The 72089-nt window shown below is 38.8% G+C and overlaps 1 pseudogene across 1 annotated transcript; it reads right to left on the bottom strand.

Moving 5' to 3' along the window:
* Positions 1–41387: 41387 nt before the first annotated feature.
* On the bottom strand, positions 41388–42433 carry LOC311595242 (ADP/ATP translocase 2-like; annotated as a pseudogene). Its single transcript has one exon. The product of its transcript is annotated as an ADP/ATP translocase 2-like (transcript).
* Positions 42434–72089: the final 29656 nt, after the last annotated feature.

The raw sequence follows: 72089 nt of genomic DNA, 5'->3' as shown, positions 1-72089 counted from the left end.
GATGAAATGCAGCAGGTGAAAGGGCACATGAGTAATGAGGGAAGATGTAAGGCTAATGTTCCTCTAGCTTCCACTTTGTGATAGTCTTGTGCAAATGTTGGATATATGAATAAACATGTAATTGATAGTGACCATGTAGCTCTGAAGAAAGCCTATGGTGTTGGAACAGCCACCCTCGCCATGGACAAGCCCACTGAGCTATAAAGTTTGGGACTGGGCGAGTGTTTGGATGACTTCTTTCGTCTAGTTGTGTGGGTTTATGTGGGAGCTAATTTTAATACATTGATTTTATTTAAACAAAACAAACACCTAAAGGAATTGACAGGATATGCTGTCTCTAGCTACATATACAGGTAGTTTTATTTCCTCTGGGTTCTCTTCTTGTATCCCCTGTGCTCTTGCAGTTTGCAGTATCACCTCTTGGCTGTCTCAGTCCCGAGCATTCACCTCCACCAGGGTCTGCCCTTTTAAAGCCTATGAGCCTTTTAGAAAGCTACTTCTCATTAAAATTTGTTTCTTTGCTCTCTTCCACAATCCTAAAAACCAGCCGATGTGTTAGTTAGCAAGAGAAACAAATTCAGTTAAATATTAATTTGGGATGATAGTTTTATTATTCCAGATAATGCACTTGCATTTTAGCAAAGTCTTTTATTAACAAAGAATTTCATTTAATGTAGAAATTCAAGCCAGAGTGAGAAATATTTTGGTGTAGCACACACACACACACACACACACACACACACGTTTATATGGCCTTGTTGTTAGTTTGTTAGTAACTTAATTTAGTTATGTGTTACCTCAGTCTTGAAGGTGACCAAATGGAAGAGCGTCTGTTTTCAATCTGACGGAACAATAGACACAGTGGAAGGCCAGTCTTGTGTCTTCATTTTGCAGGAGTGCAACTAGATTTAGAAGACAACATGAGTTGCCCAGTAGCTCTTCAACTGGTCAGCTAGTCCAGTCCCAGTGTATAACACAGAGGGTGCCTGATACTTCTCACTCATCAGAGGCCTTAAAATTAAACCTCCATGGGTAGGTAAAATTTTTGTCTTGCTCTAAAAGACATTCTGAGTCTTCTAAAGAGCCCATCTAATGTCTAGTCATTGTTAGTGCTAGGAAATAACCCACTGCAACTCAGTACTGGGCTGTGGAAAGGAAGCTGGATTTGGTATGCTTTTGGCCATGGGAGGCAACTTGTCAGATGGACCCCAGGGACATTGTTTCTTCACATTCATGCCTATGAGTAGCCTCCCACTCCTTATGAACTGTAGAATGAGCTAGGCACTTGCTTGTACTAAGAATACAGAAAGGGCAGAGGCATATTGATTATGTTATTAGGTTATAGAAAGGCAGCGACTCCATCTAGGGACTGCCCCCCCCCCTCTTTTCTTAGATTGGTTCCTCTGTGGAACCTTGACTACTTTGTGTTGGAGTGTCTGGGTAGCTCTATATGGTGAAAAGTCAAAGTTTGGCAGCGGATGAGCTCCGAGAGAATTGCTCCTCTTGCTTTCTACCCCTCACTTGCCCTGTGGAGCCTTCAAACGATGTTGAAGCCCAGGCTGAAATCTCAGGTTCATTACAAACTCCTGAAGGACCTCGAGCTAGGGTCACCCAGCTGAGAGAGGAGATACAGGTGTTTGTTGTTTTGTGAGTCACGTTTTGTGTGTGCCCTTTCACTTCTTTCTCTTTCTTTTTACTTGTATGCATTCTGTAATTGTATTAGACTGTCTCTGAGGCCACTAACAAATATATATCCATCAAAAATCCTCATGTGTTAGCATAAGCAATTTTTAAAAACCAATTCTGACTTTACTAATGATGAATAGCCACAAGTATTCCAAAAAAACCAAACTTTTAAACATTAAAAGACAACAAAGAAGTGTACTGGTTCCCCCCAACACAGTTTATGATTGTATGAAGCTTTTGGTAACTAAGAATTTCCTTTTATTTTATTTGCTAATGCTAAATTTGATTACCTTTTAAACAATAACATAACGGTGGTTAAATTCTGCTAGGCCTAAATATTATTTATAAAATGCTACAAGAAAAAAACAGATGCATTTTTATTCATGTAATTTGATAGTCTTAATAAAGTTTTAATTTTAAGGAAATGCTTAGTTTTTCCTTAATGGATCAGCTGTAATACCTGAGCCTATCTCAGGTACCAAGATCCTGAAGGTGACTGCAAGACTTCATCCACTCTATCTACACTTCCTTTGTTTACCTGAGAAAGCATTTCTGACCTGCGTTTGGGCATGTTCTCAGAGAAGGTTCCCTCTGAACTCTCATCAGAGGGCTTTCTGAGAAGCCCCATTCGATGGCCAATGTGTTCTGATTGATTCATTGATCTTGGTTCCAGCATATGTTTTCTGAACAGAACTGAAACTACTCGGTGGGCATGCTGCAGGAGGAAAGCCAATTAGCCCTGGGAGAATCCTGGCTCCGTTCTGTTGTCTATCCTGTTCTATACAGCAACTCATTAAAAATAATACGAGTGCCATGTAAAACCTTCTCAGGGTATTGATTTTTGCTTCTCAATATGTTATATTTGAATCAGAGCCCTTATTTTCTCCACATCGAGGATTGCTATTTCATCTGTGAAGCCAAAGAAATGTGTTTAGTTTGGTGTATGTGTAGAGTGTGTGTGTGTGTGTGTGTGTGTGTGTGTGTGTGTGTGTGTGTACTCCATCTGTGTGGCACTGTGACTAATTTCCAAAGGGAAGAGTGTGGCGTTTCATATTAACTTGGCTATTTCTTAAAACAGCTGAAGTTAGCCAGGAATCACATTATAAACAAATGTTTATAATCATTAACACCAAACCAGGTCTAAACAGATATTTCAAAGCCAAAAATTACAAATATAGTCAGCTATGAAGCAGCACGTATCCCAGTCTTTATTTTTCGACCTCATTTTCCATTTCTCGGAAACCTTTTAAAGCTGCTGGGCCTTAGCTGCTCAGGTCCCACACTTCGATTATTCCATCCTGTGATTCTCTCAGTGAGCTGCAGAGCCAGATGTGCCCGGCAGGCCTGCTTCCCACTCTATGCTGCGTGCACCAGCTTCTGTGGGAGCTCTGGCCAGCTGGCTCGTCCTTGACAGAGGCCACGGACCCAGAAGGCTAACTGTTCGCTGTGATGGCTCTGCCAGTGCCAAGGTCACCTATGGCTCAAGGCTCAGGCAAGACCCCCAACTGCTCTCAGCGAGGTCAGCGACCAGCTGTCAGCTGGGAAGAGAGTCTTGTCAGTGCTGTCTTGTGGGAGCTTCAGATGCTGACCCTAGGGGAAAGGGCAGGGCTGCTCCAGGCTCGCCTTCTTTGTATCCTAAAGACAGAAAGCAGGCTGTTTCGGGAAACCAACCTTGCCCCTAGGCCAACCGCTAAAGAAGCAGATGTACACAAGGGGGTACTGACCCTGTGTGGCAGAATTCCCCCTTGTTGACTCACGGTCTGATGCTAATGCCTCACTAAGCACAGCAGCTTTCCTTTATTAGGAAGTGTGGCCCGGGCTTAATGCTGCGTTTCTTTGATTTCTTATTCAGACTTGGTCTCATGAATCCTTCAGCCTGATAGGTAATTTGAAAATAAGAAAATAAATAACTTGGCCTTCTTTGCAGAGATAAAGAGTAGCTTTTAATCTCATAATGTTTTCCTCGGCCATCATCGAGCTTAGCGAAGAGAACAGCCTTAAAAACAGAAAGCTCCACTGTGATGCTGCAGTGGGAGTCGGAGGAAGAGGCTGGGCGCATCGTAAACAGCAGGGAGAGGCACGCCGTAAATATGCGGGTAGTTATTTATTACAAAATAAATTATGTATTGACATGAGGAATTACACCATAATTCTCTGTTTGAGATGGTACCAAAGTAAATTGCTTTCTATCTGAAAGGTCACATGGAATGCTGGCTTTGTGTTCCCGTCATGACATTGGCCTTATTGGCATTCAGGTGCACTCCCTCGGCTCCCTGCAATCACTGTCTCCACTCACTGTGTTTACAGATAATCCAGCAACTTTGCAGGCCAAATGGCTCTCTGAATATGAGCCCACAAAGCACCGAATCAGACAGGCTCCTGCTTAGAGAGTGCTCAGCCCGGCTCAGCCACAAGGCAAACATCAATAATTGCTTTAGAAGGGAAAGTGACAGGAAATTGTTCATAATTTGCCATCGCAGCAATTAAGAGTGGCTAGGACTTTTTGCAACCACCGTTTAATTTTCCCGTCTTTAAAATTAATTCTGTTATTGTCACCAACTGTTCAGTGGTGAGACCCATTAACACTGTTTGTCTGACGGCCTCTATTCCCAGGGACAAATCGTTCACTCACCTCCACATGGAATCAACGAAGCAGTTTGAGCTAAGCTATTTTACATTTACAGTAGGGATGTGTGCAAGCTCTAAGAGAAGAGCGCAAATGCTAAGCTGTTTCTGAGCTCTGCTCTGCAGGCCTCTTCTGAAACATACTGTATTGCATATGGCTTAGAACAAATAACTATGAACGTTAAAGCCAGGGGGGAAACGAGAAAGAGAAAGCGTTTTAACCATTGTTCAGTGGTTTTCATGCCTGATTTGGTAGGTAAAGGTTATCAGAGAAGTCAGTTCAAGTGTGCTTAGAAAGCTTAATGACACTGCTCAGCTCTTTGCAGGCATCTCGTGATGGGAGGCAGATGATCAGAGGACAAAATCAGAAATGCCATCTTTGGTAAATGAACTGCTTAGTGTCATCCTGTGTCTTCTTCACTGCGCTTAGCCAGCACGGCTGGGCATTCTGTCCTAGATGTGATGCCTGAAGCGCTGTCTGGAGACTGCAAGACTGCATTGCTCCCTGCACGCTTCTCATGGGACAGCATAACACCACCCTTTCTTGGGCTAATTTCTGTGCTGATCTCTTCTCTTTTATTAGAACTTGAGCAATCAACGTGGGAATTTTGAATGTTCATGGTCTCTTCCAGGTAGTATTAAAAAAAATAGATGCTAAATCAACATCTTTTGACTGGCTGACTGAGTGGCTGGATGATTGGCAGGACTCACCTAGCAGTCTTTCCTGTAGGTCAGGGAGCTATGATTAACTGCGTCCAGATTATGAGCACACTGGCTGTAGACCAGACAATCAGATTCCTTTCAGAAAAGCAAGAAAACCTATCCCTGTTACATGCACTATTTTCTAAATTCCTCATTATTAATTAAGCATCATTTGTTGAGCCTCTAGCATCTTCAAGGTAGTGTGTTTCAGACATTGAGATTTATCGGTGGACAGAATAGTCCATGGAACCAGAGACCTAAATGCTAGTGCAGGCAGCCAGACAATGAATTAAGAGGCACAAGTGAACCTCGCAATATCGTGGCACAGATGCATGCCTTGAGAACAACAGGACAGAGGAGGTGGGAATGGAGGGCTGAGCAAGGCAAGAAGGTTGAGTGCCGTTAGTGCTCAATTTTAAATAATTTGAGCAAGATGGACCCTGCTGAGATGACAGCAGTTGGAGGAAAGTCTTGCAGGCAGTATAACAGAGTGTTGCTGTGTAGTTTCTATGATGAGAAAATTTAAGAACTAGAAATTGCTTGAGCAAAGGGCCTATGTTGGGAGCATGCCTGGAATGTTCCAGCAACAGCTGGGGCACCAGGCTCAGGATAAATGACAGGGTGCAGTAGGAGACGAGGTCATAGAGGTAATGGAGCACCTGATCAAGGGCTTGGCAGACCACTGTAATGCCTTTGACTTTTACTCTGAGTGACAGAATTAATTTAATTCACTCTCTGCTTTGTACTCGGAACTCCCATAGCACAGTTGTGTTTATATCTATTTCAGCCAAGTAACACATCATGTTAAACTGTTTGTGTCTTTTCCTCCTGCTATATGCTCCGGTCCTAAATGTTATTTTTCCAATCTCATTCTTCTCTGTACCTGGCCCAGAGAATGAGTACACATTATAAACACTCCACTATTGTTTGCTGAATTGAATTATAACAATAGTCGAGCTGCAGTTGCCGGAATCATGCAATACTGTAAAATGAGCATAACGGAGACTCTAGATGAATTGTGGGGCAAATGCCTTGGTGTCAGAGAGTTCTGCAAATTCATCTATGGGCTGGTGCTTTCCTCCTGAAGACACCATTCTTTCCTTAGGCCCTGCTTTGCTGTAAGTTAGTTTCAATGTCATGTTGACAGTACATTTCTCTTTGGGGGAGCGTTTGAAAGTGAAGCTCCTGGACTCATTAGCTAGTGTTGTGGACTTCAATGAGAGATGCCCAGTGGAACCACTGGGTAACTTTAAAAATTGAAATGACCTGGCCATATATCAGTTGAGCCAGAAGTTGTAAGTATGGGACACTGGGTATGGCATGTCCAATAAGCTCATCACAAATCAAAACTGTAATAATGTGAAAATGGACCTACTCTAGCCCACATCATAATTTAGCAATATAGTATACTGCAGAGACTTGGCAATTGCTCTCATGTCTGTGTGGCTGACTGAGAACTGGGCTTTGCTACATCTGTTCTGCTTTGAGAGAGAAAGAGTAGGCAACAAATTGGTAGTCTGGATAAAAACCCAAATTCAAAATTGCATGTTCAGTTTCTGTTAAGTACAAATTCCTTTCATACAGCTATAAGGTCAGAAAATCATGTTGAACCATGAGGGGCTGGTGCTACTGTATTAAAAAACTTTCTGGGGGTGCTGAGATGGCTCAGTCGATAAAGGTGCTTGCCACTAAGCCTGATGGCCTAGGTTCAGTACATGGAATCCACATGGTGCAGGGAGGGGCACACACTGAAAATGTAATAAAAAATGATTTTCCATGGGGTCCTCATGTTCACCTAAGTGTCCCAAGTTCTCCATGAACATCTGACAACAAAACAAGAACTGAAATTTTCCACTAAACCCTTGCTTCCTGGGAGGGCCATGGCTTTTGCATCATGGTGTCAGTTCAGTGTCTTCCCATCTCTCTCACTCTCCTCTCTCTCTCTCTCTCTCTCTCTCTCTCTCTCTCTCTCTCTCTCTCTCTCTCTCTCTCTCTCTCTCTCTCTCTCTGTGTGTGTGTGTGTGTGTACATATGTATGTATGTTATGAGAGGGTGAGTATGAGGAAGGCTGCCAGTTTTCTAGGAGACCTACATGTTCGTAAATGTTGGATTTACCCAGGATATGCACAAAAGCTGAATCAAAGCCGGCTCCCAGGTCTTCTATGAAAGGAACAGGCTGTAGGGTGGTTCTGTGAAAGGCGGGGTCCATTGTGGGTAGTAATGGACTAGTTTCATGTACTTATGGATGAATGAAGAAGCCTTGTATTTTCCTGGTGCCTCCTATGAGGTGGGGCCTCCCAGATGTTTAAAATATTCTAGACAGAGATTTGGGAAATATGTGCCCATGACTCCTCAACTTAGGCAAACTATATATTCAATTGTATTTGTCCCGATTTTCTTCCATTGGTGATCTTGAATGAGAAGTGTGGTTATGTCTACACTTTCTCCTCACAAAATGTTAACACAGGCATTTCCATATATGTTCCAAAACATTTGCTTTCTTCTTTCCGTTTCCTTCCTTTTCCTTTCTTTTTCTTTTAAGATGGTGTCTCAGTCTGTAAATCAGGCTGATCTGGAAGTCACTAGGTAGTCTGAGGTGATAGCCTTGAACTACTAGAAATTCTTTTGCCTTTCTTACCTTGGTTCTCTCCCTCCACATGTGGATGACATGGATTGATCTCAGGTCATCGGGCTTAGTGAGAGGTTGCTCCCAAACCACTTACTACATGTGAAAGTTTTTCTTTACTAACATTTTATTTTTATTTTTTTGATGTTTTTACTATTTTATTTTTTTGTTTGTTTTGTTTTTTATTTTTCTCCTTTATTAATTTATTCTTGTTACATCTCAATGGTTATCCCATCCCTTGTATCCTCCCATTCTTCCCTCCCTCCCATTTTCCCCTTATTCCCCTCCCCTATGACTGTTCCTGAGGGGGATTACCTCCCCCTGTATAGGACCACATATTGTAAGGCTACATGAATAGATGATGAATTTAATTCCTTCATATACTGATTTTTAAATTTATTTGTTCATTGAACACGTTTAGAGTTTTGACCACGTACCTTTTCACAGCCTAGGAATATAAAGAAAAACAAGACATCTTCTTTCAGCTTACCTTCTACATAAGGAGATGGATGTGCAAACATAATAAAAATATAATACATGAATTCACCATGTAGGGAGGGGCCTTGGAAGTAAATTGAGGGACTTTACTCAGGATATAAGTGCCACGCATGGAAGGAGATAAAGGAAAAAAGGAGAGGAAAGTGCTTTGGAGTGTGAAATACACGAATTGGGTGGTAACCGAGATGGGGCTCCAGGTACAGTTGGAATTCGACTGTAGGGGTTCATGGCATGTTAGGGATTGTGAGCTTGGTCTAGAGATGTAGGTGGTGTAAATGGGAAAGTGATGATAATAAAGATAAAATTTGGGTTGAAAGTGGCTTTCCGATTTATTCGTTATTATTATGCTGAGAATGGGACAGAGCATTGTCTTTGCTCCTCATATGTTAAAAAAAAAAAAAACAAACCTCACCTACAGCTATCGAACGACAGCTCAATGAGAATGTGGTAGGTTCTAGACTTATGCCATCCAGCACCGGAGCTGTGTTATGTCACTGTTAGTTACTGACAATTCAAATCAATAGTACAGACACATTTCTGAGGTGTGCTAGCTACAATTCCACGATGTAATAGCTAGATGTGGCTGATGTGTAATACGTAGGAAAGGACTCTAAGGAACACATATCTTTACAGGGAATTACAGTGGCCAGTAATGCTTTAAAAATATTTTCTTTTGCTTCCCTGAAATCAAAGGCATTCTGAACTACATAGTTCATCTGTTGATAACATGCATTTACAAAGCCTGTAAAAGAAAGCCTGGGAACACATGTAGATAAAAATGGGATTTCCCTTTGGGATGTCAGTCAAGCTCACAACAGCTTTCTGCTTTCTACGTGGGCCATGCTGACTTGCTAGGGCAGCCATGCTGCCTGTCCTGACTCTTGGTGTGGAATTATATTTGGTTCTCTTGAAAATGACCAGTGTGATAAGAAAACTGCTTCTAAGCTGAGATGAATAGTTCTCTGGGGATCTTACCTTGGGATCTGAACTACATCCTCGGAGGGATTGCCCAGAGCTCTGACTCATGCCATTTCAAATAACAGCTTAATACATCCTACTCCCTTTACTAAGATTTTGTAACCCAGAGCATCAGGGATGATGGCCATTTCTGGTGACAGGCAAACACCTGCACTGAATTCTCAATTCACTTCAACTTAGATCACTTGCCCGGGAGGAGTGCATTGACTTCCAGCTTCTACTTAACTTTATTTTTCTCAGGCAGTTAGATAAAGTTTACATATAGTCCTTGCCCCCATGTAACTGTGTTTTTAGGCTTAAAATTTTTAGAAAGCTTGTTCAGAGGATTGAAGACATAAATCTTGGTTGCTAAATTAAAATAAATAAGCAAATTGAAACTGTCTTGATCACTATGGAGAGAAAGAAGGGTTCTTTTTGGCAAATGCCTCCTGCTACTACTCTTTTACCACATTTTATACATGTTTATTTTGTACATATAATTGACTTTTACTTGGGGAACAGGAAAAACATGTGGAAGTGTTAAAAAGAAGTCAAGTGAGAGATCATCTGGAACAAATCAAATCCATCATTGTGCAAACATAATAAGCGGAAGGACCTGGCTTGTATTCCAGGGCACATGCAAATGCAGCAAGATATCGGAAGCAGGCATTTCTGCACCTGCCATGGCAGAGGGAATGGTGAAGAATTAGTGCGTCACCTGTATACCTGCGGTGGCTGGAATCAAGGCAAGTAGTTACGGAGAGTTTTGAGCAATGTAAGGGAGTACAAGGTTGTAGAGAAGGGAATACACATGTCCTCATGTGTACGTCTATCATGGGACGTACATCCTTACCAGACAGGACTATAGGACGTGGGTTAGAAACACATGGAAGTAAGCATAGAGGCTGAGCGCAGGCTAGGCAAACGGACCAGGCCTTCAGTGATGGCATAGTAACTAAACTCCAGTAGGTTGATTGTATACTTTGTGCTAGGCAAGGGCTAAGACATTTTAAACACATTATTTAGTTTTTCCAATAACCCAATGAGGTAGGCATTGCTAAGCATATTTTACAGGAGCGGCAAGTTAGAGGTGTTAACTCACCGTCGTCCATACCAAACTCAGGTTTGTGAGTGTCTGAGTGGTGAGCATCTCTGAAGTGGGATAATATAAAATCTGGGTTTCACTTTGAGATGTCAGTCAAGACTTTGCAATAGCCCTGTGCTGCCCTGTACTGTTCGTTCCTACTTCTCTTACCTTCCTGCTGCCTTACCCTAATTGAAGGACTAGTATTTATTTGATTCCTTGGAAGTGGTGAGTGTGACAAGTAAACTGTTCCTAGGACGAGGTACAGATGTATTTGATGAACTTACTCTTGGACCCGTTGCATTCTTCTGAGGCAACAGACAGACGTATTTTTGTTTGGCATCATCAGATGAGGTGTCTTTCTGACTTGCTACTCATTGCATGTATAGGAGTTAACCTGACTTACTACCCAGTTGGAATTGGGGCTGCAGAGACAGGATGACTTATGACACATTGGCTCCTTACTGCCCAGGGGTCTTTTGTCTATTTTCAGGGACTTTATAAAACTGGACTAACTTGCAAGGAAGATAATTTCTCACAGTGCTGTTGGATAATTACTATTGTGGTGACACAACCTTAAAAGGCCTTAGAAGCCAGTCAATAAGTTATGATGGCTCGTGCTGGAGTGGCTTGAAAGGACACGACGGATGCTGTAACAGAGAGGGAATGGGAAGAAACAAGATTAAAAAACTATTTTTGGAAAAATATAGAGCAAGAGGCAATGAGATATTATAAAATGGTGAAAAGTGATATTAAGGTTCTGACACTGAGCAAATGAAAGTAGAGATTAATGAAGTGAGTATCTGGAACAAGCTCTTGGAAGGGAAGGTAGAAGTTTGGTTTATGCAGTTTGGGATTTCATTTCTTAGAATTTAGAAAGCTGAAGTCCAAGAAAAAGCATGTATAAAGTAGATGAAAAGGAATTCCCCTCTTCCTACCTCTCACTTCTTGATAGGCTGAGTGGGTAACAAGACTCTAGAGGTGTCTAATGACTCTAAGCACTTGTGAGCTTGCAGACCAGAGAAGGAAGAAATGCTAGAAGAATGGTCCAGTGCTCAGAGGCTGTGCCTTGCTCCCAACTATCGCACATGCTGTTTGGCCAAAATGCCATTTAATCTCCTGGATGTGTGGCTTCCATTTTTACTATTGTTATAGATGGAGTTTTTCCCTAGAAAAGCACAGAATGTCCTCTAGTAATGACTATTCCACAGAACCACTTATAATCACAACAATTTGAATACTTTTCTTTTGCTTATATATCTAGACAATAAGGACAAAAATATTTATTTCCCAAGAAGCAATGAAAAATAAATTAAAAGAGAGGCAAATAACTTCCATTTGAATATCATCATCTCTAAGGCCCTTATGTTCTAATCATTTGTCAGCACAGACTATCACATCAGGTTATATTAAAAAAAAAATCCCCCAAGAGAATTCAAGTCAATAGAAACCGAGAGACATTGCTTCAAGCTCAGCATACTGAGACCCTTAAGGGAAAAGAAAATTGCTCCGGGTTTTGTGTTAGAATCATTTGCTGCGGACCTCATCTACTGTAACACTTTCCTTTAGTAAGTGGCAAATTATACAACAGCAAGATTTTGTTCCTGTTTTGTCCAGGAAGTCAGGAGAGGCCACATTTGATGCATCTCTGGCTGGAACATAATAGTACCAGTTAGTGTTGGAGTGATTTTAATACTTAAAACTGTGGCCTGGTCTTTGTAGATTACCAAGTCCTAAATGTGCAGTGTGGGAGGCGTGAGCCAGGTCTTTTCTTTGTATGTATCATTTTTAACATCTCTTGTATCTATGGATAACAGGTTCTCAGGTGAAGCGTGGAGTATGTCAGTGAAAGCCCAGTGGAGTTAAGTGTGAAAAGTCAGTCTGAGCATATGCTGTAATGGATTTGACCTCAAAGAGCACTACACAGGGAAAGTGCAGATAACCATCTGAACTGACTTCTGAGGCTTGTCATTCGGACTCCTGAGACACAGAGGGAAAGGGGAGACCAAATAGATTGGAGACAGCAGTTCAGAGATCGCAAACTGAAGGTGGGTCCGGTTTCAAAGTAAATAAAGTCAAACAAGGAGAGATATGTCCCCTAGCTCTTTTCCATATATGTTCCTTGGGATGCTAAATGCCCTTGACATGTGAAAAAACATTTTTCAGGACTTGTCACTCTGCAGTGATTTTATTGTTTGTTAAGCTTGGGGGTAATTATGTAAACATGTAAAAGCCATGCTGGTCTCTGAGACCTTTCACTCTGAACAGGTGACACACTACAGAGGTGAGGTGGTCTTAGCCATTACCCAGGATGAGAATAGTCTGGATAACAGTGGTCTATGCATAAGACTCAAGTAGTTTCTATGGCGGGCACCTCAGCTACTTATGGTTGCCTCTCAGTGCTAATGGTGGAGTGCTTAGGTTTCTCAACAGCATTTTAAGTTGCAAGTATTTGAAAACATTTGCATTAGTTGCTTTTCTTAGTGCTGTGATAAAACGCTTGGCTAAAACAACTTAAGCATGGAAGGGTTAATTTTGGTTCAGTTTAAGAGGAAGGCATGATGGCAAGAAGCTGGTCACATTTACACCTGTGTGAGGAAACAGAGAGGGGTGGATGCTGGCACTCCTCCTGATTTTTTCTTTTTATTCAGCTAGAAACCTAAGTTTTGACAGTGCCACCGACATCTAAGGTGGGAGCTCCTGGTAAGCTAAACCTATTTGATACACCCAGGTGTGTGTCAGAATCACCTAGGTGATTTTAAATCCAGTCAAGTAGATAGTGGGTGTTAGCCATCTCATGTTTTAAAGAATTATCTAAAATAGCAGCTCCTATAGACTATCTGAGGATTATTTACATAACTGTACCACAGTCATACCACTGAGAGTACACACCTCTATTACTGATACTGAATTGATTATTATTTCAGGCTTTGTTTTATATAGTCATTAAAAAAACCAAAAATTTGTATTCATTATACAGTCAGTGGGGCTTAAGGCTGAAGCATGATGTTGTGAAATAGCCCCAGGATAAGTGGATTACAAGGGGTTCAGGTCTGTGAACCTGATTTTCTGTTACTCAGAGGTACCGTGTGTTCTTATCACCTAGGTCATTATAAGTTCTTTCATTCAGTTAAACACAGGACACAAAGATTCCTCTATTTAGACAGCCATTTCAAATGGTGTTGAAAATGGACTAGAGAAATCTATATAACTCTGAATTTTACTATAGTATATGTAAAATCACAAGAGCATACTACATCCTAAGGGAGATTCACCACGAGAGGCACAAGTCCACATACCATAGAAAGAGGGGTTTTCTAGAGAAGATGGCGATATGCTAATTCCACTGAATTTAAGGTAGCAGTGAACTTTGTCATTTCCCTTTGATTTAGATTTATTTCATTTAAGTAATGGAATGCCTGTATTTCAACAAGAAAAAATGTTTTGAAAGTACTTGCTACGTAGTTGCACCAATACCCTCCCTGTTTTTTTGTTTTTGTTTTTGTTTTTTTTTTAGTCAGCTCAGATGATATGCTAGTGGTTATAGATGCCATGTAAAACAGTTATTTCCAAACAATGCTTACAAAATACTCCAATGGATAATTTGTTGGTGTGGTTACAAGCCTACTGTGATGACTGTCCTTGGTTGTCACTTTGACTACGTCTGGGATTAACTAAAACTGGAGAAGCCTGGTACACTGTGATCAATGTTTTATTAATTAAACCATTTGAAGTGGGTTAACCTATTTTAACCCAGATCTTTTGAGGTGGAAAGATCCACCTTTAATCTGGAGCAGACCATCTAGTGTCAGCCTGTACAGAAGACAGAAAAAGGAAGCTTGCTTGCTCTCCTTGCCGGATAGCTCTTGCACTCACTGGGAGGTTCATTCCTACAATGGTATTATAGCCCATTTCTTCCAGATTCACGTATATTCTGAAGACAAGCTGAGACATCCAGCCTCATGAACTGAACAACTACTGGATTCTTGGACATTCCATTCGGCCACAGTTTGTAAAACATTCTAAATCACAGACAGACAGACAGACAGACAGACACACACACACACACACACACACACACACACACACACAGAGAGAGAGAGAGAGAGAGAGAGAGAGAGAGAGAGAGAGAGAGAGAGAGAGAGAGAGAGAGAGAATAAACATATTCATTTTATAAGTTCTGTTATTTTAGAGAGAACTGTGACTAAACCTATTTATGACATCCTTTAGAAAAAAATTTTCTTCACTATTAACTCCCTTGGTGAAGGTGGAGAAAAGGGATTTTTCAAGTTATCTTGAATAACCCAATCTGCTTCTTGGGTGTCTCCTCCTGTTGTGTGGAGTCAGAGAAGAGCACAGACAAATGGCTATGCCAGAACTGGGATGAGTGTCATGAGGCTCAGATTGCCCCTGCAAGGGATGTCAAACCTCCAAGACACCAGCTCTCTGTTTTGTTTTATAAATGAGTACAGACAAAATGCGGAATGCACTATTGTGAACCAGAATTTGCTCTTGCTAAAATAAACAGATAAAATGTGTTAACCTGGAAAAAAAGGGATGCTTTGTACAATAACCAACAGAAACATTCACTGTTATACAAAACAGCACCACAAAGGCCAATGGCTTTATGTGTAATAATATGTAGAAATTGGGACTGTGAGTGTGTGTGTGTGTGTGTGTGTGTGTGTGTGTGTGTGTGTGTGTGTGTGTCTGTCTGTCTGTCTGTCTGTCTGTCTCTGTCTCTGTCTCTGTCTCTGTCTCTGTCTCTCTCTCTCTCTCTCTCTCTCTCTCTCTGTGTGTGTGTGTCTGTCTGTCTGTCTGTCTGTCTGTCTCTCTCTCTCTCTCTCTCTCTCTCTCTCTCTCTCTGTGTGTGTGTGTGTGTGTGTGTGTGTCTGTCTGTCTCTCTCTCTCTCTCTCTCTCTCTCTCTCTCTCTCTCTCTCTGTGTGTGTGTGTGTGTGTGTGTGTGTGTGTGTGTGTGTGTGTGTGCACGCACACATACATTTTTAGTTCTAGAGACTCTGGGCAAACTACTGAAAGTATACATAGATGCCTACTGAAAAACTGGTTGTTAAAGTTTTTTATTTGTTCGGTTTTTGTATGTCTGAAATGGAACTGTTTTGATCATTATAATTTTGCAAGTTTTGAAATTGCTTTCCCTTGTTTTATGGAATACACCAAACTGAGTGCAACAGTGTGAAATACACTGTCTATGGGGCAGGAAGTTGAAACCATTGAACACTTTGAATTTGCCCAGTGTGTCTCAGTGGCAGAAGCTCTCATGCTAAGTGTGTGTGTGCTCTTCCGCTGAGAAAATGCAGCATTCGATAGCTCTATGCAATTCTCATTTTACTCCCACGGAGAAGAGGCTCCACGGCTGCCTTTTGCTCTCTGCTGTGAGACATATACAGATGGTCTAGTTCAAGGTTCTTTAAAAGGCACAGAGGGAAGATGTGATGTTCTGTTTCTGAGTATTTTTCTTATTTTATATACACCTCATTCTTTAAAAATGTGTATTTTGCACAATGAGCTTGATAAGATATTATTCTAATTTTAAGGTAGGAAGAACATGAAAATTTTATTAATTCTTTGAAAAGATTGGATAGAAGGGGTCTGCATAGATGTCTCAGGCTCAGTCTGAGGTTGAACCAACACCTAAGACATATGTAGAATATGTTTGTTTTTTAAAAGTCTCTTTTGGGTAATGCTGAGTTTTGTTCACACAAGACCATAGTAATACTATTAAGCAACTGAGCTAGACTCTAATTTGAACTTTGTGAACATTGTGACTTTGGAAATAAGCAAGTATCTTGAGGCTGTGAATATGACTCATTGGAAAATAGTGTCAGCAAAGCCTGTTGTTAGTGAAATCTAAAGTAAATGCACCAGCAGGAAGATCGCTGCAGACAATACTTTTAAATCATTTAAAACATTCTGAAGAGTCTTTGACCCCTCCTTTCAAGGATCTTTGGGTACTTTTTTTTTATTCATAGCTCATTTTTTAAATGACCAATCACTAAATGAAAAAAAAATCGACTTGATATTTCTTAAATAGCTTTTGGAAAATGATTTATTTTCCCATCTTCATGCCAGCATCTGAACTTTTTATTGATGGGGTACATAGCTCTTAGCCAATAAAGTGAACCTTGCTTATTGTTCAGTGACAATTTCTTCTATTGAAAAAAGAAAAATTATATTAAGATAGCTTCAGTTTTCTAGGCCAATGAATTGTGATGGTATGTGATAGTTACATCATAGGATATGAGTGTGGACTTTGGAGTTCCACATGTGCCTATCAACTGTGAATACAACTTGAACTAGAAAAGAGAATGATGACAAATAGAATAAAACAAGGAAAAGTAAATATTGTATCTATTGAGAAAATCTTGTGATTTTTGTCTTTAAGTTCATTTGTGTGGTATATAAATTTTATTGGCTTAACGTATGTTGAACTATCTCTACAGCTCTGGAATAGACCCACTAGACCATGCCATGATGAGTAGATGATAAAAATCATGGAAAGTCTCGGAACATATAGAGCTGACCTCAATATAGGAAAGCCAAACTTAGAACCACTGTCATCCTTTTTTTTTTAACCACTGTCATCCTTATCCAGTCTTTTAACCTCTAATCAATACAGTTCTTGAAGTTTTTGCTACAACAATAAGATAAGAGAGTAAAAAAAATACAAGTAGAAAAAGAAGCCACATATCCCTAATTGCAGATGAAATGATTCTAGACATGAGAAACTCTACAGATGCCACTCAAATCTCTTAGAGCTGATACATTTAGTAAAATGGCAGGATACAAAATTAACACACAAAAGTCAGCATCCTTGTTATAATGAAAAAAAAAAAGAGTGAAAAAGAAATCAAGGAAACAATCACATGCACAGTAGTCACAAATTTTAAATACTTAGGAGTAAATGTAAGAAAGGATGTGAAAGAACTCTACCCAGAAATGTTTAAGTCATTAAAGAAAGAATTTGAGGAAGACATTAAAAGATGGAGTGAACTTCCACGTTCATGGGTTGGAAAAATTAGTATTGTGAAAATGGCCAATTTATTAAAAGTTATCTACAGATTCAATCCAATCTTAATAAAAATTTAAGACATTCTTCACAGTTATAGAAAAATAATCTTAAAATTAACCCAGAAGCACAAAAATCCTTGAGGATCCCATCCAATTCTTAAAGAAAAGAGTAGTTCAGGAGACATTACCACACCTGGTTTAAAGTTATAGTTCAGAATCATAGTAATAAAAACAGCATGCTGCTTTTACAGAAATATATATATATGTAGATTAATGAAATAGAATAGGGGAGTCAGAAAGCATTTCTAGATATTGGACTTTGTACAAAGATGAAGCAAAACAAAACAAAACAAAAACCCCCCAAAACCCAAAACCAAAAATAAAAAAAATCCACCACCACCACTACCACCACCACCAAAAACTCACTGGGGAAAGAGTAGAAACAGTGCTAAGAAATATGGACTGCAACATTCATAAAAATGAAAAAACTATATTAATATTTTTCCCTTGCACAAAATTCAACTTCAAATAGATCAAGGACCTCAACACAAGATCTAGTATTCTTTCTAAAATTTGATATTACAATAAAAGGTTTAGTATTAGAAAGTCAGAATCAATATTCACTTGCTAGTGCTTTCTTTTAAGTTCTCACTGACCTATAGCTATCAACAAACAAATATTTGTTTGATATCTCTAAGTAAAAGTATAACCACGAAATGTAGTGTTGTAGAGATGCTTCTTCCACAGAGGATGACATGAAGCCATCCATCTCCCCTAGTTCCTCATCTGCCCAGCATGGCATCACAACCACCAGCCCCATTCTTCATAGCTGTACATGAGATATGCAGAGCTGGTATTTTTCACATTATAGGACAATATATTTTACTTGAATATGAAATATAGAAAAGTTGTTTAGCAAAGTACATGACAGTATTTTGAAGATATATCATAAAAAATAAGACATTCTCCCTACTTTTGGAGAAAAGTACTCCAAAATAAATCTATCTGGTGCTATCTCAGAAAAATGGGAATAAGGCTTCCTCAAGACCCAGCTATTCCACTCCTTGGAATATTCCCAGAAGATGCTCCAGCACACAGCAAGAAAATTTGCTCAACCATGTTCATAGCAGCCTTATTCATAATAGCCAGAACATGGAAACAGCCTAAGTGTCCCTCAATAGAAGAATAGATAAAGAAACTGTGGTACATATACACTATGGAATACTATTCAGCTATTAAAAACAAGGAATTCCCGAAATTTGTGGATAAATGGATTGAGCTAGAAATGATCATAATGAGTGAGTTAACCCAGAAGCAGAAAGACTCAAATGGTATATACTCACTTATATCTGCATATTAGCCCAACGGGCATGTCCCACGAAAGCCTTCACTTGCCAGGAAACTGCGACAGAGGAGAGGACATTCTAGTGGGACTCTAGATGAGAGAATCATGGGAGAAAGGCAAAGTAGAAGGACCCAGAGGGTCCTAGAAGCCTACAAGTAGAACATTATGATAGGCAGATTTGGGCACAGGGGTCCCGCTCAAACTAAGGCACCAGCCAAGGACAATACAGGCGGTAAACCTTAAGCTCCTACCCAGATCTAGCCAATGGACAGAACACTCTCCACAGTTGAGTGGAGAGTGGGATATTACTTTCTCACATACTCTGGTGCCTCACCTTTGACCATGTCCCCTGGACGGGGAGACCTGGTGGCAATCAGAGGAAGGACAGCAGGTTACCAAGAAGAGACTTGATAACCTATCATCATATAGAGGGGGAGGTAATCCCCCTCAGGAACAGTCACAGGGGAGGGGAATAAGGGGAAATTGGGAGGGAGGGAAGAATGGGAGGATACAAGGGATGGGATAACCATTGAGATGTAACAAGAATAAATTAATAAAGAAGAAAAAAAAGGTCAAAAAAAAAGTAATTAGAATGAGATTCTTCTGTAGAAAAATGTAGACTTGAATCTTTCCATTAACATGCACTTGAGATTTTGGTATATTCATATAGAGATTGTCAGTTGCAAAGTTGTAAACCATTTCAGTAATCATTTATGAGGTAGGTACATAGGAATACTCTCGAACAATGTTTATTAAGGAAAATTGTTAAGAAAGAAAGGGCTAACACTTTTGTGATTAATGATAGATATGGAAATGTGACTCCACAGACAAATGATGATATTTTCTTAAGAAAAATTAGCAAGGATACAGGCTGGAGTGGCAGCTCTGTGGTTAAGAACTCTTCCTGCTTCTAGAAGACCTGAGTTTAGTTTCCAGCACCCACACTGGGCAGCTGACAACTGCCTATAACTCCAGCTCCAGGGAACTGACTACCCTCTTCTGGCCTCCATGGCTACCTTACATGTAAATGTGCATACACACATAGATGCCCACATATACTTAATTAAAAATAAAGCAAGTCTTAAGAGAAATGAGCAAACATAAAAAGTACAAATAAAGCACAGGATATTCTTTTGGGAATGAGTAGTACAGAAAAATTATTGGGAACCATAGATGAGTAAAAATAAATGACACTTAGATATAGTATATCACACACACACACACACACACACATACACACACACACACACACACACCACAGTACACTCATGTGTGTGCACACACACACAATTACTAGAGTTTCTTGATTTTTAAGTCAAATAAATAGATTTGTCCTTGTAGTTGTATATTATCATCCAGATTTTTTATTCTTTTGTGACAAAAACACTAAAACATACTGCCAGTGTATTTCTAGGTTTGTAAAGAACAGATGTGAATAGGGTGGGCAAGAAAGGTAAATCTTCATATAACTCATAAAATTATTAGACTATCCTACTCCATCTCTTTTTTATTCTTTTAAAGCTATGCAGGTGAAGAACATAAATCTGTAAAAAATCATATATGCTTCAGTTTGGGGTAAGGTAGAAGTGTATTGGAATTGTAAAGTGCTGTGTCTTTTATGTGGAAAGTATATGGTAATGGTTTCTGATATACACGACTAAACAACTCAGTAGGTAATAGGGCACTGGCAGAAGCCAAGCACATTAGCACTTTGTCAGACATTGTGTGGGATTCAGAAAAATTGTAAGCAACACTGTTGTAGGAAGAGCTTGCATTCTTATCACAGATGACCAATACAACACACATTAAATACTTCAAAGTAAAATAATATTGTGGTACTCATTAAGAGAAGCGCTTAGTGTAACTGACTAGAGGCAACTTCTTGCAAGTTATGATTTACTTGGGATTTCAAATGAACAAGATCCAATAAAAGTAGAGGTAAGAGATTCTTTTGAGAGGAGAGGCAAGGTAGGTAGAAAATGTTTGTGGTGGAGAGGGACTGGGTTTGTGTGGGTCTCAGCTGGATCTAAATATGGTTCTTACTTCATAAGTTTTTCTATTTGTGTTTTTGAGAGATAAGACAGTATAAGCAACAAATAAAAATGTTTCACATTATTAAAGTTTAAATGACAAAGCAAATCCTGAATGCAGTATTTTAGAATTGGAAATGACCTTAAATGTATGTTACCTTCCCAATTTACACATGAAATTTAGAGAGATTAGGCTTAAGAAAGTGATTCAACTTGCTGTTCTTAGCACAAAAACCAAGCATCAGAGTTATTCATGCCAAGCTGGGATTCACTTGCTAACACCTGCTGAAATTCCATGCATGAAACAAAAAGGCAACCTTGATCCTGGGTTTTCAGGATCCTTGGGTAATTCATGCAGAGTGAGATTTGCTGGTTAACTACTTTATAGAAACATTCTGCTGAAATTTGTAGACAATTACTGATTGTGAGTATTTATTCCCTTAATCTGCTGAGATCATTCAGGGCAAACAGCTCCCTCTGTTGTTAGTTAGATTCTTAATCAAGCAGCCGTGGGTTGTCACCAGAGCAAAGAAAAATGAGTTTTAGATTTCTTTTTATTGACGCACATTGACCTTTTAACTCTCTTGATTGACAAAGTCACCAAAGACACAGTCTTTCTTGTGTGGCTTCAGCCCTGGCTGTGTTCCAGAATCATGTCAAAGGTGCCTTGCTTTCTACTGCTGCAGCTGCCATTTTTTCACCAGCTGGCAATGTGCTTGCTTGTCTGTTAATGTTTTAGAAGATGATTAATACGGTCTCCAACCCCATACTGAAAAAGGGGGGCTTCAAATCATTCGAAAATGCACAGGGATGAGTTTATGAGCAGGAGGCAGAGTGACCTCCTGTGCTACTGTGGTCCCCAGAGTAGCTACTTTTACTGAAAATAAACGATGATGATAATGCAGAAAACACGCAAGTATAAAACAAAATACAATTTAATGTCATCTACTTAAGTTCACTTACATTTTGTGGCTGAGTGCATAGTAAATAAAAACATGTCTTGAGAACATATCCTCATCCTTGTATCAGAGACACTGCCATAGAGGAAACATTTTATGCTTAAAAGTTAAGTTTTGAATTTTGAACACTAAGTTTTCTTGTTTATTTATTCATTTTAATTTGAACCTTCCATTAATTAATTAATTAACTACCTTTACATCCCCATCACAACTTCCCATCTTCCTCTTCTCCCAGTACCTCCCTCACACTGCCCCTCCTCCCATGTCAACCTCCCTTTCTCCTCAGAGAAGGTGGTATCAACCTGCTTTGACATACTAAGTTGCAGTAGCATTCTGCACATTTTCTCCTACTGGGGCTAGACAAGGCAGCCCAGTCAGGGGAAAGGGACCTAAAGGCAGACAACAGAGTCAGAGATAGCCTTTGCTTCAGTTGTTATGGGACCCACATGAAAACCAAACTGCACATCTGTTACAGAAGTGTAGGGAGCTTGGTTCCGTCTCTGTGATCACCTGTGGACCCAGGTTACTTGATTCTGTAGGGTTTCTTGCGATGTCCTTGATCTCTGTGGCTCCTTCAATTCTTCCCTCCTCTCTTCCACAAGGTACCCCAAGCTCCACCTAATGCTTGGCTGTGGATCTCTGCATCTGTTTCCATCAGCTGCTGGGCAAGGGTTTCAGAGAACAGTTATGCTAGGCTCCTGTCTGCAAGTATAGCAGAATATCATTAACAGTGTCAGGGTAGGCTCTCTCTCATGGGATGGGTCTCAAGTTGGGCCAGTCATTCGGTGATCATTCTCTCAATTTCTGTTCCATCTTTATCCCTGCTCCTCTTGTAGGAAGGACAAATTTTGGGTCAAAGGTTTTGTGGGTCAGTTGGTGTCCACATCTCTCCATTGGAGGTCCTGCCTCATTACTGAAGACATCCATTTCAGGTTCTACATCCCCTGTTGCTAGGAATCTTAGCTTGGGTCACCCTCACAGATTCCCAAGAGTTTTCTTTATCCTAGTTTTCTAGCTCTTTCCAGAGAAGCCTCCCCTGCTTATTGATTTCTGGGCTTTCTCCAAGTTCTCTCTCCTTTTAGCCACCCCACACTTGATCCTCCCTGTTCCTACTCCACATCCCATTCCCTCCTTTCATCCACCTATGATTTTTATTTTATTGCCCCTTCTGAATGAGTCCAACATTCTCCCTTGGGCTTTCACTGTTACATAGTACTTTGGGCCTATGGATTGTAGCATGGGTATACTGTACTTTATGCATAATATCCACTTGTGAGTACATGCCATGCATGTCTTTCTGGGTCTGAGTTATCTCATTCAGCATATTTTTTAGTACCACGCATTTCCATGCAATTGTCATGCTGTCCTTGTTTTAATAGCTAAGTAATATTCGATTGTGTCAATGTACCACATTTTCTTTATCCATTCTTTGGGTGAGGGACATATAGGTTGTTTCCAGTTTCTGGCTATTGGGAATAAAACTGCTAAACTCATACTGAACAGGTCTCCTTGTGGAATGGTAGAGCATCTTTTCGGTATATACCCAGGAGTATGGGTCCTGAGGTAGAACTATTCCCAGATCATCAGATTGATTTCCAAAGTAGTTGTACAAGTTTGTACTTCCACCATCAATGTAGGAGTGTTCCCCTTGCTCCTCATCCTTGCCAGCATGTGCTATCACTTGAGTTTTTGATTATAGCCATTCTGATAGCTATAAGGTGAAAAATCTCAGAATTGGTTTGATTTGCATTTCTCTGATGACTAAGAATATCATACATTTCTTTAAGTATTTCTCAGGTACTAGAGATTTCTCTGTTGAGAATTATCTGTTTAGCTCTGCACCCTATTTTTTAATTGAGTTATTTAGTTTGTTGATGTTTAGTTTCTTGAGTTCTTTATGTATTTTGAATATTAACCCTCTGTCAAATGTAGACTTGGTGAAGATCTTTCCCCATTCTGTAGGATGCTGTTTTGTCATATTGATGGTGTTCGTTGCCTCACAGAGCTTTTCAGTATCATTCATAAGGTCTCATTTATTAAGTGTTGATCTTAGAGATTGATCTATTGGTTTTTTTTCAGGAAGTTGTCTCTTGTACCAACACTTCAAGCCTATTCCCCACTTTCTGTTCTATTAGATTTAGTATGTCTGGTTTTATGTTGAGGTCTTTCATCCACTTGGACTTGAGTTTTGTGCAGAGTGATAAATATAGATCTATATGCATTTTTCTACATGTAGACATCCAGTTAGAACATAACATTTGTTGAAATATGCTCTCATTTTTTTAATTCGTTGTTAAAAAAAATCAAGTATCTATATGTGTGGGTTTATTTCTGGATCTTTGATTCAATTCCACTGATCAACATTTCTGTTTTTATGGCAATACCATTGAGTTTTTATTACTATTGCTCTGTAGTACATCTCTAGGTTAGAGATTGTGATACCTCCAGAGTTCTTTTACAGGATCCTTCTAGCTATGCTGGATTTATTGTTAAGTTGAATTGTTTTCCACAGGAATTGGTTTTTCAAGATCTGTAAAGAATTGTCTTAGAATTCTGATGAGAACTGCATTTAATCTTCATATTATTTTTTGTAAAATAGTCATTTTTAATATGTTGATCTTACTGACCCATGAGCATGGGAGATCTTTCCACCTTCTGATACCTTTTTCAATTTATTTCTTCAGAGACTTTATGTTCTTGTCATATATGTATTTCATTTGCTTGGCTAGAGTTACAGGAAAATATATTATTTATGTCTATTGTGAAGGGTGTTGTTTCCCAAATTTTTTTCTCAGCATGTTTGTCATTTGTATAAATGAGGGATACTGATTTTTTAAAAGTTAATTTCACATCTAGACATTTTGCTGAAGGTGTTTATCAGCTGTAGATGTTCTCTGGTAGAACTTTGGGGGTTACTTATGTATACTATCATATCATCTGCAATTAAGATACTTTGAATTTTTCCTTTCCAATTTGTGTTCCATTGATGTGCTTTAGTTGTCTTATTGTTTTAGAGAGAACTTAAAGAAAGTGGTGTCTTATAGATTGCAAGACATCTGTCTAGGTCATTCTGGTTTTTAAAGTCTTTATTGAGAAGTCTGGTGTAATTCTAATAGGTCTGCCTTTATATGCTATTTGGCTGTTTTCTCTTGTGGCTTTTAGCATTCTTTATTTGCTCTGTACATATAGTCTTTTGTTTATTATGTGGTGCAGATTTTTTTTGGTCCAATCTATTTGATGTTCTGTAGCTTCTTATACCTTTATAGGCATCTCTTTCTTTAGGTTAGGAAAATTTTCTTCTTTGATTTTGTTGAAAATATTTTCTGAGTCTCTGAGGTGGTAATCTTCTCTTTCTTCTGTTCCTATTATTCTTAGGTTTGGTCCTTTCATAGTGTCTGAAATTTCCTGAATGCTCTGTGTTAGGAACTTTTTTGATTTAATATTTTCTCTGACTTATGTATCACTTTCTTCCATCACATCTGCTTTGCATGGGATTCGCTCCTCCATCTCTTGTATTTTTTTTTTTTAGTGATTCTTATGTCTATTGTTTCTGTTCTCCTGCCTAGGGTATCCATGGCCTGGATTCCCTCCGTTTGTGTTTTCCTTATTGCTTCTATTTGTATTGCTTCTTGATGTATTTTCTTGTATTTCTTTAAGGAATTTATGTCTTTCCTCTTTTATGGCGTCTATCATGTTTATAATATTGGATTTAAGGTCATCTTCTTGTGCTTTAGTTGGGTTAAGGTATCAAGAGCTTGTTGTAATGGGATATCTGGGGATCTGGTGGTGCCATATTAACCAGGATCTTATTGAATGTGTTCTTGTGTTTGCCTTTAGCCTTCTGATTTTTCCTACTGTTGGCTGGATGTTTCTTGTGCTGGCAGAACTCCTTGGGAATCCAAGCAATGTCTTATGAATGACAGTGGAACTCAGGAAACAGCCTGCTGCTCCCCTCTGCTGGCTGGGCCCCAGGAGGACCAAGCAAGTAGGGGATTGGCTGAGAGACATCTCACCTGGATGCTTCTGGGTCCTGGCAGGTGTCCATGGGAAGGTAGACAGAGCTGTGGGGTACACAATGATGCTTAGGAGACACAGCACAGCTTACTGCTGTTGACTGTGCCCTAGGTGGCATATTTTTTCTTAAAAAGGGGAAATATGTAAATTCAAAAGGCAGGCAAAACAAAAATATTATGAAAATGTTATAAATTATGCATTCAAAATAAGTAAATGACCTAGTCAATTATGTTTTCTGAAGTCAACTTACATATAAAATGAAATAATTACTTATATAAAAATCAGTTTAAAAGTATTTAAATCCCTAAAACATTTAGTAGTTCTCATATTTTTGATTAATGTAGTAATTATATATTTTCTTTGACTAATACAATTTGATATTTAGTACTAGAAAACATTTTGGCAATTTGGGCGTCTTTAGAGTCATGCTAATCTAGAGCAGAAGAAATATATTTTTAAAATGATTTATTTATTCTTGTGTGTCGTGTGTGTGTGTGTGTGTGTGTGTGTGTGTGTGTGTGTATGTGTGTGTGTGTGTGTGTAGATGCACATGGCTATGTAATGAAGAGGCCAGAAGAGGGTACTAGTCCTTTGAATACAGAGTTAGAGAGGTTTCAGGGACACTTGGTTAGTCCTGTAGTCTTGGGATATAAATTCTGGTTCTCACAATTGTGTTATAATTGCTCTTCCTCCTTGAGACATCTTTAAAGACCCTTTATGGGAGAGCTTGGTTAATTTCCAATACAATCAGTTTCTTATCTATAAAATAAGAACAGAAATATGCAAAATATAGATATCTAGAATGAAAACTGCACATGGATGCTATTTTGAAGTTTTAGATGTAGACAGTTAATTCACTGATATTACAAGAATCTGGGCTAGTGTCAGAATATTTTCTTTTTTCTCTTTTGGAAAGGTGGGTATGGTAGGTTAAAGCCAGTACTGTTTTACTGAGCTACATACCAACCTTAGGGAATTTGAAGTGACCCTGGATACAGTTCAGAACACACCCAGATACCAGGTTCTTAGCACAAAGAATTTATTATTCAGAGGGTACATGGCCATTTTAAGGGCTCTGGTGTGGGAAAGGAATAAAAGAAATGTCCTGGGAGGAGGTCTTCCTCAGTCACAGACATAGAGGAGGGGAGTAGGGGGGGAAGCAGGAGGGAAGGAGGAATGAGAGGATACAAGGGATAGGCTAACAATTAAGATATAATATGAATAAATTAATAAAATAAAATTTAAAAAAGAGATGCCCATCTTCTGGAGATGACTGACTGGCTGCCTCCCATTGGCTAGGAGAACAAAGGAGATGGGATAGCAGGGGTTTGATCTGGTGCTGTTTTATGAGGTAGTATGCCTGTATTTTCTTACTCTGATTTCCTAACATTCACATTGTTTACCCATACTCTCTGTGCCATGGATTTGTGATTTGTTTTGGAAGCTGTGGGAATTTTTGTATGGATTTCTCTGCTGCAAAGCCAGGGCCAGATCAAGGCCACCACACAGCAGTGGCAATAGCCCAGGGCCTTGGTACTCTAAGGCAATGAGCTTAACACCACCACCACCACCACCATCACCACCACCACCACCACCGTCCCATTTAGGTGAAAGCCTTGGTGCCTTGCCTCAAGACTTGGCCTGGGGCAGCAATAATAGTCTGTCCCAAATCTGTGGCAGTCCATCCCCAAGCCACAGATACCAACCTCCAAGCTGTGGTGGCCTGCTGCTATCCAATGCCCCCCTTACTAGCCCTGTGACAGGATACCTTCCCCAAGATTCAGGGAGCCCACTGCCCCACCTCATTTTTTGGCCCCCCTGTATCACCATCCCCAAGTGCTATGTCTAGCCCTTGAGCAGTTGGACACTAAAATTTAAAGTGGTTTGCTGCCAGTCCTCCTTCATGCCTCAGGGCAGTCAGGAGCTCCTTCTGAGCCTGGGGCTGTGGAGATGGGATACAAAATGGTGATGGTTCTTATCAGTACCTCAGTAGGAGCTGTCCACATTGACTATTCCTGTTTCAGTTGACTGTTACAGTTCCCCTAAGTCCTCCATGGGAGCTGTCCATGGTGACTCTTCCTGCTTCTATAAAAAACAGACACCTTTCCTGCCTCAGAAAGCCTGCGGCTGCCTCCATGGGAGCTGTACATGATGACAACAACCTTTCCTGCTTCAGCCTACTGTCTTCAATAGACATTTTGTAAATCTTGGACACATTTTCAACTTTATTGCTCATCAAAGCAGAAAAGTGGTCAGACCTCTAGCTGAGAAAGCTCCAGTAATCTCCCCCCACCACCCCAGACCTCAGCAGGACTCACTCCAGATTATGGTAATTTGGGAGGAGAAGTCTGGACAAAACCCAGCCAATCCCTAAACTTCCCCCAGCTCTGGCTTAAAATACCACCAATCCACAGTATGGAAATCTCTGCCCCCAAAAGCTACACCTGCTAAGAAACCCTATAAAAAAAGGCTATGTCTGCCCAGTTCCTTGCTGTCTTCTCCAGGGAGCAGAGGCAGCCACTCCTGGATTTGTCCCTCCTCTCCTGGATTTATCCATCCCTCCAGCAAATCTCTTTTAAAAGATGTACTGCCTGCTGTGATTCTCTCGTTGTTGTCTTCACCATCATTCATCATCAGAGCAAGAAGAAGAAGAAGAAGAAGAAGAAGAAGAAGAAGAAGAAGAAGAAGAAGAAGAAGAAGAGGAGGAGGAGGAGGAGGAGGAGGAGAAATGAAGAAGTAGAGCTCAGGCTCTAAGGATCCTCAGGTACTCAGGGTTTTAGGGGCAACCCTTCCATGGGAGCTGCATTTTCTCTGTTGAGGAAGCCTCTCAGATCTGTGAGGTTCCGGGGTGCTGTGCCTCAGGATACCCTTGGGACACTGTCCCACCTCAGGGCTGGAATACCGTCCCAGCTCTGGGAGTTGTGGACACCCTTGCACCTGAGTACCTCTGGAAGGCAGGCCACCACTCACACAACAGCAGTTCACTCTCTATGAATGTTTCACTGTCTGTGATCTTTGCCCTCATAACCTACTTAGTTTTTGTTGTTGTTGTTGTTGTTTCTTTTTCTATATAGAAGATACAACACTCTGGCAAATGTAACCAAGGGGAGAAAGGGCTTATTTGCCTCACAATTCCAAGTTACCGTCTATGGGTGTAGGAGAAACTGAAATGCCAGGAACTTGAATCAGAGAAACGTTATAACAACAGTCAAGAGCAGCAAGAAATGAATTAATTCCTGTTGGTGATAGGCTCACCCTCTTTCTCTTTCAAACCAGGATCCTATGCACAGAGAATAGCCTGTCCACAATTAATATGTGTATACCCCTTTCACTTTACTGATCAAGGCAAACTATTAGAGACATTCTCAGAAGACTAACTTTATTCTAGATAATTCCTCATGTCTGTGTTAGAGGAACACATCCTCTGTCTTAGGCTGGCAGGTCATATTCAGCACCACAGTTCACTCACAGGTTATATCATGGGCCATGTGGCAGCTTATAGCAATACATATGAGGATATTTACAGTCTTCTTTGACTGATGCTGTTGTTTTTGGAGTTAAAGGCTTGTCTTTCTGATGTTAAATACTATGAATGAGTTCCTTTATCTTTTAGATTTTAGACATTGGATCTAAGCAGGAAGTGTGGGTTCTGATGGAGAAAAGAATTGTGTCTTATGTGAATATGAACATTTCAAAATCATGTTAGGCATCCTGGGGCAAGGGAAATGCATTTTGTAATTGAGAGGACAAAAGGGTTTTTATTGTTGTTTTTCTTTTAGTAATGTTGTGAAATTATGGTATTCTGTAACTTGAGAGATCAGAGGCAAACCTATAGATCCTGACACTCCTATCAACCCTGTGAACCACAGGATAGTGACTGCTCATATGGTACACACACTATGTCTTCCCTGTCCCTTCACTGGGATTTGTCTGTGAAGTATTATGTGACAAAATTGAACATGTGCCTGTGTCATGGCTTAGCTAAGAAAGGTACTGAGAAGCAAAATGAAAATTGAGATTTGTTTTTGTTTTTGCTTCTGTTGGCCTGTGGCTGTCCTAAGTTTATTAAATTTTGGAAAAAGCGCTACAGACATATTTTTTCATTTATTATTCTATTTTGTCATTAGTTTAACCATATCTTCTGAGGACCAACTATGAATAAGTCACTATTCATGGTGCTAGGGAACATAGGCTCAGTTACCGTCTGATAAGACCACTCCAAGTCTTATTACTGTGGGAATGAAAGTTACAGTGAGCCATGGAAAACAATGGGTCTTTTGGTTGCAGGCTGTCATTTTCACATAGAACTTTGACATATCTGAGGAAAAAAAACATTTGTTTATTTTATCCATTATCATTATGTTGGGAAATGTTATATTAGATGCTGTATATGTTTTTCTTGCTTGCTCGCATTTAAAGTTATAGATGTAGGAAGAACCAATCACAATAACCTTTGAAGGTTTATCATACCACATAGATTCACACAGGAGATAATTTGTTTCCATTTTGTTCATTTTATGGAGAAGAAGTTGTCACACCTGTGGAAGACCTGGAAATTAACATTGACAAAAACATTCTGGCAGTGATAAGAATTTTGTTCTTCAGTTTTTTGATGTATTCAGAATTCACAGAAAAGTTGCATTTAGATGAGTTTTAAAAGTTTTTCTTTGTTCACTAATCCATTGGTTGAGTTAGAAGCTAATTATGTGATATTTAAAATGCACAAAATGACACTTTACACTTTAAAATTATATTAATAACAAAGTAGCTATGGATACACCCCTGTGACTGGAAGGAAGGCACACCCAGACAAGCTCAGTTATTCCTGGCTCTTTTGATTGTAAGTGATTTAATGTTATGTCCTTGTGCTGGCTAGTTTCATGATAACTTGGCACAAGGTAGAGTCACCTGAAAGGAGGGAACCTCAATTGAGAAAACGTTTCCATAAGAGTAGGATTAGCTAGTAATACCAGTTTGGTACCATCCCTAGACTGGTTGTCCTGGGATCTGTAGGAAAGCAAGTCACACAACCCATAATTAGCAAGTTAGTGTGCAGCACCCCTTAATGGCCTCTGTATTAACTTCTGCCCTGACAATGTCTTTATTTTTAAAAGTTTTGAAACATACATCTGCATGTATTTACCAAACAGGATATCTTGTGTTCTTGTTTTAAAATTGTCTTTTAAACTGTGGATCCTGACTTGATGTGAAAACACATACTTGTTATTTCAGCATGGAAGAAGCCAAGACAGGAGACATGTGGGTTCAAGGCTGGCCTGGGCTATGCAGTGAATTCCTATCTCAGAAGGAAAAGCTAAATGAACAAAGAAAATAACACAACAACTGCACAGATCTCTGACATCTGTATTCAGCTTTCCATCTAAACTCAGGTGCTAAGATTCATGGAGAACTCTACACAGCAGGGGCTTGCTACATGTTTGTGTTCCACAGTGCCATTTCTGTCACAAATCACATTTTTTTACATCATGCAGTCTGCTTTTGGGCTTTCTATTCTATTCTATTGGGTAAAGTTGTGCTTTGTAATTGCCTCCTCTAGCATGGCATTGATGTAATCATTCTTTATACGTGTTGTCATCCTACTGGAACAAGAATTCCATTTTGCACTTATTTTATGAGGATCTTGGCAGTTCTTGAGCTGTTGTTGTTCTGTAAGAATTTTTAAATCAGTTTTTAAAAATCACTTGAAACAAGGCTAGAAATTAATTCAAATTGTGCTCAGTCCCAAAATAATTTTGAAGAAAATGGATGCTTATAGAATGTTGTATTTAATAAGAAAAAATACCCAGCAGGGAATATTAGAATACTTATTGCAAGGAATAGGCTTACCAGGTAGTGGCACTGTCAGAAATGGCAGGTGGAACTTGGCTATATACACACATAAAATTTCTCCATCAGAGGTCTTCTCTCTGCTGTGTCTTTTGACTGAATTATGGAAACCTACTCAGAATATATATAATTGTGTCCTTCATTTAGGGTCCAAGTACTGTATATCTCATTAAATACTTTCACACAAATACCTAATTTAGGATATGATTGGGTCCTAGCATTTGAAAGTAGTCAATCTGATACATGAAACTTACCTCACATTCATACATCTCACAAACATGGCAGTTTCCTTTCTTTATATGTATTCGTACATTTTGCTGGCTAGTTTTTGTCAACTTGACACAGCCTAGACATACTTAGGAAAAAGAAATATCAGTTCAGTAATGCCCTCATCAGATTGGCCTGTTGGCATGTCTGTGGGAAATTTTCTTAATTGCTAATAGATGTAGAGGGCCCAGTGTCATCCCTGAACAGGTGGGCCTGAATTGTTAAAGAAATCATGAAGCACCAAATGTGATGTTTTTATCAAACCTTTCCCCTAAAGGCTCATGAATTTATGTGGAAGAGGAGACAGAACGATTTTAAGGGCCAGAAGTTATGGATGACTCCAAAGGAGTCATGTCTTTCAAACATAATAAGACTGATAGACATATGAATTCACAGAGACTGTGATTACAAAAGACCAGAATAAATTCAAACCACATAAAATCCAAACACTGGAAAGGAGATACAGGCACAAAGTTCCACCCTTAAATAAGAAGCCATTTGCAATTTATACTCACTTAGAAAGGAAACATTAGTTCTCTCCAATAGAGTGTCACTGGATGTATCAGCTGTACTCCAGGGCAGGTCAGTACCCAAGAGCAGGGGGTGAGCACAGAAAAGACTCAGTGTTTTGTACTTTTTGCTTTGTTTGGTATTTTTATTCTTACTATTTTTTTGGTGTTAGTTTTGTTCTTTGAACACACACACACACACACACACACACACACACACACACACACATTTTATGTTGTATCTGGTAGACATTGTTCCCTTAAGTTAATATATATTGTGTGTGAGAGAGAGAGAGACTGTGAAACTGGGTGACTAAGGAGGTAAGGATGATCTCAGAATATTTGGAGATGATAAAGAATATAATCAAAATATACTATATATCAGTATATATATAATAAAATAAAATTGTTTTTAAAAATGAATGATGGGTGAAGGGGATGCAGGTGAGAAAGATCCAAACTGTGTGGAGCACAGGTGGGTCTGGCCTTGGGCCACCCACTCTATCCACAGAAAAGTCCCTGAGTCTCTGAAGGCATGTGCACAGTGTTCAAATTCTAGCCACATGCCTGTCTGCATGCAGCGCCTGTGCTTTGTGTCTGAGACTGAACTGTGGGCTATAAAACACCAGTGTCTGGGTCTTCTAGCCTAGAAGAGACCTCACAGACTGGAATACTAGTGGATCTAACCCCAGGTCACCCAGCTGGTCCACGGGAAGATTTCCTTGATCCCTACATGTGAGAAAACTCAACCTATAGCCACTCATCTATAAACTCCTCTCAACAGACAGTGAAGTACACCAGAAACTACTACCCAACACCAGAGATAGCCAGATGGCAAAAGGCCAACATAAAACACAAACAACAAAAGCCAAAATAATATGACTGCTCCAGAACCCAGTTATCCCAATGCCATCAGCCCTGGATGCTCTAACACAACTGAAACACAAGAAAATGACCTCAATTCTTTCCTTATGAAGATGATAATGGAAGAAATAATAAAATCCATAAATAAATAGGAGAAACTACAGCCAGACAGATTGAGGCCCTTAGAGAGGCCATGACAGTGGCCTATAGAGAGGAAATGAAAAAAGTCACTTGATGACATTCAGGTAAGGCAAACATTCAAGTGAGAAAAATCAGTAAAATCATCCAAGATATGAAGATGAAAATGGAAACAATAATAAACTCACACACTGGGGAAAGCCTGAAAAGAGAGAACTTAGGGAAGAAAACAGGACCTGCAGAGGTAAGCATTACCAATGAAATACAAGAGATGGAGGAAAGAATCTCATGTGTAGAAGATACAATGGTACAATTTGATGCAACCATCAAAGAAAAGGTGAAATCTAAAAATGTTCCCAACACAAAACATCCAAGAAATCAAAAACACAATGAAAAACTAAACCTAAGAATAATAGGAATTGAGGAAAGAGAAGATGCCCTGCTCCAAGACTCAGAAGATAGTTTCAACAAAAGCATAGAAGAAAATCGCTCCAATTTAAAGAAATAGGTGCATATAAACATACAAGAGGCCTACAGAACACCAAATTGAGTAGACCAGAAAAGAAAATATTCTTGCCACATAATAATCAAAACATTAAATGTACAGAACAAAGAGAAATATTAAAAGAGTCAATGGAAAAGGCCAAGTAACATACAATGGCAAACCTATCAGAATCACACCCAACTTTTCAGCAGAGACCATATAAGCCAGAAGGGCCTGCACAGATGTCTTGTAAACCCAGAAAGACAACAGATGCCAGTCCAGACTACTATACCCAGCAAAACTTCTAATAAACATAGATGGAGAAAACAAGATATTCCATGACAAAAGCAAATTTAAACAGTACATATCCACAAATCCAGTCATACAGAAGATAGTAGACAGAAAACTCCAACTCAAGGAGTCTAACTACTCTCAGGAAAACAGAGGAAATAGATTACTTCACCTTTGCAAAACAAAAATTAGACAAGCACACACACTACCACAACATCATAATAAAAGGATCTAACAGTCACTGATCAATAATCTCTCTCAATACCAATGATCTCAATTCTCCAATAAAGATACACAGGCTAACAGAATGGATGCACAAATAGGACCCAACAGTTTGTTGCTTACAAGAAACACACCTCAGCCTCAAAGATAGACATTTCCTGAGACTAAAGGGCTTCTCAGGAAATGAACACAAGAAGCAAGCTGGACTAGCCATAGTAATATATAATAAAATAGACTTTCAGCCAAAAATTAATCAAAAGAGGTGAGGAAAGACACTTCATACTTATCAAAGGAAAACACAACCAAAACAATATCACAATTCTGAGGATCTATGCAGCAAACATAAGGACACCCACATTTATAAAAGAAACATTAATAAAGCTTAAAACACACATTGATCCCTCCACATTAATAGTGGGTGGAATAGAGGGGGAATTTTTGATACCCCCCTCACCAAAGGATAAGTCAATGAGACAGAAGCTAAACTGAGAAATATTGACACTAACAGAATTTGTGAATCAGATATCTACAAAACTTTCTACCAAACACAAAAGATTATATGTTCTTTTTAGTACCTCATGAAACCTTCTCCAAAATTGAATATATAATAGGTCACAAAACAAGCCTCAACAGATACAAGAAGTTTGAAACAATATCTTGTATCCTATCAGAGCACCATGGCGTAAACCTGGACCTCAACAACAGAAATAATAAAAAACCTACACACACATGGAAACTGAACAACTCTCTACTCAATAACAACTGTGTCAGGGAGGAAATGGAGAAATTAGAGACTTTCTAAAATTTAATGAAAATGAAGGTACAACATGCCCAAACTTATGGGACACAAAGAAAGCAATGTTAAGAGGAAAGTTCATAGCACTAGGTGCCTTTATAAAGAGAATGGAAGCATTTCATAAAAGCAACTTAATGGCACATCTGGAAGCACGAGAAAAAGAGAAGCAGATACATCCAAGAATAGTAGATGGCTGGAAATAATCAAACTCAGGGCTGAAATCAATAAGTTAGAAACAAAGAGAACAACTCAAAGAATCAATGAAACGAAGAGCTTTTTTTTTTTGGAGAAAATAAAGAAGATAGACAAACCCTTAGCTAAACTAACTAAAAGGCAGAAAGACACTATCGAGAGCCACAAATTCTAAAATGAAGAGGAAGAGATAACAGACACTAAGGAAATCAAAGAATCATTAGGTCTTACTTCAAAAGGTTATTCACCACCAAATTTAAACATCTAAATTAGATGGTCAATTTTCTTGATAGATTTCACTTAAATCAAGATCAGGTAAAAAAAAAAAAAAAATATATATATATATATATATATATATATATATATATATATTTCTATATCTCCTGTGAAAATAGAATCAGTCATCAAAAATCTCCCAACAACAACAACAACAACAACAACAACAACAACAACAACAAAAGTCTATGGCCAGATGATTTCAGCACAGAATTCTACCAGACCTTCAAAGAAGAGCTAATACCAATACTCTTCAAACTATTCTACAAAATAGAAATGGAAAGAACATTATCAGACTCATTCTATGAGGCCACAGTCACCTTGATACCTAAGCGACACAAAAATCCAACAAAGAAAGAGAATTTTAGACCAGTTTCTATTATGAACATCAATGCAAAAATACTCAATAAAATACTCGCAAACTGAATCCAAGAACACATCAAAGATATCATTCTCCATGACCAAGTAGGTTTTATCCAAGGCATGCTGGGATGATTCAATATTAGGAAATCCACTAATGTAATTCATCATATAAAAAAAACTGAGTGGAAAAAAACCCTTAGATGTCAAAAAAGCATTTGACAAAATCCAACACCCATCCATGCTAAAAGTCTTGAAGATATCAGGGATACAAGGTATATACCTAAAAATAATAAAAGCTCTATACAGCAAGCTAAAAACCAACATAAAATTAAATAGAGAGATACTAAAGGAAATTCCACTAAAATCAGGGACCAGACAAGGCTTCCTACTCTCTTCATATCTCCTCAGTATAGTAGCTGAAATTCTAGCTAGAGGAACAAGACAACAAAAGGGCATTAGGGGGATCTACATTGGAAAGAAAGAAGTCAAAGTATCACTATTTGCAGATGATATGATAGTTTCCATAGGTGACCCACAAAATCACAATAGAGAAGTCCGACAGCTGATAACCACCTTCAGCAAAGTGGCCAGATACAAGATTAATTCAAAAAAATATAAACAGCCCTCCTGTACATAATTGACAATGGGTTGAAAAAGAAATTTGCAACATTACAATATTCATAATAGCCACAAATAATATTAAGTATCTTGGTGTAACTCTAACTAAGAGAATGAAAGACTTGTATGAAAAAATTTCACATCTGTGAAAAAAGAAATTGAAGAAGATATCCAAAGATGAAAAATCTCCCATGCTTGTGGATAGGGAGGATCAACATAGTAAAAATGACCACCTTACCAAAAGCAACCTACAGATTCAATGCAATACCTATCAAAATACCTACACAATTCTTTACAGACCTTGAAAGACTGATTCTCAAACAAAAAACCAAGACTAGCCAAAACAATCCTGTACAATGAAAGATCTTCCATAGGAATCTCCATTCCTGATCACAAGCTGTACTATAAAGAAACAGTAATAAAAACAGCATGGTGCTGCCATAGAAATAGTTTTGTTGATGAGTGGAATGGAACTGAAGACCCAGAAAGAAACACACAGACCTATAAACACTTGATTTTTGACAAAGAAGCCAAAAACATACAAAAAACACAGCATCTTCAATAAATGGTGCTCATCTGACTGTATGCCTACATGTAGAAAATTTCAAATATATCCATATTTATCACTTTGCACAAAACTAAAGTCCAAGTAGATTAAAAACCACAACATAAAAGCAGACACACTAAATCTGTTAGAAGAAAAACTGGGGAAGAGCCTTGAACTCATCATTGACACGGAAGACAATTTCCTGAACAGAGCACCAATAGCTCAGGCTCTAAGATCAGCAACTAATAAATGGGACTTCGTGAAATGGAAAAGCTCCTATAAGGCAAAGGACACTGTCAATAGAACAAAGTGACTGAGACGGAGACTACAGACTGAGAAAATATCTTCACCAGTCTTACATCTGACAAAGGGGTAATATACAAAATATATAAATAACCCAAGAAATTAAATACCACCAAACCTAATTACCCAATTAAAAATAGGGTACACCACTAAACATGGAATTCTCAATAGAGAAACACTGAATGGCCAAGAAACACCTAAAGAAATACTCCACATCCTTAGTTATCAAGGAAATGAAAATGAAAGTGTCTCTGAGATTCTACCTTACACCTACCAGAATGCCTAAGAGCAAGAATTCAAGTGATAGCACATGCTGGAGAGGATGTGGAGAAAACAGAACACTCTTCCATTGCTGTGGCAAGTGCAAACTTGTACAACCATTTTGGAAATCAATGTGGCACTTAGAAACTTGGGAATAGTGCTTCAGCAAGACTCAGCTATAGTCTCCTGGGCATATACTCAAAAGATGCTCCACCACACTATAAGGACATTTGCTCGACTATGTTCATAAAAGCTTTATTCATAATAGCCAGAATCTGGAAACAACCTAGATGTCCCTCGACTGAAGAATGGCTAAAGAAACTGTGGTACATTTATACAATGGAATAATACTTGACCATTAAAAACAAAGAAATCTTGAAATTTGCAGGTAAATTGATGAAACCAGAAACTGTCATCCTGAGTGAGGTAACCTAGACCCAGAAAGACATGCATGATATATTAGCTCAACAAAAATGTCCTCTGAGAGACTCCATCCAGTGGGGGATCAGAACAGTTGCTGGGACTGGCTCCTGGACTCTGGGCAGGACACTGAGAGCCATATGGAAGAATGAAGTTGGGGATGAAAGCACTCAAAGGGTTCAGGAGCCCCACAAGGAGACCATCAAGGTCCGCAGATCTGGACCCAGGGGGCCCTGCACAAACTGTTCCACCAACCAAGGAGAATGCATGCAGAGAACCTAGACCTCTCTGTTCAGATCTAGCAAATAGACAGCTCATTCTCCATGGTTGTGAGGGAAGTAGGGACTAGCTCTGACATGAACACTGGTGCCACTGATTTGATCACCTCCCCTTGGTGAGGAAACCCTGTGGGCACACAGAGGAGGGGGATGCAGACAATCATGTTGAGACCTGATAGGCTGTGTTCAGACATTGCAGGATGAGGGACTCCCCTGTTAGAGGTCTAGGGGAAGGGAATATGGTGGGAGAGGAAGGGAAGTCAGGAATGGGAAAACACAAATGAGGGGATAACAGTTGGGACGTAATATATATATCTTGACTGAGCAAATTATGGGAAAGCAAGGCAGTAATCAGTGTTACTCTTCCTCAGTTCTTGCCTGTAGTTTCTTACCTTAGCTGCCCTAGTGATGGGTAGTAATTAGTAAGCCAAATAAACCCTTTCCTCACCAAATTTGTTTTGGTTAGTTTTTTTTTACCACATGAATAGAGAGCAAACTAGAATGCAGTTAATGTATTTTTATAAATAAAATTTTCCCCATAATGGTACATTTTAAATTTTGTATATTCTAGCAGTATCATTTTTTTGGTATAAATGAATATAAATTAATATTTTAAAGCTATTGATAATTCAGATTTCCCCCTTGGAAACAATTTTGTTTATTTCATGCATATATTCATATTGCTTATAAGAAAAACAATGAGTTTCCCCCTGCATTGCTTATGTTTTAATAAACAAATTTAATTTTAAAAATCCATGTGTAAATACTTCTTTCTGTGGCACACAGTTCTTTGATTTTGGCAGAATGTGAAGCCACCTATCCACAACTGCAGCAGAATCAGCATTCTCTACAGTTCTTCTAGGGCATGAAACAGCAGGCAGAACTCAATGATCAGGGTTTCACCTTTTCTAGAATACACAAATGAAACCTCCGCACATCTCGATAGGAGTTATTATTTCTCCTAACTGAGGGCCTGCAAATGTGCACTTCAGCCAACCAGAAACCTCACACTGCTCTATGTGTTGCCCTCACTGTCCATCCTCACAGGGGTTCAGTTAGGGAACTCTGTGCTCAGCTTTCTTTTTCATCCTTGAAGTTTTGAAAACTTCACATGTTTTTGTATGTGTCTTTTAACAGGTGTTTAATGTGCAGAGATTTTCTTCTAGTTCAAAGCCTTTGCTGTTTGTCGGCAGTGTCTTTTGAAATACAAGATATATTTTATTGATAAAGTTCAAATTATTCACATTACTTTATTTTGTGTTTCATGATTTTGGATCTGTCCATAATGAAACCTCACCCAAATCTACTCCACAATGTTTTTCTCTTGTGTTTTCTTCTTACTCTTATACAGTTTTCACATTTATAATATATGAGGTGTTTAAGTTAATAATTTGGATAAAATGTAGAGTCTGTATTTTTATCTATGATATATTTTTAGTTAATAATTTGGATAGCTTATACAGTTAAAATTTTTTTTGTTCTGCTTGCAAATAGACTAGAGAGTCCTGGATAAATATGAGTGCACATTGTAGGGAGATGTTTGAGATGAAAAAAGAGAAATATGCTTTTTTTCAATTACTCATTTGGTGAGGTAACCTAGACCCAGAAAGATAAACGTGGTATATATTCAGTTATGAGAGTATATTATTTCTTAATCAAATGATAACCCAGCTACAATCCATGGACCCAGATCATTAGATAAAGCGGAGGATTCTAGGGGAACACATGGACCTCTCTAGGAAGGAAAAATAGAATTGGTGTTGCAGGTGTAATGGAGACAGGTCAGGGAGGAAGCAGGAAGCATCAGGTTGAAGGAGAAAGCATGTAGGGAGAAATATATGGGAGACACAGCTGGGACTCAGGGGCATTTGTAGAGCAAAATGGAAACCTAGTGCAGCGGAAACTTTCTGGAACCTGTGAGGGTGATCCTAGTGAGATATGGCCATCTGTTGTAGCCAGGCAAGGCTTCTAGTGGTCAGACTGGGTTGTATTCAAATAAGCTTCTGGCTGAAGGGCCCAGGGGAGATCCCTGAACAACCCAGGCTGGTGCTAGTACAGAGGGTCACTGTCCACAAACTGACAGCGGTCCCCCATTGCAGAGGGCAATATCCACATAGTTCATTGAACGTAGAGAGGTCAAGCTGGTTCCTGCATGGAGCCCTCACACCTATGTTCTAGTTTCTCACAGGAAGGTACTCTGCAGGCTACTTGTCCTGTCTGCAAGATGTGCTGGGGCAACGGTGACACAGAACGTGTGTGTGGTCAACCAATGTTGGGTTTAACATGATGCCCACACCATGAGAGGGAGTCTATGCTTGACACTGCCTGGATGGCCAGGGACTGGAGACTGGATAGCCCGGAGACCTAGGGTAGAGCCAAACATGTCTCTCAAAGATTCCATCTGTCTGTCTATCTATCTATCTATCTATCTATCTATCTATCTATCTATCTATCTATCTACTCTGCTATACTCATAGATTGATGCCAGTTATCATCAGAGAGGTTTCCTCCAGAATCAGGTGAGAGTGCATGCAGAAACTCATAGCCAGCCAGTATGTGGAAGGGCGGAAAGTCTTAATTGGAGTTCTCCATTGGGTCTCTCCTCTCAGAGACTGGGAAATCTCACAGCAGAGAGACAGAGGAAAGATTGCAGGAGTCAGAGGGCATGGCAGACACCAGGAGAACATGGCCCACTGAATCAACCAAGCAGCACTCATATGGGATCAAAGAGACAGAAGCAACAAATATGATGTCTGCATAAATTTGTACCAGGTTTTCTTCACATATATTATTGCTGCCAGCTTAGTTTCTTGGAGGACTCCTAATAGTGGAAGTGGGCATGCCTCTGACTATTTTATCTTCTTTTGGGATTTTTTTCTTTCTACTGGGTTGCCTTATTCAGCGTCAAGGCCTGTGCCTTGTCTTACTGTATCTTGTTTGCTTGGAATGCATTGTATGAGAGAAGAATCCATTTTCTTTTCTTTTTAAAAAAATTTTAGATATTTTTATTTCTTCAATTTTTATTTTCAGTGGTGACAGAAATAAAAAATATAATAGAGTCCCATAATTATTGCCATTATGGAGATGGCTTTAATAAAAACTGGTCAGATGTGTATTACTGCTTCCCACTTTTCAACTGGTCCAAGTTGCTATTGAGAAAACAGGCAATCCCAGAGAATCTGTCCAGAATGTTCAAGATATGGTATATTATACAACATGCCTGTTTTCGTGGAGAATACCTAGGATATAATTATGTGTACTTCTTGATCTCATCATATCAGACAAGCACAAAGGCACAGCCCATGCCTCTGAGAACATTGGACCACATGCCCTTGAAAAAAGCCTTACCTCCTTCATCACGTGCGATCTTCTGCCAGCAGTCAAGCGTGCCTGTATACCGTTTCTTTGTGTCCTGACTGCATCATCATAGGACCAGAAACTGTGTCAAAAGGATAGGAAGTCAGGCCAGCAATAGCAGTGACAGACTGTGCAATCATCCAGCTGATGAAGATGTGAGTATTCTTGGGATCCGGAAGCATTCTCTTTGCAGTGTCATAGACAGCAAAATAGGCAGCTCGGTAGATGATAATGCCCGATATTGACCCATTAAAGCCTTGGTACAGACCCTTAATCCTATCAGATTTGTAGATCTTAACCAGGCAGGCGCTAAGGCCTTTGAATTCCTTCCAGCTCCAGCTTTGCGCACATCAGCTGCTAGATGGGAGGGGCAAAACCAAGTGGGTGCACAAAGCACAAGGATGTGGCTCCAAACGGCAACACCTTATGCCAGGTTCCCTGCAAAAGTAGCGCCAAAACTGGGTCCTTTTGTCCACATCACCTGGAAAGATCTGCTTGTATTTGTCTTTGAAGGCAAAGTTGAGAGCCTGGGTGGGGAAGTATCTGATGACGTTGGCCAGGTTACCACGTCACAAGCACACGACTCCCTGTTCACTGGGGATGCAAACTGAGCAATCTATGATGTCCTTGTATTGCTTATCTGCCATAATTTGCTTGGCTTGCATGCTGCACCAGTAACAGCAGCTTGGCCAGCTCGATGGCAGCTACCGCCATCTTGGAGATGGCTGCGGCCACTCCACCAGCTAAGAAGACCTTGGCGAAGGTCACAACGGCACTTATCATGTTGAAAGAAAAAAGGAAGAGGCAGAAGACTGTGGGACGGGACTGGCTTGACAATCGGCTTTGACTCACGGACTCTGGGCTCCATTATCAATAAAACAAAATTACTTATTTTGGAATTTAAGTCTTTGCTGGTGGGTGAGGATTTGAAGGGTATAATGTGCATATTTAGTACCTAACATGAGAAATGCATGTGGATCCCCTGAATACAACAGTGGGACCTAGACATGTCTCTGATGTGCAGTAGTTTCCTCCAAGGATACATAACTGGAGGGAGGTGCAATTTTACATCACATTGGGGGAATTTCCTGTTCTATTACATACCAGTGAAATTGTATTTTATGATACTAGGAATTTCAGAGTAGGTTCTTGGTAGAAAAACAAGCAACATTTTTTTCTCATTTGGGCAGAAGAGGCACCAATAATGTGCTTTCCTCCAAGAGGCTGGCAGGCCGGGAGCTCTAACATCATCCACCTCTGACTTACATATTCCTGAAAGTTTATGTTACAAGGAAACTTTTCTTCACCATGTTTAGAGATAATGAAATGTTTATACTTAGACTCAATGCTATGAAGTGAAGGGCACCAACACTACTTTTTTGCTAAATGGTACCATGGAATGCAATGTTTTACATACTTTGAATTCCATCTATCTTCACATGAATATTGAAGAACGTTAGCATCCTATTTCCATAGTACAGGGAGTAAGCTCAGAAACCTGGAACCCAATTAATCTCATACCTAGAAAACGGAGGTACCGGATGTACACAGCTATGCTTTTAAGGCCTGTGTAGAATCCAGGGATGATTCTACTTAATAAGTCTCTAGATGCCACTCTCCCCTCTTTTAAAAACAAAACAACATTCTTGTTGTTGAGAAATGTCTGCTTTAGAATGCTCCCAGCTTAGAGCAAGGTCTTTAGTATTAAAGTTTTTTTTGTTGTAGTGTAGTGGTTGGTGAGGATCAGCCTTTTTTATTTTTATTTTTTTAAACATTATTGCAGCCAACAATTACAGCATTTCCAGGCCATGGAGAAACAACGGCCATGACACTGATGAAATAAAAAGGGACTGGTGAAGTCCCTGGCTCCTACAGTCACAGAGGGACCTATCTACCTTACCGAGAGCTATAAAAAGACACACAAAAATCAAACATCTGAAACGAGAGCTTGTTTACTCTCAACAAGGAAGATTGATTTTTACTCATTCTATTTGCAATTAATTTACCTAATTTAACCTTTAGAAATGTCACCTTTTCTTTCAACCTCGGTAATAAATATAATTTTTTTCCTTGATTTAATTTTAGAAGCTTCTCTATTTACTTTCCACAGCTGCTGCCCTTTTGGTTTGAATTGGCAGAGGGTAGTAAAAAATGAAACATATGAAAGAAAGATTTGAGGACACATGTTTGTCTTTATTTAAATGTTACTTCCCTAGCACATTGATGTGTTAAGTATGTACAGATGTATTCCTCTGTGTTTGAGTACAGGGGAGGAATGGGGGAGAAAAATAAATCAGTGAAAAGTTAATAATACCAAACACCACAGAAATAGCTGTAGAGGTGCTAGCAACTTTAGAACAAGAGATATGGAGGCTGAAAACTGCGCAGTTTTTAGGCACTGACAGGAATTAGCGCATGCTCAATATACCCTCACTTTGGTGTCATAGAAAAAGGCTCCTCAGATTTGTACGTGTAGCCACATCCCTTGGGGCTCTTGCACGCACACTGGTGTCACTAGATCTGGGGTGAAGTTTGGGATGTCTGCATGACTAACAAGCTCCGAGATGATACAGCCTGCCTTCAAGTTATGGCTGTTAAGTCCACGGATCCCTGTGTGTGTAACCTTGTTAAGGTCTGTACATGTAAAAACAGGCTTTTTGGTTTTTCCAACATTTGTTTTTATTTTTTTAAAAAATTCACTTTGTCCAGGCTGCCTGGAATCTAATCTGTGGCCCAGGGTGCCTTCAAACTAGTATTCCTCCTGCTTAGCCTCCTGAGTGCTAGAATCACCATGCCTGCTTGAAAAACTTTTGGATTGGAGGTTTATTTTATATCATGCATTTTGTGTTTATTAAAAAAAACCATGAAATTTTGACTTCACATAAACAAGGCGTTGGCAAATGGTGTGGCACTTTTTATTGTTATATTCTTGAGGGAAGCTATGAATTATTACACATATTATAGAGATGTAAGGACTAAAACTCTGTATCTCCATGTGGCCTCTCAGTGAGTAATTTATAGAGAGTGCATTCCGTCTTTGATTGTTTTCCTTTAAAATCTGTGCTGATGATTATTGCTAATCACTACCATCTCATGAAAGGAAAGGGAGGTATGACCATCCTTGATTTCAAGTTGTATTGCAGAGTTACAGTAATAAAAACAGTATGACATTCACACAAACACAGGCACATTGACGAATGGATTTATTTCTGAAACAAACAAACATACCTCTGGACATTGTATTTTTTATAAAGAAGCTAGAATTATATACTGGAAAAAAGATGTCATCTTCAACAAATTGTTATGGTCAAACTGTATGTACAAGAAAACAAAGCAATCCATACTTACTGTCTTACACAAAACTCCACTCCAAATACATCAAATACCTCAACATAAAATCAGATACTTGTGAACAAAAATAAAATATATTAGAGAAAGTGAGGAAAAGCCTTGAACTCACTGGCACAGGAGAAGACTTTCTGAACAGAACACCATTCACACGTGCACTATGATCCCCAATTAATAAAAGGGACATCAGGAAATGGAGAAGGTTCTGCATGGCAAAGAACAACATCATTCATTCAAAGTGTAGAATGTTTTTTTCTTTACCAACACCTCATCTGATGGAGGACTAATATCTAAGATATATAAAGGCCTCAAGAAGTAAGATATAAAGAAAATAAACAATCCAATTAAAAATTGGGTTTAGAGCTAAACGGAATTCTCAATAGAGGAAACTCAAATGGCTGAGAAATATTTAATAAAATGTTCAACATAGTTAGTCATCAGGGAAATGCAAATCAAAATTATTTTGTACTTTCATCTTATACCTGTCAGAATGGCTAAAATCAACAAAAAAGTAACATCTCATGCTGCCAAGGATATGAAGAGAAATATTCACAAATTGCTGGTTGGAATGCAAATTCATTCAGCCAGTATGGAAATCAGTGTGGTTGTTCCTCAGAAACATGGTAATCAATCTACTTCAAGACCCATTTATACCACTCTTGGGCATCTACCCAAAGGACGCTTCACCCTACCACAGAGACACTTGTTCAACCATCTCGATTGCTGATCTCTTTATAGTAGTCTGAAAGCCTGAAATTGGAAACAACCTAGATGTCCATCAACTGAGGAATAGATAAAGAAAATGTGATACATTTACATGATGAATTATTACTCGGCTATTAAAAAATGACATCATGAAATTCACAGATAATGGATGGAACCTAAAAGGACTATCCTGAGTGAGATAACTCAGATCAAGAAAGATGAAAATATGTTATGTATTCACTTACATTTGTGGATATTACTTGTTATGTCAGTGATAACCAACCTATAACCAAGAATCACAGAGGGTAGATATACAGTAAAGGATTAGAGCGAACAGATAGATCTCATTAGGAAACAGAAATAGAATAGATACTTATGAGTGGATGATGGGTCTGGAATGTGAAGATTATGTGGCAAGAGGGAGGAAAAAGGAGCTTCTGGGAAGGTACATGTGGAGAGAAAGTTAAAACTGAGGCATTTGAGGGATAATATGGAAACCTAATATAGTAGAAATGCTCTGAAAATATATACCTGTATGAAAAATGCCTGAAAACATATATATACATATATATACATATACATACATACATACATACAAACATATCTTTAAATGCAGTCATTAAAAATGTCAGCAAAATAAGAGCTCAAGATCTCTTGTCACAAAAAGAAGGTTCCAGTGCTAGGATTGGGCTACATCTAATTAAGTTGTTGGCCAAAGAGTACCCAAAGGAATCCTCACACAACCCAGACTGTTTTTAAGACTATAGGTTGCTCTTCAAATACTGTTAGCAAAGCCTCATTGTTGATGAAAACAGCTACACAACTCACTTAACACAGAGGTGTCAAGCTAGTGTCCACAAAGAGCCTTCACTACTTTGTTCCAACATCTTTGGTGCAGGAAGGTACTCAGCATGCTCTCAAAAGTGAAATATAAATAAAAAGACAGCCACAAACTGTTTACCTACAATGGTATACTATCTGCAAGATATGCCAGGGCCATGATGGCACATAGCTTGTGGGAGTAACCAGCCAATATCTGCTCTGACTTAAGGTCCACTCTACAAAATGGAATCCATATGCAGCACAGCTTGAGTTACCAAGAACTAGAGACTAGATAGCTCAGGGACCTAGGGTAAAACCAAATAATACTGGTCTTTAAAAAAAAAAGAAAAAATTGTAACAATAATGACTCCTAATGATATTGTTATACTCAGATCAGTACCTTGGTCAGTCATCATCAAAGAAGATTTTTCTGCAGCAGATGAAAATGAATACATAGACCTACAGGCAGGAGTTATACAGAGAGTGAGAGGACCTTAGACCACTCAGGCTTAAACACTCAGGCTTAGAAGAGGTGTTGCTATAACATCCCTCCCCTCAGTGCTCAGGAAACCCTGGGAGAGAGGAGGTGGAAAGTGTGTGATAGCCAGAGGACATGGAGGACTCCAAGAAACCAAGGCTTTCTAAATCAATATGAGCAGATGCTATGAACTCAGATATTGAGGCAGCATGCCCAGGGCCTTCTCAGATCTGCACCAGGTTTTTGTCCCTTTATTATGGCTTCCAGTTTAGTGTTTTTATATAACACCTGAATGTGCAAATGAGTGGATCTTTGACTCCTTTGCCTTCTTTTGGGTTCTTTTTGTGTGTGGGTTTACCTTGTCCAACTTTGATATGACAGTTATTTTATTTTATTATATTATATTTTGCTATATTTTAAAAAAATGAATGAACGAATGAATGAATGAAAAGTAAGCCATTAGGGTAAAGATTAACAACTAAGCTATCCTTTATATCTGCTGAGAGAGGAAAAATCAGTTTTCTCCATTGGAATGACACTGGGTCGATCAACCACTCCAGGACAGGCCTCATGTTCAGGAGTAGCTGGCCATCATACAATGGACCCCACAGTTTTTTGAGTGTTTTTACTTGGTTAGAATTTGGTTTTTTGTTTGTTTTCTTTTCTTTTCTTTGGGGATGTTGATATATTTTTTTTCTATATTTTAGGGGTTTGTTTTTGTATTGTGTTCTTGGTTTGTTTTTTAGAAAGAAGTTAAAGCTGGGCTGGTAGCAAGTAGGAGAGGATCTAGAAAAACTTGGGCAAGGGGAAGAATAAGATCAAGATGTATTTAAATAAAAAATTGTTAATAATAATAATTAATAAAAATAAAGAAAAAGAATAATCATGGTAAAGTTTACAAAAAGTAAATATATTTCTCAGGCTATTTGATGCCTGTGGGTGGGTGAGTTTTCATGCACAAATGGGACTTTTGCATTTATGTCATATCTCTGAGCTCAAGTATACAAAGCAAGAGGTACTTAGGGCACCACCACGCCCACCCTGACACCTATTTCCTTCTTTCCATTCCAAAATAGGAAGCCCAAGATCTCTCTAAATTATCCCCTCCCAAAACACTAACTAAGTTTAGGGATTTTCACTTTTTATTGGTACATACATATATTGGTGTATTCGTATGAGGACCCAGTTAGTTGTTTGACAAGATTTAGATCCAATGATGTTGGTGAGGATTATTTTGGGACACAGCTTCTGTGAAATAAGGTGCAATTTTCATGCTGGTACTTAATGGGATGTTTGCCCAGTCAGTGTATAGTGTTTTCGAGGCCTGTGCTATGGAAATGTGGCCTGCAGTACGGCATTAGTAGGCCTTGCAGATCTCAGAGGTTAGAAGTTATGTGGCTGCTTGTATGAGTCAGGGGAAAAGCAAGACAGAACAGAATAATTTCCTGAGTTCCACAGGGAGAGGTGAGAAGGAAAAGTTGGCCGTGATTGAGTAGAGATCCAGAAGTCAGACAAGTGCTTCTGGGGAAAATTGAATGACTCAGCAGGGAAAATATGAAGAGAGGCCATGGCTTTTTGAAATAGTCACTGATTAAATCATTTCAATGTTTGTGCTGCCACCACCTATAGCCCCACATTTTATTCCAAGAAAACATTCCCTTGAGGTAGGAATATGTGTCTCCATTCTACGAATGAAGAAGTTAAGCAGCAGAGAGGTTCATTTATTTCTTCCTGAAGTGGGAAAGCTAGAAACTCTAAATTCTGTGCATATCTTGTACTGCTCTGGAGCTTCTTTTGTTTCAGAAATAGTGGAATTAATTTGTTCAGCAAAGCAATAGCACTATCTAATAAAGTTATTTCATAGATACTTTCTTTCTCATAAAAGAAAACCTACTTAAGGCAGATGAGGTTCGGTTCAGTCCTAAGTCTGCTCTAAGAGAATCCAAAACACTTCCTTCCCTGGATTTGAGGTTATGTCCAATTCTGGCTGCCTCTTAAGGGCTGAAAAGAATACTGTGCTGTTGCTGGGGAGGAGAAAAGAGTTTACTTTCAGGTCCTCATAGACCTTCCCAGAATATAATCACACTGTCTTGACTAGAGGACTATGCTATTATAACAGATCTGCTGGGGTTCAACTAAAATTGTAAAATACAATGAGCAATATTTGTAGGAATAATTAAAAGGCCAAGAGCCAGGAGGTGTCACCTCATCTCAGATGCTAAGCCTTCTTATGCACTGTCTAGGTAGTCCTTTGCATTGGTTGTGCAAGTAACTCATTTCTGGCCATTAGTTTTCTCTTTCTTTCTTTCTTTCTTTCTTTCTTTCTTTCTTTCTTTCTTTCTTTCTTTCATTTTTTGTTTGTTTGTTTAAGACAGAGTCTCTCTGTGTTAGTCTTGGTTGTCCTGGACTCACTGTGTAGACCAAGCTGGCTTTGAACTCACAGCGATCCGCCTGCTTCTGCCTCCCAAGTGCTGGGATTAAAGGTGTGCGCCACCACTCCCAGCTGGCCATTAGTTTTCACTCTGCTTATTTGACATCTTTCTAACTTCAGTGTGGTCCAAGCCAGTAGACAGATGTTTCTGGAAAAACTGCTTGACTGGTGTGTCCTTATAAAGGACCAGCAAGCTCTCTGTCCCCCATGCTGCAGCTGAACGTTTTCTGGGATCCATCTGTGCTCTGGTTTTGTCTCTGCTTGGACCTTACTTGGAAGGACAAAGAAGAGCTAGTCTGAACTAGGAAGCAGGTTTACAGATATAACTTTTTTTAGTGGATTTTTTCTTTTATTATTTTTTTACTTTTACATATACATTTATATTAACACACACACACACACACACACACACACACACACACACACACACACACACATATATATATATATATATATATATATATATAATAAACTACATACAACAAGAAGGGCCACAAAACAATTAGGAAGCATATAAATGTTACATGAATAGTGTTTTGCCTATTTGTATTATTTGGCAACCTTGGAGAAACCATCTTTCCTATCTTGGTGAGTCTAAAATTCAGAATGTAAATCAATATCTATCATATTTCATGTCTATAAATCTAAAAACATCTATCTAGACCTAAAAACAATTACTGTATTTTTCAGACCATAAGACACATTTCCCACCCAAAAGTGGCTGAAAAATTAGGGTGAGCCTTATGATCGGATTGCTGCTGTCCATCAGGCATCAACAGAGAGGTCACTTACCTATATCTTCAGTGTGCCAGCTGAAGAATGTGTGCAGGGTTCAGAGTATCCACAGGAACCGGAAGAGGCGTGGACAGTAATCACGGAAATCTCTTCCCACACAGAGCTTGGTCTCCACCTCATGCTGTCATGCTGATTTGAGCTGAATCCTGATCTTAGCCTGCCACGTAAGCAGGTGCATGTCAGTGTGCTGCAGAGAGCTGAGCAGGGAGAATGCAGTAAAATGTGTAGCAATAAGGAAGGTCTTTGATTCCAGTGGGGCCACATTGCTATGCAGATATCGTTACTGGGCATATAGGAGAAGACAGAGTTGTTCATTCTGCATATGTGAGAAGACAGAAGGGTTGAGAAAGTGAGGCCCACATATTCTGGAGGGCTTCTGAAAAAAATATGCTTTATTAGTGCTGATTGGTTCAGAGCACAGATTAGAGAAACAACAAAAAAACAGATTTAAAGAGGTGACAACTCATCTGGCTGCTGTAACTCCTGGGGGTCTTACCAGCCAGTTGCAACCTCTCAATTTTTCAATCAACTAATAATTTAAAGTATTTATGAGAGAAGAGTAGAACAAATGGATGGCTGCTGGGAATCATGATCTGACTCCAACAGGATAAGTGAAGAGGCCCACTATCACTCAAGTGTGTGAATGGGTTAAAACATCATGGCAGTCAGAGAAGGAAGAGATTGTTGTATTATCATTGAAAAAAATGTGGCATTAGTGATGCCTTAGATGGAACTGAAGATAATGTCATATATGAAGATAATGAAGAAAGTGATACATGTGATTGTCAGCAACTGAGCTTCCTAAATTCTGACACTAGTGATAATGAGTTTTGGGAGCTTCTAGAAAGCTAGACAAGTGTTTGAGTTTCTAAGTCTTTCCTCCTGTTGAGTTAACACTGTTTAATATCATCATATTTTGTTATATTTGAATAAATATTTTATTATACTAGTACTAATTTGGTTCAGAATATTTTTTCTTGTTTTACTGCTCTAAAAACTGGGTACATCTTATGAATGCACCAAAATATATGATGTCCAAAATATACAGTAAAACCATAAACAATTGTAAAACTAAACTATCTGTTCTTCAGCCCCATCAGATACTTGAGAAGGAATAAAATTAATTATGTATATAGAATATAAGAGTATAGCAGCTTGCAAAATGAGGAAATGGCAGAAACAATTTGCTGCCTAGATAGTCACCCAAAACTCACTATAATGTTGGAACATCATCTTCAGGCTTCTGGCCCAGTATTTCTGACAGACATATGTGTGAAGCAGGAACTATTGAAGGCTTGCTTACCTTGTCTTGGGAGAGTTTGGCTATTGACTCTCCCTGCTTCCAAGCTTGTACACTTTTAGGCAGAATTTTTTGTCAGAAATGAAGGCATTTTGCCCAGTGCCTGGTTTGTCACATTTGAAGGCGTCTCCATGAGGAGGTTCTTTGATGCTCATCATCTTCTCTGAGGGAGGCTGGATATTGCCAGGAGTTAACCTGCCTTATTGTCAAAGGATCTTTGAGTTCATAAAACATCTTTAAATGCCATATTCTGTATGTCTATGAGGTTTTTGAAACCTTATGTAACTATTTTAACCTTATCAAGCTATAACATCATATCTATCTTTTGAACCTATGGTGTATATTCTTGTGATGAAAATAGACTAGTAATTGATATAAGTATGAGATGATCAACTAACAATTAACGTGTGTTACTTAATTATCCTAAGCAGCCTACAATAACACCTTCAAAGTGTACTCATACAACTCAATTATAATACAATGTTTACTTTCAGATGTAACTTTTAATTGCTTTACCTGGGTTCAATTTTCTTGTGAGACAAAGATTTTCTACCTTTAATTTCCTCCCTTTTCAACATCTATCTATCTATCTATCTATCTATCTATCTATCTATCTATCTATCTATCTGTCTGTCTGTCTATCTATCTCTTCTACCTTTTTATTTTGTTGGTGTGTATGTGTATGGTTGTGCAGTGAATGTATAGACATAAGAGGAAAATTTAGTGATAGTAGTTTGTTCTTTTTACCAAGTGAACCCCTGGATCAAATTTAGATTGTCAGGCTTAGTTACAAGAGCCCTTACCCACTGGCCCCTAGCTTTAACCGTTTACTTTTAAAGAGATGATTCTGTTTATATTTCATGTACTGAAAGAAATTTAAGCTGGGTATGGTGGTGCATGCCTTTAATATTGGCACTCAGGGAGGCAGAGGCAGGTGGATCTGTGAGTTTGAGGTCGGCCTGGTCTACAAAGCAAGTCCAGGACAACCAATGCTACACAACTCCTCTTCCAAAGAAAGAAATTTAGATAAAAATATGTCTCAAAAACAAAGAGGAAGATGAATCATTATGTTTTTTAAATTTTTTATTAATTTATTCTTGTTACGTATCAATGGTTATCCCCTCCCTTGTATCCTCCCATTCTTCCCTCCCTCCCATTTTCCCCTTACTCCCCTCCCCTATGACTGTGACTGAGGGGGACCTCCTCCCCCTGTATATGCTCATAGGGTATCATGTCTCTTCTTGGTAACCTGCTATTCTTCCTCTGAGTGCCACCAGTTCTCCCCCTCCAGGTGAATCATTATTAAAAGCTCAATGTTAGTAAATAAATCCCATGATTCAGTGTCCTTTCCATGCTCTTATTGTGCAGCTCTCTCAGGTTCAGGTGAATATGCACCCACTGAAATCTAGTGTGCAGTCTATTTGGCCTCTGGTAAGGCTAGCTTGCTCTCTGTTCTCTCTCTTCCTGGGCTGGGCTTGCTCTTCCGGGCTCTTGTTTGCTAGCATGCTCTGAAGTAAAGGGAAGTTGCATAACTGATTGACCTTGATCATGAAGCTGCACTGCAGTATGTGACAGTATAAGGGAGGAGGCTGGTTCCTCCTCACCATGCCCACACACTAAACTTTCTTACCTGCCACTGGCATTTTATTTTTTATCTCAAGACAGATAGAAATAAATTTGCTTTTTTAAATGTTGAGCACTAGAAACTGAAATATAAAGGCTTACTACTTGCTTACAAATGTGTTTCTTCTACTTTCATAAGTCAGTTATCAACAAAATTCATCCCATAGTGGACAGACACAAGTGAAATAGTGTACACACCTTTTATAACTGGAGACTTAGCTGTGTATACAGGAGTCCCAGTAGGAAAACCTTTATTCCTACCTACTTCTAGACTCCTAGGAGTAACTAACTATAGTCCTAGAAGTATAGGACCACTAGTGGTTTTGGAGTATGCTATAATCATTGTGTTTGACAAATAAAAATGGAATTAATTTTAGCTTTTATATAATTAATTATTTGCTTTGTAATTGTCTTCTACCCAAAAAGAAAGAAATCACATTTTGCCCATAAATATATCAAAAAACTTTAATTCAATTAGAAGAGCTGTAGAAGAAATTCATTGTACTTAGATCAGACTTTACACAGGATTTGAAACCATGTGTCAGCCACTAAGTGCTTTAAGATACTCTGGCTAGTGCAGCAGTGGCACAAAGCTTGATAGACAGATGGATCAATATTCAATTGGACTTAAGACTCGATTCCATGAGAAGGAACCCATTCCTGATATGGCTTGGGTGGCCAAGAACATGAGACTAGATAGTCCAGGGAACTAGAATAAAACCAAATACTATTATTCTGCTGTGGGCATGTAGCAATAAAATGACTCCTAATGACATTCTGCTATATGCATAGGTCAGTGTCTGGCTCACACATCATCAGAGAAGCTTCTTCCTGCTGCAGGTGGTAATGAATACAGGCAGATAATGTGCAGAGAGTGAGAGACCTTGGAACACTCAGTATTAAATGAAGTATCTCCATTGATTCCCTCCCCTCAGGGCTCAAGGAACCCTATGGAAGAGGAAGGAGGTAGAAAGATTGTGGGAGCCCGAGAGGATGAACGGACACCAAAGAAACAAAGCCTTCTGTACAGAGCAGGATTGATACATGTAGGTGGCAGCATACATAGGATCCACACAGGTCTGGACTTATGGGATCCCAGAATAAAAGGAGAAACAGACACAAGCCCCCATCCCTAAGCCAGAAGCTATCTACAACTGATAGCTATTAGCAAATAAAAATTTCATTATCTTCATGGGTGTCTCATTGGGTCTACAAACCATTCTTTAGGCCAGGCCCCATGTCCAGCAGTAGATGGCCAACATAGAATGAACTCATGACATTTTTGGAGGTTCTTTGGCTCATAATATTTTCTCAAGGCTTTTTACTTTTTTAACCTTACAGGTACTTTATACACATTACATATACATATGTAATGGCTTCTAGTTTTGTGTTTTTATTAGATTTCTTTGTGTGGAAATGTGTGTCTTTGTGTCTATATGTATTTCATGAGCATTTTCTTTGGCTCCCTTTCTTCTGCTTGCTTGTTTACTTTTTCTTATTCTTATTTATTTTTGCTTCATATCATCATCATTTTCATATTCTTCATCATCATCATCATCATATTATTATTATTATTATTACTACTACTACTACTACATGATTGTTATGTCTTAATGAGACAGAGAAGGAAAAGATGTAGAATTGGGTAGGTGGGGAAGAGGAAAGATCTGAGAGGAATTAGTGCAGGGAAACCATAATCAAAATGTATAGTATTAAAAAAATCTGTTTTTAATTTAAAAAGGTGGTCCAGCTTATAAGCATCCTTCTTAATATGTCAGTAAAAGGCCTTTGTCATACAATACTTTCTAGATGATAGCATGATATATTTAGTCAGGTATTGTTTCACTAAAGAAAGGAAAAATGGGTGAACTGAATACAGTTCAGTGCAACTGTTTCCCCATATTCATGAGGGGTGGGACCCAGCACTGTTGTAGATGCCAGGATTCAAGAAAGAGTAGGGTGGTATTTGTATACATGTTTCATGTATGATTTATCTTGTCTAATTTATCTTCAGATTATTTAATAATACTTAATGCAATGTTGATGCTATGTAAGCATTCTTCATAATCAAAATCTGTTGCATGTTCAGTATACATACAACATTTAACCAATTCTTTTTGTGTCAAGATTGTGTGAATTAAAGAGGAGGATGATACGGAGGGCTTACTGACTTACTGTAGTCTGTCTTGCAATGGTAAAACTAAGGCATCAAGAAACTGAGGTAATAAAAGTGGCTGACATGCCTGCCAAGGCTTGGACTTGGAGGAGGTCTAAGGGAAATTTCAGAGGTATAAGAAATAACACCATGCCTTCCTTGATTGTGGGGCAATTAAATGACAGATACTTAATGTTTGTTTTCAATTCTCAAAGCATGCTATACCTTGATCCAAGGAGGGAGTAGTTGCTCCCAAGGACAAACAAGGAAACAACTAAATTAATAAATATTGTGAACTAGAGAGATGAATTTGTTGTTAATAGCACATAGTGCTCTCATAGAGGACCTGAGTTCAATTCCCAACACCCACACTGTAACTTCCAGCTCCAGGGTACTGACTCATTCAGATTCCATAGTCACCCACACTCCTGTGCACATGTCGCCTTCTATACATCCATGTAATTGAAAGTAAAGAATAACTTTAGTTGAAATAAATTAGTTGATCTTAGCTAGAAAAGAGCAAGGTTTCCGTCTCTTGTTTGCTTTTTCCCTGTCACCTGCTTTCCTATGACCTATATAAATGTTTCCACAGAAAAATGAAAATAATATCCAGTAAGATATTCTGAAATGAGATAAGAAAAGCTTGATGTGATTTAAGTGCAAATAGGTAATAAAAACTGATAAGAAAAGTATTAATATTCCAGAATTAGAGTGGTAAAAGACAGGAAATGAAACTCCACCAGAGAGAATTCAGTGATCAACAGACCAATAAAAAACACGTAGAACTCATAAAAACACTGCAAATTAGAGGTGATAAAATTTTATTCATCAAGTTGATAAAGATTGAGAGATTTTAATATATAATATAAAAAACAATATTTTATTTTTATATTGCAAATATTTGAAAATGGTCAGAAAAACGTGCCATTCAGAAACAAGCATAGTTGGAAAAATTAAGCTCCTTGAGATCTGTTATGGGAGAAAATTCACAAGTCCCCACCCCTAGATGAAGAATGAGGTGCAGTCAATGGCTGCTGATAGAGGAAGAACCAGTGCTTTTCAGGGACAAGTTCTGTGACTAGATTCCCAATCCTAAGCAGTCTTCCTTAAACACACAAATAAATGGGGACTCAGCATATCTGATATTATATATATATATATATATATATATATATGTGTGTGTGTGTGTGTGTGTGTGTGTGTGTGTGTGCGCACGCTCGCTCATGCGTGTGTGATATTATATACCACAAGAATTATAGAAGAGGTTATACATTTGTGATGAGGTGAGCAGATAAGGGAGAACTGGCGTGAAGAGAAGGAGGGGTGAAGTGATATAAATACACTACACTTATATAGGATATTCTCAAAAATTAACAATAACTTTCATTGAATTAAAAATTTCAGTCTGACACACTTAAGAATTTTCAATTTTTAGAATTTTATTTTGTTTTACATTTTATTTAAGTTGTGAGTTTCTTTTTATTTCTAGAGTCCAGGAGTTAAAGATGAGTGGCTGAAAGCTCCTAAGTTGCTGAGCTCAGATACTCTGCAATGAGACACGTTTGCCCTGCACACAGAGACTCTGCCCCCAAGGGCCCTCAGTGCTGCTTTCTTCAGACGGGATCACTGGCATAAGTTGACATGGGTGTGTTGAAGACCCCAGAAGTGCAGCTACCTCACCACACATGGCATGTCCAGGGCATGTCAATGTGCCATGGGCATGTCAGGCCCTGACATTGTAGATAATGGCAGAGATCTTGTACTCCAGACATTGTCACTGTGTCCTGGACTTCTTTCCTCATCTGTCGCAGTCATGATAACCTCCTAGAGCAGCATGTGTCTCCTGACGTCCTGTCTCTTCTCTCTGCAGTCCACTGTAGAATCTGCTAGATGTCAGACATGGCGTTGAGGTTCCCATCATTGCTTTGCCTGAACACTCCTCCCATGAACTCGCAGCTCTCTCCACCTGTTCTCTCTGCTCAGAGCTGTCACCACACACCCTTAACATCACAAGCATGAGTCATGGATTATTCATGGACAATGTGTTACTGAAAAGTGGTCTCAATGACAGTTACAATTTCGAAGGCCTAGAGTTAATGTATATTTATGGAATGGGTCAGAATAATAATTAAGATCATACTGGAAGGTAAAGTGAAAGGAACTTGGAACAAAGGTGCAGGTATGCTGTGTGTGTGTGTTGGTTGCTGGGAGACGTGGGAAGCTGTTTAATTTTCCTGAACTTCGGCTTCCATGTATTCAAAATACAGGCAATAATCTACCAATTTAAACAATGAGAATGAAGCAAAACTAAGGACTCACGCACACACACACACACACACACACACACACACAGAGAGAGAGAGAGAGAGAGAGAGAGAGAGAGAGAGAGAGAGAGAGAGAGAGAGAGAGAGAGAGAGAGAGAGAGAGGCACAAACCCACTAGTGTTTCCAAAACATTTTCCTGCATTCACTTTCACTTTTCCCACTCCCATGATTTCATTTTGTTTTCTTTTTGTAATTACCATGAGTCTGTGCAAAGACAAGTCTTCAACATTTGTAAATGCACACACACATGCACAGATGGTAGTGGTTCAAATGTCATACATGGAGGCTATTTCTACCCTAAATGTATCATTTTAAAGATTTACTTTATCTATAAGTACGTATGTGACTGTGCAAGGATGTGAATAAGAAAGGCTGTCTGTGAAGGCAAGAGGCCTCACATTCTACTGAATCTGGAGTTACTGGTAGTTATGAGCTTCTCACTGTCGGTGCTGGGAATTGAACTGGGGTTCTCTGCCACAGCAATGTGTGCTCTTAATCGACAAGCCATCTCTCCAGCCTCTGATCTGCATCTTTTAAATGAGATTTAGAAAAGGATCTCAATATTAATTTACAAAAAATTCAATCCAAAAATCAATAATTTTTAATATAGCTTGTATGAGCAGAATGATTTTGGGAGATCATTAATCATTATTCTTCCAATCAAAATTCTCAAGATAGCTGAGTAGTCCATAGTATAAATGTACCACAGAGTCTTTATCCATTCTTCTACTGAGGTACACTTAGACTGTTTCCATGTTCTGGCTATTATAAATAAGGGTGCTATGAACATGGTTGAGCATATGTCCTTGTTGTGTGGTGGTGGATCATCTTCTGGGTATATTCCAAGGAGTGGAATAGCTGGGTCTTGAGGTAGACCTATTCCAAGTTTTCTGAGATAGTGCCAGACAGATTTCCAAAGTGGCTGTACTAGTTTGCATTCCCACCAGCAATGAAGGAGTGTTCCTCTTTCCTCACATCCTATCCAGCATGTAATGTCACTTGAGTTTTTTATCTTAGCCATTCTGATGGGTGTAACATGGAATCTCAGAGTTGTTTTGATTTGCATGTCTCTGATGATTAAAGATGTTGAGCATTTCTTTAGGGTTTCTCAGCCATTTGATATTCCTCTGTTGAGAATTCTCTGTTTAATTCCGTGCCTCATTTCTTAATTGGGTTATTTGGTTTGGTGATGCTTAATTTCTTGAGTTCTTTAAATTTGTAGACAAATGGATTGAACTATAAATGATCATAATGAGTGAGGTAACTCAGAAGCAGAAAGACTCACTTAAATCTGGACACTAGCCCAAGGGGCATGTCCCATGAAAGACTTCCCTTACCAAGAAGTGGGATAGAGGTGAGGGCATCCTATTGAGACTCTAGGTGAGAGAATTATGGGAGATTGGGGAAATAGAAAAAATCCAGAGGGTCCTAGAAACCTACAAGAAGAACACTATGACAGGCAGATCTGGGCCCAGGGGTTCTGCTCAAACTATGGCACCAAGCAAGGACAATATGTGCAGTAAGCATCAAATCCCTACCCAGATCCAGCCAATGGACAGGACATTCTCGACAGTTAAGTTGAAAGTGGGGACTGACTTTCACACGAACTCTGGTGTCCCATATTTGACCATTTCCCTATGGTGGGGAGGTCCGGTGGCACTCAGAGGAAGGATAGCAGGCTACCAAGAAGAGACTTCATACCTTAGGATCATATTCAGGGGGAGGAGGTCCCTCTCAGTCACAGTCATAGGGGAGAGGAGTAGGGTGAAAGCAGGAAGGAGGGAGGAATGGGAGAATACAAGGGATAGGATAACAATTGAGATGTAATATGAATATTATCAATAAAAAATCAGGAAAAACAAAAACAAACAAAAAATTCTCAAGATATTTGCCCCACATTTTATTAATTTCTTTTACATCTTACATAGTCCCAGTGCTCTTTCCAGGAAGCCATTCTTCATCTGAGCATTTTTATTATACATTCTGATTCTTAACCTTGATGGTTTTGAATAGAGCTATATAAATTTGCCTCAAGGTGACATGAAATATTACTACATCATCTTCTATACAGGTTCCTAGCACCATAGAGTAGATATAACAGGAACCACTTTTTCTCCATATTACTAATAAAACACAAATGGCCAATTCTGAGCAATAACACAGAATAGGGTGCGACATCCTGATCCAATGAGGGGAAGAGAAAAAGTGGGAAGAAGGAGGGACGCACATCGAGAAGACTGGGAATCACCAGAAGAAATGAACCAGACCCAGGATATGACTAAAAAGCAGGTATAATGTGCGAAATCTGAATGAGAGGAAACTATATTAGCTTGGAGGTTTAGGATGGAGTAATTATTGCTCAGTGTTGTGCTCTAGGCTAATTAAATATAACCTAGCCACTGATTATAGTAAAGTTATAAATCAATTTAAATATTAATAATCATTCAACTATAATAAAAAGAGGTAGAGCAAAGAGGAGTACAAAATGTATAGTTGGAGGAGAAAAAGATCACCAACAAAAATTAATTTTTGGGCAAAGCTTGTGGCGAAAGAGGTAAGAAGTCTCACACAAAATGGAATAAAGGAAGCTGTCCCCTCAGGACAGCCTTGCCTAGCTCAGGTTCCAACCTGTTAAAAAAATGCCTAAGAGAATTTATGCCCTTAAACAACAAAGGAGAACTTATGACAATGTAACTCAAGGATGGCAGGGTTTCATTCCAAGCAGGCAGCTGACCTTGGCAGTGCAATCTATGTGGCTTTAGTGTCATGAGGATGCTTAAGAAACGGGGTTGTGGTATCTTCCTGCACGGTTAAGGAGAGCACTGAGGCCAGGCATGTCTCTGGGGAGTCACGTGCATGGAAGCGCTGAGAAGCCACGGAGTGGAGATGTCTTGATGCCGGCGGAGGCCCTTGGATGTTGGAGATGCCAGAGACATGAAATATCTGACAGAGAGAGCTGCAGATGGTGGAGCCAGCCCAAGAGGCGGGGAAGTGTGTTGCTATCAGCAAAGCTGGAAGTGTGTAGTCATCTATGTCCTTTGATAGGAGATATGGAGTTATAGGATTTGGAATTTTTTTCTTGATGCATTTTCAGTCTTGCTCTGGTCTTGTAATTTTTTCGCTATGCCCCACTCCTTCCCTTTTGAAAGGTAATGTATATTCTGTGCTATTGTACATTTGAAGTATGTAATTTGCTTTCAGATTTTGATTTTTTTAGATGATTACAGTTAAGAGATTGCCCTGAGTCTCAGAAGAGACTTTGGACTTTTAAACAGTGTTGACACTGTGAAGGAGTATTGGGAATTTTGAAATTGGACTAAGTCATTTTGCATTATGATATGGGCATAATTTATGGGGAACAGGGAGTGGAATGCGGTGGTTTGAATGAGAACTACCTCCCACTCCAACCCCATCGACTCATATAATTGAATACTTGGTCTCCAGTTGATGGATGTGTTTAGGAAGGATTAGTTAGCAGTTGTGACCTTGTTGTAGGAGGTATGTACACCACACACATTGGTGGTGTGCTTTGAGGTTTCAAAAGTCCACAGCATCCCCATTATTGCTGATTTTACCTCTTGTGGTGGGAGATATAAGCTCTCAGATACTGCTCCAGTGCCATATCTGCCCTGTTGGCTACAGGGATTACTGAGTACAAGCCAATGTCCATCTATGGCTTTTTTTATTTTTCACAGCAGGCAACTGGTGTTATGCTTCCTGCGTGGGCATCATAGACTCTAATCCTTGGAACTGTGTGGTCCCAATTAAATGTTTTCTTTTATAAACTGCCCTGCTCATAGTGTTTTATCTAGGAAACTCCCTTAGGGAGGGGCTGATTGTACTCTGTGGAGAGAAGTGAGAACACGGATCTTCGGTTGCTAGAGGGATTACTGAGTTAATGCCAGTGTCCATTTCCCACTTTTAAAATTTTGCATATTGAATCTTCTGTGGTTTTTCCAGGCATAATTCTATAAATAGAAAGACTGTTTTCCCCACCTCTCTTGTACCTCTGGCCAACAAATTATAGAGTATGGGATCTGAGTGGAAGTGATAGCACATGTTTGAAGTTGCAACTTAGAGCTGTTCTTTGTGTGAATATTTTATCCTCTTCTTCTGCTGAAAACTGTCAGTCTGGAGTGACTATACTATTTACAAGTTAAGATGATGGTATTCCTCCACTAGCTCAGAATACTTATAGAAAACACAGCATGATAACTTTTTATTATTTTTCAACTTCACATAGTGGTGTGTGTGTATGTGCTTATTGTGGTGTGTGTTTGTATGTATATATGTTCAGTGTTTGTACACATTTACATACACCTGTCTTTGCATACTTGTATGTTGAGGCCAGGGGTTAACATCAGGTATCATCCTCAATCATTAGTCATCTTATTTTTTTTGAGACAAGGCCTCTCCCCGAACCTGAAGTTTATCTGCTTAGGCTAGTTGGCCAGTGAACTCCAGGCATCCCCCTGTTTCTGCTTCTCCCAATGTGTGTGCTGTGCCTGACTTTTACTAGGATGCTGGAGATTCATACTCAAGTCCTCATGCTGGCGTGAAAAGCACTTTGCCCACCAAGCTGTATCCCTAGCTCACTGATGTAATTTTTATCTTTTGGACTTTGATAGAACTTTGCTTTCATCTCATAACTGTTATTATACTTGGCTTATTATCTTTTTATATTCCTCTATACAACTAGCTCTCTATTTTTTGGAGGGCAGGCAGTGGCTAACAGACGTTTCAATGTACATTGGACATGCAATTTCATACATAAAGCTTGGATTTCATAAGTCATCAAATACATACTTGCCTACTTCTCATGACTTTTAGTCATTCTCTATTACTATATATAAAAGTTACTATCTCATACAAAAAAATTTTTTATAATACACACACACACACACACACACACACACACACACACACACACGTTCTCTGGCTAAATGGATATGAGAATTAGTGGAATAATGAACCTAAGCTAGAAATGTTTCAAAATAAGATGATAAAAATATTTGCAAATGCCCTACATACCATTTTTCCTTCTGGTGTCTTACCAGATACAAATAATGGAAATCATGGATAAATATTTTGCTTTCTTAAATGCACCACATTATATTGCCTTGCTGTTTTTTAATGGAAAGGTAACAGTTTCAGATTGTATCATAGGAATACTTAATAACAATTTCATTTACATCAGAAGAACTTTTTAATAGTTAAGTTTCTGTAGACAATGTAATTCAATGGTTAAGATTATGGTATATGGAACCAGATAGTTTTTAGTTTGGAACTTGGCCTTGCCAAGCACTACCTGTGTAATCTTTGGGAGGGACTTAATCTTTCTAAGCTTTTTTCCATCTATAAAATGAACAAAAGATCATCTATTTTACAGAGTATTCTAATCATTAAAGTGACATATATAAATAATATTAAAATAAATCATAGGTAGTATTTTTTCAAGAAGCATTTCATTATATGCCAATAGAAGACAAATGTTACAAAAAACCCAAATAGGAATGATTATCATAGACCTCTAAACTGACAAACAATTACTAAGATGAAATAATCACAGAATTCTAATTTTATATTATTTATAACAAAATTATTTTAATAGTTTATTTTGGGAGAAATGTTATAAATTTTGTATCGTGAAAATATATCAGGTAATTGATAGAAGACCTAGGCTTTTGAAGTTGTATCCCTACTAAGTGGATATATTATTCCTTTGTATGTATGGAATGAGATGTTCCACATATTAGGGCTATGACAATTCATAAAAATGTACGTGTGACAAGTTCCTGCCAGATTGGTTCTGAAATCCCTGTATGTTGTTCTTTCTATTTAAATAAGTTAGCAGTCATCGGCTGCTCATGTGATTCCTTCAGTCCTCGAAATGTTTAAAGATGACATAGATGCTGCTAGCTTCTCCAAGCATGCCTCTGCAGTAGGTAAGATTAAGGTTTAAAAATGTTTACCAACAGTTGTATTTTGAACTTTCTTCCTTTACCCCAAGTAAGAATCTTATTTTGAAATATTTCTGGCCCAGATTCATTGTTCCACCAATTCTCATATCTGTTCAGTCAGTGTGTGTATGTTTGTTTGTATTGGATGTATTTTGCTTTGAGTGTGTTCAAAGCATCGTTAAAATTTGGTAAAAATTCATCTGGTAACCTTTAAAATTCAAACCTTGGGTATGAATCATCAAAGTCCAACCCCATTGCCTGTCCCCCTCTTTGGGCATTTACTGCAGTGGTAGTGTGAGTGGACTCTGGGGTGGAATATAAAAGTCGTAGAAGTTGCCTTTTCTTTCTTAGGAGCTGATCCCCTCCCTGGGGAGCAAACACACACATAGAATATGATAATAAAAGCCCCACCACTGACAAGGTAAAGGACTGACAGAGTTCCTAAGCACTGATGGAGTATGGCCACCAGAGAGATGAAAATCAAGTAGGTTTAGATGAAAAAGGCTGTTGGACAGGGGATCTTTAATTCAGTTTGGCAGGAGATGATAGACATAAATTTATGTTAAATGAAAAAAAATGTATTCTACATGAGAGGAAAGACAGTGCAGCAATGTGGACTCATCAGTTGGGACAGAGTTTCAGATGCGTGGGTCTTGTATTAATAATTTTTATTGCATTGGTTTGAAGCTAATGTGGAATGGATATAGAGGGAAACATGAGCCATGAATGGATATGAGTTATGCAAATTTGTGAAGCTATCACATTCTTCAGGAATGATTGTTGCATAGGCATAGATGTTCTGGAAGCCAAGATGAGGCAGTCATAACGTCCTCTAAAGTGAAAGAGGCACAATGTCTAGCGTAACATATGTGTAGTATGGAGGAAGCTGACTTGGGCATTAGTTTAAGAAACAAATTCTAAATTTATGTGCGCTCTTTGATAGCTGATAGTGTTTTTCTTTACTCATCCTGGAGGTAGATAATGGTAACTGAGCTCTAGGCATGCTGCGCTCTGGGTGTGACTGTAATTCAAGTGCATGCAAAGAAAATTATGAATTACTCTGTGCCAAGTGTAGTGGTTATGACTTGAATTCATATTTCTCATAATTTATTTTATTCTTCATTTCACTTAACTGATTTGCTATGAGTGCCGATTATGCTCCAGTAATCAGGAGCATTTGTGTGAAATTTCAGCTCTCTCTGAAGGAAGCAATCTTGAGGAAGACGTCTGTGTGCATGGGAAGAAGATTCAAAAGCCCTGAGGTTTGCAGGCAGCAATGACTATAAGACAGAGGCTATCATCAAAGAATCACTGGGTGTGACCCTGTAGTAGATTTAAGCTATTGGCAGAAACTCAAACTGAAGCCTGTGGAAGTTGTAGTTTTGGGAGCAGCAGTACCTCGAGATAGCTCTTTTATTTTGTTGAGGCAGAGACTCATTGTGTAGCCCGGCTTGCTTAGAACTCATTATGTAGAGGAAGTTGTCTTTGAATCCACAGCATAACCCTAGCCATGGCTCTAATCCCCAGTGCTTGGATTACAGATCCATATTACTTGAAAACTGGCTTGGAGAGACGTTTTGCTCTTGACTGCCTGGGGGGTTCCCAAGTCCTTCTAAAGTTTCTGGCAACTACTCAATGATCTTTTGATAATTTTCTTTTATGCATTACTTACCAGAGTTAATATTTAACGGTTGCATCTAAAAATCCTGATGCAGAAATCAGAGGGCAAGGGTTTCAAGAAGATATATAGTCCTTTGGAGTACTTTAGAAGATGGATAAAATGTTAACACTCTTACAGTACATGGATCAGACATGTTCTCTCTCTCTCTCTCTCTCTCTCTCTCTCTCTCTCTCTCTCTCTCTCTGTGTGTGTGTGTGTGTTCTCATTTCTTCTTCTTAAAGGTACATTAAGCACGTTGTATTAGGGCTGATCCTGGTGACCCTATTTTAGCTTTTTTTTTTTGGCATCCCCAAATGCAGGCACATTCTAAAATACCTGAGTTTCGGATATGAATTGTTGGGTAATTAATTTAGCCACCGAGAGTGTCGGAATTCCTTTCTCATGTGTTTGCTTGCTTGACCTCTGGTTGTGGAAGCTGTCTTAGAACAGGGCTCACACCTTTTAAATCTTTTCATCCACAGAATGTAGAAAGGTCTGAGTACATAGTAGGCATTTAACATGGTTGCTTTTTGAATTATATCCTTCCTACAGCATAATTCACATTAGATTTTTAAAGCCTACTTAAAATATAAATTTTGCCCTGAGATTAAATGACCAAGAGCTCTGCTATCATTTATTGCATGCACCAATGATCTGTGCAGCATTTCCTCTAGTGCCTTCCTGAGCTGGCAGGAGCCAGCCATTCATTTAAATTGGCAACAGACATGGAAATGAATTTGTGTGCTGTCTTACTTGGTAATAAAACTTAAAGTGCAGCGTAATTTGTGATGGTTTGAAGCGGTAATGCAATTTTGGCAAGTGTGCCATATTTCTGCAAGACTTACTGTTTGAAGATTTTCAAATCAGTGGGTTATAGACTCTCTTCCTAAAAACAATTGATTAAAGCCATCTCTTTCTGGACTTGATCCAACCCTCACTAGAAACAACTAAAGCATAGGTTACATTTTTTTTTTTTTTGGTTGAGGCTTTCCTTACTAGACGCAGTTGACCCTTTTATGTCATGCTTTCTCTACCCTTGTTTTTATACCAGGGATAGACTTCCTCTCCTAATCTAAGACACAGAGGGTAAGAAGGATCTCCAATGAAAGTTGCAATTGTAATTGAAGCAGCAGAGGAAATATTGTGACCCAAAGGGAAAAATGCTGGGGAAAATGGTAAAAAATCAATTTATCTTTTCAACTTTTTCTATGAAAAGAATTCTCACACTCTTCAATATGCAAATAAGTAGCAGTTGGATGTCTGCATGATAGAGTTGATAGCTTTTCAATAGCTAATTCTATCTGGAATTTAAACTAGGGATGTAAATTAATTCCTACATGCAATATCACCCAATCTAGAATTTATTTCAATCAAGTAAATTCTAAAAAAAATTCCTTTGTTCTAATAAAGATTTTCTTAAATTATTCCTCTGATTTTTATTATGTTCATGCCTTTAGTTCTGATGTTCATTCTTAAATATGATTTATATCTTAGAGTAGCAAACAAAATTTACTAGAATCCATCCTTTATTGCTGAATAAAATATACTAGGCTCCCGTGACATATGCAAGTGTTCACCAACGGAGTAGATTTATGAGCCGCTCTGTGGTAGTAACTTGAAGCGACCAAATAGTTCTGGCAGGAGTCTCTTCTGGGAGGCTTACAGAGGAGAGCATGCAAATGTTACTTGATTTAATCAGACTCATATAAATAGTTGTCATTATGTGTTTAAGAGATTTGCTTTATCATGGGATCTACAAAGTTATAATTTTTATTGGATAGGAGAAAATGGTTGATACCCTTTCTCTCTCCCAGCTGAGGAGCTACTTTCCTGGTTTATCCCATCAGCTCTCTTGTTAATCCTCCCAACAACTCGGTTTTTTCAACCTGTGTCACACCTTGCCTGAGAAGCCTTAACAATAAAGAGCTCAGTCATTTTAGTAGCCTTCTCTTTCCATTCTGTCTCACATCACACTAGATAAATATCAGTGTTACAACTCTCGGCAATCTTACTGAAAGGCTATTAACCAGAAATTTCTTATTTAATCCTTGAGCACCTTTTCTTCCATTTGCTATGATCATAATTCTAACTTTGCACTAAATTTCTCAGTAGCTTTACTTTCAGTTGAGCTTGACTCTGTCATATTCATTGATTTTCCTATTTCACATTTTAAAAAACAACACTCAGTAAACTGAAGTGATCAGACATGCACCACACATACTCATTTCCATCTTTGACCGTTCGCATTTCCTGCTCAAATAAAAGAATAAAAGGGTCTTCCATAAAAGCTAAACTCTGCCATCGTCTTGAAATCTACATTTTCCTTTTCTTGCCCCTTTCAATCCTTTCACTTAATACTTCTCTAGTTTGTCTTTAACATTCTCTTTGATCTAAGCAAGCCACTCTTACCCAGAATAGTCCTTAACTCTAATGACAAATAGTGATGTTTATATCCATTCACCATATATGACTGTATTTCACTTTCCCTTTGAAGTTATATTTAGCCATGTGATTTGCTTTGAACAATAATTGGCAAGTTTTGCTGATGGTTGTAAGCTATGTGGCCTAAGGTGATGGAGCCTTGGTATTTTTGGGTCCCTGGGGCCTGTAATGACTGACCACAGGAGAAAGACACTTACAGAAACTTTGAGATGCTCACTCCTGCAGTACAACTTGGCATATACAGACAGACACTGTCTTCCTTATGAAAAACAGCCTCCTTGGGACTGTACCAACATTTGTTCATGTCTCCCGTACCCTTTCTTCTCCTATCCAACTTTCTTGAAAGAAACATTCTTTTATCCATCTTTGTACTTCTCTTTCATTTCTTAGCTCTTACATGCTTTCTGACTTCATCATTTTATTAGAACCATTCTTGCTTAAGTTCCCAATGACCTCTTTTTTTCTCAGATCCAGAGGAGAAATGTATTATCTTGTTTGACCTTCTGTGGAGTCTGTGTAGCACTACTCACATCTAGAAACATTCTAAGTTCCCATTAGCACCTCTTACTTATCATCCTTTCTTTCCTCTTAATGCTTTGTTTTCACTTGGACATTCCTCTACTGTCTGGAATAGCCATATACTTAGTCATGCTTCCAAACCTACGTGCACTAAAAATATTTTTGTAGCATTAAACTAAGACATTCTTTGATATTAACCACTGAATTACAAGGCCTGCTTGTAGATGAATTATGTAGAAGCCATTTCTTTGATAACAAGAAAGGGTCTTGATAATCTTCTTTAAGCATTTCCAGTTATGAAACATGCATTTCCAGAGAATGAAACAATGGTCTGTGGATTCATTTCCATCTCCTGCTGGGATGTCACATGAACACTATATTTCCATACCCATTGGCTATAGAGAAGCATTTAAATAAGCAGCTAAACAGATGAAAATTCATATAATTAATATTAACTGATTGACCCAATTAGTTGTTGGAAATTGCTTGAAATTCTATGAACAGTTTGGCTACTTATACATTATCCCTGCTTCCTTGAGTCACACAGAACTTGTGAATAAAGCCAGATGTGTTTGGAACCAATAAACTTAATTCTGTATGTCCACTTAAATTATATGATCTCTCTTTGCCCCTACACAGCACACTTTCTTCCATTATATAATCCAAATCTCAGTTATCTCAATTATTTCTAACTAGAGTCTTCAGAATCACCTTGTGTTCAATGTACTCCAAACCCTGCACCAGCCTCAGTAAATCCTGTTTGGAAAAATTTCACATGTCATAATTGAAACAACTACAACAATGATGCAAAACACCACAACATAAACCAGTGGCATCTTAGTCTACATAATCCTGCTATTTACTTCCTATTCCTAGTTACCAATGTGGTAAATCCAGCCTCATAACCACCCATGGGTAGCCATGATACAGACACTAGGGTGTTATGACAAGGAGATGTTTGTCATTCTCTCACAAGCACATAAGCAGTGAAAATGTTTTGAGGAAAGTGTTGGAAGGAAAGGAAACCTCTACAAACTCTGTCATGAGGACCAGAGCAAGGAAGGGTTTTAGAAATGCACTTGCAATAATGGAATTCAAGTCATACACACCAGGCTTGGTTAGTCGCTCCCTCTCAGGGAAGAGGAAAGGCATGGAGCTTAGTGAGCCATTGCATCTGATCTTCAATGAAGATAAAACTGATGTGGCACAATATTTGTCTATGTTAAATCCAAGTGATGACACAACTGTCTTTAATATTAGCTAATGCATAATTCATTGTGATGGAAGACTTCATAAATAAAAATATTAAAATCTTGATATTAAATTATTAAATAATCAGAGATTTGAAGACAGTTACCTACAATTACTGTTAAACAATGGCTACAACACATCATAATATTTGGCTGACAAGTGCTGAATAAAAAAATTGTATGCAGTATGAATAAAGAAATAAGCTTTTAAAGACTGGGAAAGATATGGGATTTAAGAAGGGCAGTGCCTTTCCCAAGGTAATTGGATGCACAAGGGAAATAAAATATTGTTGCCATGAAGACCTGGTTTTAAAAGTTAGAGCAACACTATCATTTACATGACTTCAGTAGGCTTCCTTAAACTAGTCCTAAAATGTTCCTTAAGAGAAGGGTTTATGAGAATGGACCTATGTGAAATTTAAGCATATATCCCTCCCTCGTTCTCTTATTAAGATAAGAATATATATTATCCCCCAACACTTTCTTTTTGAGGCATGCAAGTGGCTAGGAAGGCCAAGGTCCCTTAGTAAAATAAAAATGTTACAATTTGCAGTCACGCATTTATTTTAATGATGTTATTTTAAAGTTAATTATGTAGATTACTTATTATAAATGGATTCAAATGATCTAAATTGGTACCTTCCTTCCTCTGGCATGTTCCTGATAGAAGTCCTCCGGGCACAACACAGAAGTTTGGTTTAAACAGACTTAAAGGAGAATGCCATTCCCTTTGACTTCCAGATAAATAGAAGTACCTCCTATCACTGTGAACTAGCTTCTTTCATAGAGCACGCCTGAATAGGACAGTGTGTCACAAGAATTTCACTTCAAATACTTGAGACGTAATAACTACCAGTGTGGGACTTTTCACTACATCTAAGCAATATGCCATGGCCTAAAATCTACAGACATTTCTCAGATTAATGAAGAAACCCTTCAGTCTTTAAACCTTCATTTTCCTGCTTTCCTCTCTCCTCTTCCCTTTTTCCTCCTTCCCTTCTTCCTCCTTTCCTACCTTACTTCCCTTTTTCTTCCTGTTATATTTCTCTCCTTCCTTCCTTCCCTCCCTTCTCCCTTCCTTAATTCTTGTCTTTCTTCCCATTATTCTTCTTTCCCTACTTCCCTCTTTCTTCCTTAATCCCTATCATCTCTCCCTTTAATCTTCTCTCTCTCTCTCTCTCTCTCTCTCTCTCTCTCTCTCTCTCTCCCCACTTCCTTTTTCCTTCCTTCCTTTTATCCCTTCTTCCTTCCTCAGCTTCCCAAGTAATTGGGACCATATAATCATGCCTGGATAAGATACTATTTCTTTTCCATTCTAAAATTTACCAGGCAAAGGCAAGTAGTAACTAGTGTTTTTAACTTAGTTTTGGCATATAGCAAAGAGCTTTCAACATTTGGTGGTTTGAAGTGGTTTTGATTCAAAGTAGAAACAGTAATGCAGTGTCTTGTTTACTCTTCTATTGCTGTGATAAAACACTATGACCAAGGCAATTTATAAAGTAAAGCATTTAATTGGGCTTACATTTTCAGAGAGTTAGAACCCATGATGGTGGAGCGACATCATGGGGTCAAAAACAGAGAGCTTACATCTGGAACTGTAAGTACACAGCAGAGAGCACACGGGATGACAGGAGACTTCTGAAACAGCAAATCCAATGCCAACAAATGAACTCCAGCAAGGTCACACTTGCTAATCTCCCCAAACAACTACCAACATGTTTCGACTGAAGGTGCACATCTCATTCAAATCACCATAGACAGGTACATGCCAATACCAGAAAACAGAGAGGAAAGAAACCCAGGCACCTTTTCTTTTGCAAATGGATGTAGAAACTGAATCCCGATGCTGGGCTGGTAGCCAAATATGCTTTTATGTTTGTGCCCATCTTTTATCTTCATTTCAGATGTGGAGAACAGTAAACTGCTAAGATTCCAGATAATATGTGAACATGTTTGAAGAATTCCCTCTTACATGGTTTACTGGTGATATTTACCCAGGGTTTCTCATTCATTAGTCTCTTGATAATAACAAACAAACAAACAAACAAACAAAAAATGTTACCTATGGAAAATCCACCAGATGTCAGAGAAGACTCTCAGCCTTGCTCACTGAAGTAAACAAGTGGGCCAGAGAACCACTAAGTGGAAACAACATATTGAAAAGCAAGCCCCAAAAGATAACGATGGTCCTGTTTTAGAATTATGAGTATTTTGCTTTTATTTGCATGATCCTGGAAAATGTATTATAATAACAAAAATAAATGTATTTGACAGTCCTTTAGTAAGGTTCTTTTTTTTAAACACAATTTTATTGAAAAATAAAATAATTCATATTACATCTCATTTGCTATCCCATCCCATGCATCCTCCCATTCCTCCCTCCCTCCTGCTTTTACCCCATTCCCCTTCCCTATGACTGTGACTGAGGGGGACCTCCTCCCCTTGAATATGATACTAGGGTATCAAGTCTCTTCTTGGTAGTCTGCTATCCTTCCTCCGAGTGCCATTGGACCTCCCCAACAGTGGGACATGGCCAAATATGGGGCACCAGAGATGGTGTGAAAGTCATTCCCCAGTCTCCACTTAACTGTGGAACATGTTCTGTCCCTTGGCTAGATCTGGGTAGGGGTTTGATGATGACTGAACGTATTGTCCTTGGTTGGTGCCTTAGATCGAGCAGAACCCCTG

This window comes from Acomys minous (assembly GCF_964271855.1).
Source record: "Acomys minous genome assembly, chromosome: 3".
NCBI classification, from domain to species: Eukaryota; Metazoa; Chordata; class Mammalia; order Rodentia; family Muridae; genus Acomys; species Acomys minous.
The sequence above is the reverse complement of the archived record's forward strand: the minus strand, read 5'-3'. Positions and strand labels throughout refer to the sequence as shown.